Raw genomic sequence first — 72,089 nt, 5'->3', positions numbered from 1 at the left:
ATTTTTTCGTGAAATTCGGCGAATCAGCCTTACCGAACTTTTAAGAAATTCGCTCATCTCTAGTCTTGAATGTTGCACAACTATAGTACAAAGACTATTCAGTCTTAACTCTCAGATGACAATGTTGGTAGTAGCAGCAATGATGGCTTTCCTAATGTTTAATGACTGATAACAGGAGTAAATGTGGCCAGGCTTGGCACAGTTTCTCTGCACACATGCACTACTGCAGTGTCCAGAAGCCCACTTCAAAGGGTTAATGCTCTGCACTTTGTGCACTGTGTATGTCCTATGGGCTGTATATGGAATGGGAGGTTCATAGTTACTGTTGCTAGGCAGAGATGGCACCACCTCTTCCTCTTTAGGAGGAAGTCACTTCCCTCCAGTTTGAGATGTAGCAGTAAGAAGCAGAGTTACACAGGGGACCTTTTGCCTTGTACATCACAAGTAGCCAAAGGTTCAGCATATGTGCCAGCCTTTGAGGCAAAAGAGAGTACTGAATGCAGCAGTTCAGCGGCCATACAAGAAGGATTGCAGAGCATTTGTCAGAAAAAGATAACCCAACTATATACAGGCTACAGACTTCTCTGCATGTGGTGCGAACAAATAAGCATCTGGATCCCCTTCATATCAAAAGGACAGAAGGGTCCTCTATTCAGAGACTGTATTCCACTGAGAATGCTGCAGCGCTATCATACAGTGAGACTAAGAGAGATCAGTTGCACCCCTTGGTCGATTCAGGAACATTGTGCAGACTATAATAAAAAGATTCAGCCCTCTATCTCCTATATACAGCCTTGGGAATTGCATGTGAAAACCGTAAAGACTACTTTTAATGTGCACCATGCTTGTGTGAATCATCTATTGAATGGGCTTAGTAAAGTACAGTGGACTTGTTGCATAAAAAACAGGGGAGCATCTGTGTGAGCAACTACGACCTCCATTATTGCTACTACTAGCGCTCCTATCCTCTCCACTCTCCTGGGTTTGCTGCACTACCTTCTAGCCATGGAAGGGCTTCTGAGAGGCTCCTACTTCCATCACCTTCAAACCCTCCCACTAATTGCAGTCACAACCACAACGGGGGCCACACACACTACTACTATTGATGGCCTCTGTCCTGCTGCACTGCTCACACCGTTCACAGGGGCAATTGATCACTAATAGGAATATGCCTACAGGAGCAGGCATTGTATGTATGGTTGTATGGTATGATTGTATGGTTACATTTGGCTAAAAAAAGAACGCATGCAATTTTTGTTGTTCTCTTAGCCAGAAGTATAAATGGAAGCTGTATGCTTTTTTTATTTTACATACATAGTGGTAACATATTCACCAGCACTATGCAGACGTTTTCATCACTTACTGTCCCTAGTGGAGCACACAATATAATTTCCCTATCAATACGCCTTTGGAGTGTGGGAGGAAAGGTACACAAACAAAGGGAGAACATAGAAATTCCAGACATAGAAACAGCAGAAATTGCTCTTGGTTAGATTTGAACCTAGGACCCCAGCACTGCATGGATATAGTCCAAAAAACGACACCGTGGGAACAAGGCCATACAATTACATAACCTATACAGTACAGTATAGCAAGCAAGCTGATTGTGATGAGTTTCTTCATTCCTAGGCTACAACATCTGATGGCCTGTGTGTGATAAAGGGCTAAATGGCAGCCCATAATCTGCTGGTAGTTTTTTCATGGCCAACACTAAATATTGGAACTTCCGTTCATCTGTACAGATTATTATCAGTATATTCCCACAGCTAAAGGCAACGATTACCGTATTAGGATAAAATTTTATTAGGAAATTGCAATTTATCAATTCCCTAATATGATAATTAAAGTGACTCGCAGCAGAGCTTCATTTTCAGCCTTCTGAATACACATAGATTGAATCTTAAGTGCTTCATATAACTGTGTTCTATACAAACTAAACATAGAAGGCTGTAGTAATAACCATTTTTCAAACAGTAGCCACAATATTGCAGATTATATAGTATATTTTAAAAGCTTTCTCACAGTTTGATAAAATCGGGAAGAATAGTGTAGTTCAAATCTGATGATGTGAAGGAGCAATGATAAAATCTAGTATGCGGACTACTTTTAGTACATAATTATAGTAATCTAAACATGTAGAAAGGTCTATGTTTAGAATTTCCAAAGTGTGTGGACAGAGATTAACTCTTCATACAATAAATAGAATGACAAATATGCTGTAATAGATCATTTGTCTGTCAATGTTATAAGCCTTGAAAAAGTTGCTTATGGTAAAAGTTTTGACAATAAACACCAATGTACATTTTCATCAGTGCAAAAGTACATGACACTGTGCACTATAGAGGGTTATGACACCCTTAAAGTATAGGGTGCCTATGATCAGCCTCAAATTGTCTATTGAGGAACAAGCTATTCAAGTAACATGGAAGAGCCAACATTTAGGGGGTTGTTCACCCCTGGGACTTTTCTGGCAGTCTCCCGAGCATGGCCGGACCTGCAAAGGGAATATTTCTTACCTGATTCTTGCCACTAAGTTCTGGCTTCTTTAACGCCCCCCCCCCCACCTCTGAAGGTAATCACATCAACATCTGGTTTCACGTGGGTCATGTGGCAGCTGCAGTGGTGACATTTCTCCCATGCATTATATCACTGGGTCACATGATGCACGAGGCACACGTTACCACTGTGATCAGTCATTGGCTGCAGTGGCCACATGATCCTCGCCAAACTGAATGTTGACCTTCGGAAAACTGTCAATCTGCAGAGACAGCAGGGGAGTGAAGGAGCCTGAACCCAACTGTAGGGATCAGGTAAGTATTATTCTCTCAGTAGGCTCAGCCATGCTGAGAGTCTGCCAGAAAGGCGAATGGAGATGAGCAACCCCTTTAAAGGGGTTGTCTCATCAGACAATGGGGGCATATTGCTAGGATATGCCCCCATTGTTTTATAGGTGCGGGTCCCACCTTCTATGGTAAGAGCGCTTGGTGGTGGCCTGACCGGAGTCCTCCAGCCACCACTTTGTGCCTTCGATGGGGAGAGTGCTTGGTGGTGGCCGGACCGGAGTCAGCCACCCACCACTTTGCAGGGTTCCTGTCACGCTTTCGTGTGGGAGGAAAACACCACACCAAGCATAGGAGGGAAAGGGGATACCGGAATAAGGCCTGGAAACTAGGGAAGGAAGATGGACAACTCATAGAGAAAACCCTATTCCAGTCCTGACAGACCAAAGAACAAGAACCAAACAGAAGCTAACCACAAGTCCAACAGAAGCTATAAACCGCATAGCATAGTGGGAGAAACAAAAATAAATGGAGAAGGTTAAATAACCACAATAGCAAGCACCAGAAACAACACAGACGTCATTTGATCCAAAAGGAAAATATGTCAGATCAAACCACGTGTTGCCAGTCTCACAGATGGATCTCCTGCCACCTGTCGCGGGAACGTCCGTGACAGTACACCTCCTTTTACGGGTGGCCTCCTTATCCAGATGAGACCTGTGAAAGGCTTTTACCAAACGACTGGCATTCATGTCAGATGCCGGTAACCACATCCTCTCTTCTGGTCCATAACCCTTCTAGTGAACAAGATACTGAAGAGATCCGAGAGTCAATAATCTTGGCAATCTGGAATTCCAAACTGCCGTCCACCATGCCGTCCACCATGACAGAAGCGGGTGGGAAGGGGGACGACTCCAAAGGTTCAACATATCCCATCAACAAATTTGTTACACACATTATGAATTTTCAGAGCCGGAGGAAGTTCAAGATTAAAAGCTACAGGATTAATAATGGCAGTGATCTTATATGGATCAATAAACCTTGGACCCAACTTCCAAGAAGGAACATTCCACTTAATATTTATTGTGGACAGCAACACAAAATCACCCACACTTAGGTCCAGACCATTCATACGTTTCCTGTCAGCCACACGTTTATACTTGTTGCCCATATTCATCAAGTTATTTAGAATTTTCCGCCATATAGAAGACAATGATGATGAAAAACTTTCCTCCTCAGAGATACCGGAAGTATCCGAACCAGAGAATGTGCCAAATTGCGGGTGAAATATATATGCCCCAGAAAACGGCGACTTACCAGTGGACTCCTGTCTCTTGTTTATGGCAAACAGTGCCAAAGACAAAAACGAAGAACCATTCCTCTTGGTTATCAGAGACAAAACATCTTAAGTAAGTCTCCAGACTCTGATTAGTGTACTCCCATCCGTCCATTTGTTTGAGGATGAAAAGCAGAAGAAAAAGACAGTTGTACCCCCAGCTAAGTACAGAACACTTTTTTAGAATCTGGACACAAACCCACGATCTGAGACCACGTCAGAGGGAATGCCATGAAGTTTTACAATGTTGTCAACAAACACTTGCGCAAGTGTTTTAGCATTAAGTAGGCCAGGCAATGCTATAAAGTGCACCATTTTACTAAAACGATCAACTACCACCAGAATAACTGTCTTTCCAGATGAATTAGGCAGATCAGTAATAAAATCCATAGACAAGTGAATTCATGGTCTGGACGGTATGGGCAACAGAAGTAGAGATCCAGAAGGTTGAGTATGTGTCACCTTAGCGCGAGCACAGATACTACAGGCCGACACATAGTCCTCAACACACTTATGCAACCCCGGCCACCAGAATCTACGTGAGATGAGGTCAGCAGTGAATCTACTCCCAGGGTGTCCATTAAGAACCATACAGTGATGTTCCTCAAGCACCTTATGATGCAATTCTGATGGAACAAACGATTTTCCTGGGGGACAAGACTCCGGCGCGTCTCCCTGAGCCTCTAACACCTTCACCTCTAGGTCAGGGTATAGAACGGATATCACCACCCCTTCTGACAGTATCGGAATCGAATTTTTAAAATCACCACCTCCAGGAAAAATATGTGACAAGACATCTGCCTTGATGTTCTTAACCCCAGGACAATAAGTGACAATTAAATTGAATCCATTGGGGGGGGCGTGGCCTGAGCGCAACATGGACGGACGTGTTTAGTTGAGCTCCGTCTCTGAAGCCCTGACTTTGCCATCATCCTGAACCTACCAACCGCAATCATATCACCCACGGAGGAGAGGAGATCGGGGCGTTCCCGTAAAGCAGGGATGGCACTCAACAAGGCGCAGTCGGTGACCAAAAGGCTCAGAGTTTGCCAGGTCTGATTCCCAAGATGGCGCCAGCCCTGGACCGCGTGCACAAGCAGTTCCCTCCCGGAGTGCATCTCCTGCTCCTAGTGAGGACGATATACCAGACGCCGAACCCTCACTCAAGCAAGTGACCAAGCAGTTGCTCCAGACGATAGCTACTTGTCGCTCTTCTTTGTCCGGGAAGATTGAGGAGGTGAAGATAGATATTGGCCTCCTGAGACATGACATGCAGAATATGCGTGATCGCATTGCGGAGGTGGAGAATCGTGTATCCACGGTTGAAGATCAGCTGAACCCATTACCGCCTCGTTTAACCGAATTGGAGAAAAAGGTGGATTATTGGCAGCAAAAATGTGACGACTACGAAAACCGTTCGCGTCGCAACAATTTGCGCATAGTGGGACTCTCTGAACGTGCAGAGGGGAATAACCCATGCGATTTTGTGGCAACATGGCTGCGAGCCACCTTCCCTGATGCCGTCTTCTCCACTGCCTTTATTATAGAGAGAGAGCATTGGGTGCCTGCTAGGCCTCTGTCGCCTGGAGCACCACCGCGGCCATTGTTGACACACCTCCTGACATCGGCGGACCGTGACCACATTCTTCAGTTGGCTCGCCACAAGCAAGAGCTGCGCTTTGAGAACGCAACGATCATGCTCTTTCCGGACTTCTCTGCAGAGCTCCAGAAGCGCAGAGCGACGTTTACGGTAATCAAGAGGCGCCTCCGTGACCTAAATATTCCTTATTCTATGGCCTACCCAGCCAGGCTAAGGGTAGTGGATGGGGACTCCATTAATTTCTTCAACAATCCTGCTGAAGCCGCGGCTAGGTTAGATGGACAACCACGCACTGCAAGACCACAGAGATGAACACTATATGCTCCATTTTCGGTGCTATCACTTGCACAGGTTTCTCTTATGCATCGCTTATGTGCCTCACCCATTATATAGTACATTGCTATTCCTGTTAATGTTTTACACCACTTGATATATGGTCCCTTTGCTATGGAGGTGAGGTGGTATGATTGATAGTACAAATAGAGGGACCTTCCCCTCAGATAGCTGTGCTTATACAATGCAAAGTTGAGGCGCAAGCTCCTTTCTTTATCTATTTACAGTGCCAAAGGTTAGGTTAACCAGTAGCACACCCCATATACTGTTGTGCCACACAGGATTTACCGCCAAACATCTTGCTGCATACTTGCAATGCCCTGGATGTTCGGTGCTAGATCCATTTCTAGGATGTCCTTTCTGGAACTAATGTTTATTGTTTGTTTTTCACTAGTTCATAGCTACTTTCACATGTTCATCTATGCACCATCATATTGTGTGAATGATCTGCAGGGATATGGCGGGAAACGGCTGTATGTGATTGTGGGTGGGCAGGGATCCATTTATTTCACCGCGTCACAATGGCAGAAATACGGTTGATGTCTTGGAATGTCAGGGGCCTTGGGAGTGTTAGGAAGCGTACTATGGTGTTTTCAGCGGTTGGGAGGTTTAATCCCCATATTTTGTGCTTATAAGAGACCCATCTACTCCATGATAAGACTAGGAGATTGTGTAGGCCATGGGCTCAATGGTCTAGTCACTCATGCTACTCCAACTTAGCCAGAGGAGTGTCTCTCATGGTTCATAAATCTCTAAGGTGGGAGGTGGAGAGACTACAGGTAGACAGAGCGGATAGGTTCATTTTTGTAGTAGCATATATTAATTGTGTGTTATATGTCATACTGGGAATTTATGTTCCTCCCCCGCCTCCCTCCAAGTGATACATCAAGCGATATGTTTTGCTGCCACATTTCCCACAGCGAGGGTGATCTGTATGGGGGACCTCAACATGACCCTGCATCCCCAGTTGGATAGATTTCAAGGGGTGGGACTATCACAGGACACGTCTCAGATGGAGTCACCCTTGTCCAGACTGATGGCGGAAGTGGGGTGGGTGGACTTGTGGCGCCTTAAATACCCAGATGTTAGGGCCTACTCGTGCCAGTCAGCGAGTCATCATTCCTTGTCTTGCATCGACTATGTCTTTGGTAGCTCCACTGTGGGTTCACTCTCCTATCAGGTGGAGTATGGTACTAGAGTGGTATCAGACCATAGCCCTATCCTGTTGTCCATACTAATGTCCGCTAGGGGTTTGGGCCGTTCCATGAGGGTGCACCCCTTCGGGCTTACACTGTTTCCGCCCTCAGATCGTATCCCGGACCAACTATCTATGTTTTTGTCTGACCATGCCGCTTATACAGATAAGTCAGTAGTATGGGAGAGGTTGAAGGCCTATCTGAGGGGGTGTCTGAGATCGTCTATCTCGTTTATTAAACGGAATTCTGCCAAACAAGAAAGACTTGGCTGAGGATTGCGCTGAGAAGGAGAGGATGTATGTTGCGGACCCAACGTCTCAGAATAGGGAGGAGTGGCTACGAGTTGGGAGGCGTTACCTTACGTTGTTACAGGAAAAGGCTCAGCGCAAAATGTTTTTCACTAAACAATCTTTTTTTGAGTTGGGCAATCAGTCTAGCAAGTTGCTGGCGCATATCGTTCACCAGAACCAAGCGTCTCCTGCTATCCTGCGTATTAGAGATGGGGAGGGCACTGTAGTTGTGGAACCGGAGGCTATTGCTCAGCGCTTCAGGAAATCAAGATCTGTATGAGGCCCGTGGTGATTATACTACAGAATCGGTTAATAATTACCTGCAGGAGTTAGATTTTTCCCAAGCTTTCGCAGGAGTTGGCTCATTCTTTGGAAGGTTCAATATCGGAACAAGAGATAGTGGACGCCATCAAATCCTTAGCGAGAGGGAAATCCCCTGGCTCAGATGGGCTGCCATTAGAAATTTACTCTAGATATGCTGATCAGTTAGTGAGGCCCTTATTGCAGATGTACCATGACTCTTTCTCAAAGGGTAAAGTGAAGAAATTCGTGGCACACCAGAGTAAATTTGATGCAATTTAATTCATTGATGTTTTACATCATTTCATAACTTCATGTATATATACATAATTGATACATCCGGATCGCAAATTAGGCTTGTATAACGTGTCCCAACGTTTCGGCCATATATCTGGCCTTTCTCAAGGGATCTATGAAAAATTATATAAATAGAAATCACTAATAAGTACATATAATGATGAAAGTGAAATGAGGGTCATACGCAATCCCTTGAGAAAGGCCAGATATATGGCCGAAACGTTGGGACACGTTATACAAGCCTAATTTGCGATCCGGATGTATCAATTATGTATATATACATGAAGTTATGAAATGATGTAAAACATCAATGAATTAAATTGCATCAAATTTACTCTGGTGTGCCACGAATTTCTTCACTTTGCTACGTGACGTTTTCTCGTCCTCCGTGGGCACCCACCACTAAGACAGGGTGTGCGGGTCTCATTATCCCCTATACTGACGAATCTGCAGATCCAGCACCCCAAAAAAGGTCAGATGTCGTCAAATACATTTTCGTATGACATTGAAACCACCAATAGTATAATTTCTCAAGTCCAGTTTGGCAACGACTTTTTACAGATACCAGCTCAAGAATGGAAGACAAGAGACTACACACGCGATCTACGTAGATTAACCTCTCTGATTTTACATTGTAATTCCCTTACAGAGTACCACAAAAATAATCGTATTCCTGAGAGGCCTACGCTCACATCTATGTCCAACATTATTTAAAGACGACGCCGACTTTTGTGACCGCTTCGAGAACATTATCAATAAATGCTCATTTGATCTTATGCTACTAACTATTGACAAAGCCCGGCATACCATAGAAGACCTTCAGAAACAAATTACAGCAACTGAAGAACAACTATCAAGCCTACTATCTACGGAAGAGTGGACAACACTAAAAGAAAAAACATCTAAACAAACCTCTGAATATCAAAAATACATAGAAGGAACCAAAAGGGCCAAATTTATCCGCGACGCCGAGGATTACAGGCTGAACAGGGTGTACAGATGGCGCGACCCCAATTCACAAGCAGGCTGGGACAACAGAAACCACGACTTCTCTTCAGGACAAAGTTCATCCGGCTCGGAAAGCGGAAGGATCAACACCCAACGCCGCCAGCATTTTTTAGGACGAGGCCGCAATCGTTACAGACAAGGAGGAGGCGACCGCGGAGAAGCCAGAGGAGGAGATCCAGACAACCGCATTCTGACCCGATCACAGGTAATATAAACAATTTAGTGATGAACATTTCTTCTGTGATTCTCTCACCTGCTCAAATTTCAGTTTTACAAAAAGGGCTATCATTCTGTCCCACTACTCCACTTAATACTTTCCTTCTGGAACAAGAGCTACAACGGTTCTACCGAACCATTAGACTTAAAACACACTTTGGCCAAGGTGACCAACAAAGTGCGGTACCGAGTGGAAACACGAATGATGCCCTGGCACTACAAACATTAGGCCTGAGAAACAAAAGCTCCTACATGCCCCCTAAATCATACCACCCAGTAGAGACCTACATCTCCTTTACAAAACAAACCATACAACAGACCCTGGATTCATACACCAGGGGTGATTTCAAACATTCCTCTAACCTGACGGTAGAGGAACAGAGAGCAATAAAAGAACTACAAACAAACACAAAAATTATGATCAAACCAGCAGACAAGGGAGGGGCCATAGTGGTCATGGATAAAACAATGTACATCACAGACATTTCCAACCAATTGAATGACCTTGACACATATGAACCTCTCAAAACTGATCCAACCCCAAGCATTGCTAAAAAAATTAAAGACATACTCCGACACTACCAAGAACAAGAGATAATAGATGACAAGACTATCACCTTCTTGACAAAACAACACCCAATTACGCCAGTTTTTTACACTCTCCCTAAAATCCATAAGAACCTTAGCAATCCCCCTGGGAGACCAATAGTTGCTTCAACAGATTCGATACTTTCACCTTTATCCATTTATCTAGATAAGATTCTGACCCCCCTTATTAAAAAATCACGCTCCTTTTTACGAGATACCCAAGATTTTATCACCAAATTGAGTCAGAGCACACCAACAGTTAACTCCATATTAATAACTTTGGATGTTAATAGTCTATATACGTCAATAGAACATCAGAAGGGCATTGAAGCAACTGCTAACATACTCAAAACACAATCCATACTCACTGGTCAGCAACAAGCATTTTGTCTAGCCCTTCTTTCCACAGTACTACACGAGAATTTCTTCCTCTTTGGCGACACATTCTACATTCAGAAACGGGGAACCGCGATGGGGGCAAATGTGGCCCCCCCGTATGCTAATGCATACATGATTTACTTCGAGGAGACACATGTGTACCAACACCCTCTTTTTCAGCAACATGCCCGGGTGTGGTTACGCTTCATTGACGACATTTTTTGTCTATGAAGTGGACCCACATCCAGCGCAGAAGCTTTTCACCAGCATCTTAATAGTATATACCCTGAGTTGAGCTTCACTATGCAAATTGATAGTAACAAGATTAGCTTTCTGGACACCCTAGTACTAAAAGATGAAGATGGTAATGTAGCCTTTGATCTATACAATAAATCAACGGATAGAAACAGCCTCCTACTATACACCAGTAACCACCCAAAAGCCACCAAGAAATCACTACCACGCTCCCAACTCACTCGGGTAGAACGCATCGTCAGCGATTCCTCCACACAGGTAAAAAGATTAGACGAAATGACTAAGAAATTCGTTGAGAGAGGCTACCCCAATGATTCCTTTGCACAGCAACCCAAATCTTCAGATATGACCAAGTCACAGCCACAATCCTCTAGACGTATACCCAGTATACTTACTTACCATCTGTTCTGTCCCCAGATTCAGTTCCAGTTGTTTCTGTCTCTTTATCAGTTGACATGGCATTTAACTGTGTTGTAAATCATTTGCATTACATTGTGTGGTAACAGCACCATCTATTGATGAGTTTAGGTATTTCACCCAGCCTGTTTTTCTCTATGCATTATGGGAGTCCCAGAGCATTGTGGGTAGTTCCTGGTTCTTGCTAGTCTTGTGCTGGTACAGCAAGCAGCCACCATCTTATGTCTCAGCAACCATGCTCTCTCACTGGGTTTCCTGTCACATCATCTGTTATTCAGCCTGTTTTTGAGCATAGTCGTTTCACCTTTCCTGTCAGTCTACGAGCAATAAAGAGAACCTTAAAGCGGAACAGTCTCTTTTCTCTCAGAGGACAAAAAGGTTTAGCTACATGTCAGATTACACACCGTGCTAACGTGTATGAGGACAGTATACCATCCTTTAACACCAAAGATTCAGTACATACTCAAACGTCATTGGCATATACTGACACAAGCCTATCCAAGGATAGCAGAATTCCAAACTCCGCCGCTAACCTGCTATAAACGTACCAAAAACATCAGGGATGGATTGGTCCGAGCAGATATCGGACCATTGACAAAACTTCCACGTCAGAGGTTCCTTGGCACCCCACAATCAGGCACCTTTCCTTGGCTTTACTGTGCACAGTGCTCAAGTGTGATTAAAGGGAACACAGTAACACACCCACATTCGGGTAAACGCTACACCATTAATGACTTTTTCACATGCGACTCCACAAATGTGGTGTATCTGATCAAATGCCCATGCGGACTATGTTATGTGGGTGAAACCACCCAACATATCAGAGACAGGATCTCAAAGCATAAGTCCACTATCAGGACCAATCAGTTACTTCTACCTATCCCTGCCCACTTTAAGGAACGGAATCACCAGATCTCATCTTTAAGATTTCAGGTATTAGAGCAGATAAAAACCCCACGGAGGGGTGGAAATCAGATACTATTGCTTAATCTTACTGGATCCACCGCCTGGACACATTGAGCCCTAGAGGATTAAACCGGGAATGTGACTTCTTCTTTAATATATAATGGACTTTATGCTGTTACTATTATTATTGTTCAATCCTATATGCCTAATAATGATTATTATATGTTTCTCCTCACAGATTCGATAAAATGGGAGTTGAGATCTAGAACATATGGGTGAGATTACCCGTCCAACCCCCCCCCCCCTTCCTTATCCTTTCCCTTCCCCCTGTTTCCCTTCCTCTAACCCTTTACCCTCCCACTGTTCCTTCCCCCCTTTCCCACTCATCCATATAACCCAGTTATCATTATATGCCATTACCTGTGACTAATAGAGGACGGTGCTATCTACATAATGTTATTTGTCTTTATTATTTGTCTTTATTATTTCACATCTCCATCAGACCAGACATTAGCTGTGACTCAATAGCGCCCTCCACATAGCTATAACGCGATACTAGGGCCCTTTATATACCAGTGGTTTGATTCCTGCAGTAAGGGCAACTCACATGCCCTCACTTGTCCAGCAGAGGCTAGCGCGCATGCGCGAGCGGCGTGACGTCATCACGGACGCACGCAGCCACCACATAGACGATACACTCTAGTACTCTTTATAAATCCCAGCGCGCCTCTCACTGCGGACACATCCGGTCGAGGTCCCCGCTATCATAACCACAGGTAATCGCTGGTCTTCTCTTTCTTCCTTAACAGGTCTGTTTACAGTAACAGGTATCTCCTGATACCTCTGACAACATATAGTGGGGCACCCAGCCACACTCCCTGGTTTATATGACAATACTTTACCAACATGGATGCATTCAGTGACTTCCACTGACTCATGTCTACTATTCGATTATATGGCGCCTTTACTATTACCCCACATATGTTTTCTGTCAATGCCGCACTGTGATTTTCCTTTTAGGGATGATACCCATAAGAATTATATTTTCTCTTGTTTTGTTTCTTGATTTGACATATATACCTGACCATTTATTGTATATTTTATTTTTTGCATATGACCCTCATTTCACTTTCATCATTATATGTACTTATTAGTGATTTCTATTTATATAATTTTTCATAGATCCCTTGAGAAAGGCCAGATATATGGCCGAAACGTTGGGACACGTTATACAAGCCTAATTTGCGATCCGGATGTATCAATTATGTATATATACATGAAGTTATGAAATGATGTAAAACATGAATGAATTAAATTGCATCAAACTTACTCTGGTGTGCCACGAATTTCTTCACTTTGCTACGTGACGTTTTCTCATCCTCCGTGGGCACCCACCACTAAGACAGGGTGTGCGGGTCTCATTATCCTCTATCTTTCTCAAAGGGTGTCCTACCACCTTCATTGTATGAGGCTACTGTTGTGATACTGCTCAAACCAGGCAAGGATCCGACTGAGTGTGGATCATATAGACCCATATCACTATTGAATTTAGACTACAAAGTCTTGGCTAAGATTCTGGCGCAGAGGCTGAATGGGGTTATAGGGAATCTTATTCTTCCAGATCAGTCTGGTTTCTTGCCTGGTAGATCTACGACAGATAATATTCGCAGGGTACAGGTTGTCACACAGATTAGCCTTCAATGGAAAAAGCATTGGGCCCTTGCTTCTTTAGACACAGCTAAGGCCTTCGATTCAGTGGAATGGCCCTACTTATTGGCAACTCTGGAATGTTTTGGGATAGGCCCCGCATTTATTAAGTGGATTTCAGTACTGAATAAACACCCCTCGGCTGGTATTCTGGTGAACGGTATGTGCTCCGCGAACTTTGATCTGAGTCGTGGGACCAGACAGGGATGTCCGTTGTCGCCATTATTATTCGCCCTAGCGATCGAGCCCTTGGCTATTCAAATCAGATCTGATGAGCTATACGGGGAATATATATAAGAGTTCAAGAGGACAGAGTGGGACTATACACGGACGACATGATACTGTTCATGTCAGAGGTGGAAAATACACTGCCTCGAGCTACTTATCTCATTGAAGCATTTAGTTGGTTTTCTGGTCTCAAGATTAACTGGACTAAATCTGTTCTATTTCCGCTGTACTCCTTACCCTCATCCTCTCTGGACACGGAATTACCTATAGTGTCTGAGTTCAAGTATCTGGGAATTCACATTACCAAAGACGCAGCATCTTTCCGCTCCCTCAACATACAGCCTCTCTTGAATTGTAGTGCAGACAAATTCAGGGTTTGGAGTGGGCTGCGAATTAATTTTATTAAACGGATTATTTTGCCTAAGTGGTTATATGTTTTAGAGCATGCTCCCTTCCTAGTGCATAAAAAAATATTTCAGTGTTTTAGATCTCTTCTTTCTCCATTCATATGGGGCAATAATAGACATAAATTGTCCATTGACGTGCTGTGCAGACCTAGGGGTGAGGGTGGTATGTCCCTACCTGATCTCTAAGTGTATTATCTGTCAGGGCAGTTGAGGCAGTTAAAGTCATGGATCTCCTCGGATGGTACTCTAGTTAGAGCGGAAAAGCAGTTAGCGGTGTTCTTAGATATCTCATCATTGTGGCCAGTGCTGGTACAACCAAAACTGTTTGGCCGACTGCTTCTACCCGTACACAAGCTAGCTGTCCAAGTTTGGGAGGCTGGCAAGAAACTGCATTCTCACACAGGGCCGACACCTGAGGTGCCTTTGTGGGATAATCCTATGTTTCCTTCTCTTCGCACAGGGATAGATGGGTGGTTCTGGGAGAATCATGGGATTGGTGTTCTGGGAGACTTATATTCCAGCAATGTATTTAACTCCTTTGAGCAACTGAAGGAACGTCATGATCTCCCTAGAACATCCTTTTTCAAATATCTCCAGGTACGACATGCAATAAGTACCCACTTTAGAAACACTGTAGTACTATCTCTGACTATCCACTGATAGACGTCATACGCTCCCAAGCCCCCAAGGGATTTATCTCTGCTCTTTATACCCACCTGCTGAATACTAAAATGCATGGTGCTCCCCTCTTGGTTTTATCTAAATGGGAAACACTGATGCCAGGTATTACTAATGAGGATATTAATGATATATTGGAATCCCCGGTATTGGTTTCCCCATCTATCAATAATAGATTTATTCAGCTATGTATTGTGCACCAAAGTTATCTATCACCCGTGCGGCTACAAAGGATAGGCAAGTTGACACATTCTAAGTGTCATAGATGTAACGCAGAAGGGGCAAATTTTTGGCACCTTATATGGGAATGCCCATACATACAAACCTTCTAGTCTGGAATTGTAAGTTTCATTAATACACTCACGCAACCTTCGGTGGCATTGACCCCACAGGTATGGCATTGCAGACTTTTCCTGAGAGAAACACTATTCCTTGCACGAAAGGCTATTGCGATCCGCTGGATGGGTGATAGACGACCTTCTATTAACCAATGGAAAGTGCTTGTGAACAATGTGGTGTCCTATGAGAATATTGTATTTAAGAACCGGGGTTGCCCCCAGAAGTTCAATAAGGTGTGGGGGTCTTAGTGTTCCTCCATTAATACGATGTATTCAGCTCCTAGATTTTCAGACAACCTTAATGCAGTGTTAGGGTAATATGTTTATGTTCACGTCACAATCGCATGTCCTGCCCGTCATGATTGTTCTGAACATGCTTTACAACTGTGAAATGTAGCTTTGTTACAATTGTTGCTAGTATGTATATGGTGATGTTCTTGCTTTACTTCACATTTGAGTGTCTCATTGACTTTCATGTACACCAATGTCACCTGTACTTTTCTAATGATTCGTTTAATAAAACGAGTAAAAAAAAAAATTGAATCCATTGAAAAACAAAGACCATCTGGCCTGCCCCAGGTCATTTAGCCGACTCCAGGTAAGCCATATTTTGTGATCTGTGAACACCGTGATCGGATGAATCGCCCCTTCCAACCAATGACGCCACTCCTCAAAAGCCAACTTAATGGCCAGCAACTCTGTTACCCACATCGTAATTTCTCTCCGCGGCAGAGAGTTTTTTACAGAAAAATGCACATGGGCGCCATTTACCAGGTGACGGGCCCTGCGATAAAACTGCTCCTACCACCACCTCAGTCGCGTTAACTTCCACAATGAAAGGTTGTGATATATCCGGCTGCACCAATATAGGGGCAGAAGAGAAGCACTCCTTAACCGCAAAAAAAGGCTTGCAATGCCGAATCAGACCACACTCAGACATCCGTCTCTTTCTTAGTCATGTCCGTTTAGGGTTTCACCACTGTTAAATAGTTCTGAATACATTTTTGGTAATAGTTAGTGAACCCCAAAAACCGCATAAGAGCCTTCAGATTTTCGGGTCGATCCCAGTCCAATACAGCACAGACTTTCTCTGGATCCATTCAAAAACCTGAAGATGACAGTAGGTAGCACAAGAATTGCACCTTGTGTACAGCAAAAACACACTTGTCTAATTTTGCGCACAATTTATTATCTCTTAGGATCTGTAACACATGTCTAACGTGATCCTGATGAGTCTCCACATTTGGAGAATAAATTAGCAGGTCATCCAAATACACGACAATAAACCTCCCCATCAGGTGATGAAAATGTCATTCAAAAAATTCTGAAAAACTGCAGGAGCATTGGTCAACCCAAAAGGCATGACCAGGTTCTCAAAGTGACCCTCTGGGGTATTAAAAGCCATCTTCTATTCATCCCCTTTCTTAATCCTGACCAGATTATATGCCCCCCTTAGGTCCAACTTGGAGAACACCTTGGTGTCAACAATCTGGTTAAGCAAATCAGGATTTAAAAGAAGGGGGTAAGGATCACGGACAGTAATCCGATTGAGCTCACGGAAATCCAGACATGGCCTAAGATTTCCCTCCTTTTTTTAACAACAAAAACCCTGCTACCCTTTAGCCGAACGCTCAGTAATATACTCTCTGATGGCTGTTCTTTCAGGTCCAGAAATATTATACAACCTAGATTTGGGCAACTTAGCTCCTGGAATAAGGTTGATAGGACAATCATATTCCGAATGCGGACGTAAATTCTGGCATCCACTTTCAGAAAATACATAAGCAAAATCAGATATAAAAGAGGGTAATGTTTTAGTGGTTAAAGCAGAAAAAGATGTATTCAGACAATTGTCAACACAATAAAAACTTCAATCCAGAATCTGTCTAGCTTGCCAATCGATGGTTGGATTGTGTCTGCTTAACCACAGTAAACCCAGAACCAACAGAGCAGGGAGACCCCCTAACACAAAACACAAGATGAATTCCTGATGAAAGTCACCCACTCTTAATCGGATGTCATGCACCATCTGAGATAAACACTTCTGAGTTAGAGCTTGCACTATATAAAAAGACACATATGCATGTTTTTCTCAATATCTGACATGAAATCAGAATAAACCTTTCCTGTTTTTGGTCAGTTAGGATTACCATAACTATCATTATTTTCCAAATGCCAGAATAATGAGAGAGAGAGAGGGAGAGAGAGAGTGTGAGAGAGAATGTTTTAAAGGGAACCTGTCATGTGGATATTTGATTATAATCTAACTAATTATATACAATCATTAACTACTAAAAAGTACCTTAGATGTATTCACTTACTGGTGTGACAGATGGCTACCTCATAATATACACACAAAGATGCTGCATGCTAATGAGCTGATTCGAGTCCATCGTGATGTCATTGAGTCCAGCGTATATTTAATTCAGAGCTATAGCCACTCCCCTGCCCACCTGCTGCTGATTCATATGGAAACAAACTGTCATTCAGCAGCAGGTGGGCGGGGAGAGCCAGGAGCTCATGACTGGTTCCCTTTAAGGCATTTTTATTACTTTCTGCAAAGTCTAAAGTTTACATACATTTCATTAATATTTGGTACCATTGCCCTTAAACTGTATGACTTGGGTCAAACGTTTTGGATATCCTTCCACAAGCTGCTCAAAATAGTTGGTCGGAATTTTGGCCCATTCCTCCTGACAAACTGGTGTAACTGAGCTATGTTTGTTGGCCGCCTTGCTCGCACCTGCCTTTTCAGCTTTGCCAATAGGATTGAGATCAGGGCTTTGTGATGGCCACTTCAAAACATTGACTTTGTTATCCTTAAGCCACTTTGTAACCAGTTTGGCAATATGCTTTGGGTCATTGTCCATCTGGAAGACCCATTTCTGCCCAAGCTTTAACTTCCTGGCTGATGTCTTGAGATGTTGCTTCAGTATTTCCACATAATTTTCTTTCCTCATGATGCCATCTATTTTGTGAAGGGCACCAGTCCCTTCTGCAGCAAAACAACCCCAAAACATGATGCTGCCACCCCCGTGTTTCACAATTGGGATGGTGTTCTTAGGCTTCCAAGCTTCTCCCTTTTTTCCTTCAAACGTAACGATTGTAATTATGGCCAAAAGTTCAATTTTAGTTTCGTCAAACCACAGGACATGTCTCCAGAAATGTAGGTCTTTGTTGCTCTGTGCATTTGCAAACATGAATCTGGCTTTTTTATGTTTTTTTGGAGAAATGGCTTCTTCCTGCCATAGTGGCCTTTCAGCCCATGTTGATACAGTGCTCGTTTCACTGTGGATATTGATACAATCTTACCAGCTTCCGCCATCATCTTCTCAAAGTCTTTCGCTTTTGTTCTTGGGTTGATATGCACATTTCGGACCAAAACACGTTCATCTCTGGGACACAGAACCTGTCTCCTTCCTGAGCAGTATGATGGCTGGACATTCCCATCTTTTTTGTACTTGCGTATAATTGTTTGTACAGATGAATGAGGCACCTTCAGGTATCTTGAAATTACATCCAAGGTTGAGCCAGACTTGTGCAAGTCCACAATTCTCTTCCTGATATCTTGGCTGATTTCTTTAGACTTTCCCATGATGCTACACAAAGAAGCAGTGTGTTTCAGGTGTGCATATGAATATATCCACAGGTGTGTCTCTAATTAACTCAGATGTTGCCAATAAACCAGAAGCTTCCAAACACATGACATCATGATATGGGCAGTCCAGAATTGTTTAAAGGCATAGTAATCTTAGTGTAAACTTTTGACCTTGCAGAAAGTAATAAAAATGCCTTAAAACATTTCTCTCTCTCTCTCTCTCTCTCTCTCTCTCTCTTTCTCTCTCTCTCATTATTCTGGCATTTGGCAAATAATAATAATTATGGTAATCCTAATTGACCAAAACAGGAAAGGTTTATTCTAATTTCATGTCAGATATTGAGAAAAACATGCATGTAAAGTTCTGGTTAAAACTGTATGTCCCATGTGGACATGCTTTTCCACTTATGGATGGTGTGGGAGTTAGTTTTGTAACATTAGGCAAAATGGGATCAAATGCAGTTAGAGACAGGGACACCTAAGTCCATTTCAAACGGGGCTTGGCCTGCACTTCATTTTGCTGCACAAATGTATAGCTAAATATATAAGTTTCTCTGACTATACATAGACTTACTACCAACCAGTCAAACAAAAATTACATTAACATGTTTTACCTCACAACAAGGGCAAATGCCCACTTTGAGGCTAGCAATCATAGTAACAGTCTGTCCAAGCAAGTTCAGTCTTCTCATATGATTCTTAGTGCACACACCTTGCACCTTAATAGCCCAGTAATTAGCTGGACTGTATTACAAAGGAAATTTGTAGTGGCCAGGAAGGGAATAATAGGCCCCGATACCAAGCTGCCCATCATTCCATAAAAATCTAGGCCTAAAAGCAGGAATTACCAAAAGTCCTTATCAAACTACTCTTTGCTAGCGATACTCAGCTCTCCTTATTTCCTTATATCTTATCCAGCCTAGTACACAGACATACCTTCCAACTATCCTGGATCCGGTGGGACATTCCTGCTGTCAACTGTCTCAGCGTTTTTAGAATGAAGAGAGAGTTAATTGAAATGGTGAAGCAGCTGTCTGCTCCCTGCTTTACCATTAAACTCCACTGCCGAGACTCCCCAGCAGTCAGGATGCCATCACACATCGCAGTTGCTTGGCTGTGTAGGAGGGACATGTAGGCCCAGGGGGGCATAACTACTATAAGGAGGCACAATGTGGGCATAACTTCTGTGTGAGACAGTATGGGGCCATAACTACTGTGTAAGGACACAAAGGGGTAATAATTACCATGTGGAGGCACAAAGGGGACTGGGAGGGATTGGTCATGTACAGATAGGCATTGGGTGGAATAAGAGCCATGGCATAGCATTAACACATTTGCTGCTATTGCCTCTTTTTGTGATTTTCAAAAGTTGGGAAGTATGCACATAATAGAGGACTCTTGGGGAAAGATAACAATCCCCCATCACTTTTGCTGTCACTGTCTATTAATGTCATTTGAGATCTCATGCATGGCTTAATTTTGCAAAATAGCTGGCTTACTTTTTCCCAGGAAGAATTGTCTGGCCTTGAAAACTCCCTACTCCAACTTGGCGGGTTCTACAAGGAGAAATTTAAAACCTCCAGACCTATATCAAAGGCATCTCACTCAGCCAAACTAGTACCTTGTTTTGAAGTGATTAGGAGCAAAAACTCTAAGCTAGCTGTAGATGGTTTATTTTCCTAATTGAAAAGATTCTGGTTTTGGCTTACATCCCAAGTCATCTTCCAAAGCCATTCTTCAAGGTCAAACATTTGCTTACGGTGCAGCCATACAATAGATGGCACCTAAAGAGACAGCTTTTATCCTCCTTGATAAGAGCTTATTTACAATTCATAACATCAAAGCATGAAAATTTCAACAAGTAAAAATGTTTTAGAGCAATAACATTAAAGAAGACCTGTCACCAATCCCAAAATTAGCAAGATATGTATAAATTCTAGTTGGACATGCTTCCCTGAGTATGTCATACCTCTGCAGTAATGTTTCCTGAGATTTTTGGCACCACACATATGCAGTGTCCCACTCGTGATCGTGACCTATCCACTAACTCTGCTGCATCAGAGCCTACTACTACTACACACATGGTTCCAGTATCTACTAGCGCTGTTCCCAAGATTGCTGCATCTATGAATGACCTTTCATATGCCGCCTGCCGGGTCCGTACGCGGAAGATATCTGTGTCAAAACCTTTAGAGCCAGCACAATGGTTAGGTCCCTTTCCAGTTTACTTACCTGCAAGTACCGTTGCATGGGTCAATCCCATATATGACCTGAATTACTGGCCTCAGTTAAAAGCAGAGCCTGGATTCACCATGAACGATCACCAGGGTGGAATGGACACCATGATACAGTATCTTGATAACAGTTCCTTAAATCACTCTGTATACTCTGTATACCAATGCCCGCATTGTGCCCTTTCAGGACTCCCTGTCGGACAATATTTTCTTCATCCCATTTGTGCCTGTTTTTGCACATGTTTTTTTCCCTTTTACCCCCTTTTCAGATTAATTTGGGATTTTGATATGGGCATGTTTTAAAATGTTTTAAGCCATATGCCCAGAAGGACATTTTCTGTGATCATTACACTGAGCGATCTCTTAAAAGTTTTATATGCAAAAAAAAAAAAAAGTATATATTTGCAATTTGATATATGTCAATACTTATTGGGACTCTTTATTACTTGCCATGAACTTTATTGCCCTTACTTATGATCGTCGCCCATGTTTCCCCGTCACCGAAAGTGTCAACGCCCAATATTCACCCAGACCAGTGATATACACTCACCTAAAATATTATTAGGAACACCTGTTCTATTTCTCATTAATGCGATTATCTAGTCAACCAATCACATGGCAGTTGCTTCAATGCATGTAGGGTTGTGGTCCTGGTCAAGACAATCTCCTGAACTCCAAACTGAATGTCAGAATGGGAAAGAAAGGCGATTTAAGCAATTTTGAGCGTGGCATGGTTGTTGGTGCCAGACGGGCCGGTCTGAGTATTTCGCAATCTGCTCAGTTACTGGGATTTTCACGCACAACCATTTCTAGGGTTTACAAAGAATGGTGTGAAAAGGGAAAAACATCCAGTATGCGGCAGTCCTGTGGGCGAAAATGCCTTGTTGATGCTAGAGGTCAGAGGAGAATGGCCAGACTGATTCAAGCTGATAGAAGAGCAACGTTGACTGAAATAACCACTTGTTACACCGAGGTATGCAGCAAAGCATTTGTGAAGCCACAACACGCACAACCTTGAGGCGGATGGGCTACAACAGCAGAAGACCGCACCGGGTACCACTCATCTCCACTACAAATAGGAAAAAGAGGCTAAAATTTGCATGAGCTCACCAAAATTGGACTTTTGAAGACTGGAAAAATGTTGCCTGGTCCGAGTCTCGATTTCTGTTGAGACAGTCAAATGGTAGAGTCCGAATTTGGCGTAAACAGAATGAGAACATGTATCCATCATGCCTTGTTACCACTGTGCAGGCTGGTGGTGGTGTAATGGTGTGGGGGATGTTTTCTGGGCACACTTTAGGCCCCTTAGTGCCAATTGTCCATCTTTTAAATGCCACGGGCTACCTGAGCATTGTTTCTGACCATGTCCATCCCTTCATGACCACCATGTACCCGTCCTCTGATGGCTACTTCCAGCAGGATAATGCACCATGTCACAAAGCTCGAATCATTTCAAATTGGTTTCTTGAACATGACAATCAGTTCACTGTACTAAAATGGCCCCTACAGTCACCAGATCTCAACCCAATAGAGTATCTTTGGGATGTGGTGGAACGGGAGCTTCGTGTCCTGGATGTGCATCCCTCAAATCTCCATCAACTGCAAGATGCTATCCTATCTATATGGGCCAATATTTCTAAAGAATGCTATCAGCACCTTGTTGAATCAATGCCACGTAGAATTAAGGCAGTTCTGAAGGCAAAAGGGGGTCCAACACCGAATTAGTATGGTGTTCCTAATAATTCTTTAGGTGAGTGTATACAGTATATTATATGTGACGTATTTGCCTAAAATGTATTGTACATTGAAAAGTCCACATTTATATTTGCTCTTTTTTTGGCGATTGTATATGGTGTATGTTTTGGTGTCTTGCAGATGACCAGCTTCCTGTCCTGGATGTGTCGGAGGTGATGTTATACGAGAGGGGTATACAGTGTCCCACCCGTGATCATGGGCACCGCAAACTAGTTTTATTGTTGTTTATTGTCATATATTAAGCCTGTATGATGTACTTCATCTCATGTCATATTCTACCATGTCACTATGTGATTTTCTATATGTGTAAGATCCTTGATACATGCCTAGTTAGGGTACACTACACTAGTTTCTCCACAAGATGTTACAGTGTATATATAGCTTATCCCAGGCCTAGTTAGGCAGTGTCTTGTGAAGTTTAGTCAGTGAGCAGCCATGATGTAGCTGCCTGCTGGAGGGAGGCCTTCTGCCTCTCTGCTCTCTCCCTGTTGGCTCCACAGTCCAGGGTTAAAGCCTACAAGAATCAGCCTAGAGGTGAGAAATCAACTTCTATAGCTCGCTCCTCCGGGGTGACCAGTGACAAGCTGCAAACAGCAAGTATTCAAGGGGATTAGTATATTTTATTCAAATCAAAGGATAGCAAACGGCCATACTCAAAGGCTTACCAGGCACCTTTGCAATTAGGTGTAGGACACAGCTTCCAGCATCCACACCTTCAGTTTAAATCCTGAGGACAGTCAGGTCAACTGTCAGAAAAGCACTGGAAATAGAGGTTCAAGGATTCTGCAAACCACCTTTAATTCAGGTTAGAATAAGACGAGAGTTAATACCAGCCTAAGACCTTTATACTATTTTAGCTTTATATCCTACCCTTGTATGCATGAGAGACTGTATTGCATATCTGGATGTACTAGAGACTGTATTTTATATCTGGATGTACTAAAGACTATATTCCATATCTGGATGTTATAGAGACTGTTTTATACTTGGATGTAACCGTTACCAGGAGCAACATTCAGTAAAAGTTATAAACTGGATTGCACCATCCTTGTCTCAGTCTTCAACCATCAAACCACCATCTGGCCTGTCTCCCTTACACCAGAGTGTGCCCCAGAGAATTCCTGTGCCGTTCTCCTCATCACTTGTGCAGGCCTGCCCAGGGACAACATAACCATGAGTAACCAGAACTGTATTACCCTCGGCCCATCTAATGCTCACACCGTGACCTCACGTATAATTCCCCTGTTGGTCTGGCATACTGCACATGTCAAGCTAAAGTGACTAGCCAAAGATGTGTGGCTAGTAACTTCTCTTCTTTGCTAGGGGAGAAACAATGTTCTTTGTCACACAGCCTCCTGATGCAGTGTGATCTTGTGAGAAGTCACAGTCCATGCAAGATTACACTCCATCAGGAGGTTTAGTGACAAAGAACCAGAGTAAGATGACACCACAGGGAAGAGCCTCACCGATTCAGAGAGGTCTCTTCTCTGTGGCAGCATCCCACTCCGGTCTGAGTGAGACACTGTCCTTGCGAAGGCTTTTGTGCAGCATGGTCTCACTAGAAGTTGCACGATCACACTGCATCAGGAGGCTTTGTGATGGAAAACGTTGAAGCAGGGAGAAGCCTCCCTGAGCAAAGAAGAGAAGTAACTAGCCACACCTCAGACATGAGTGTGTGGTTGGGGGGCACATATTCATAGGTGAAAATATGCCATGCTCAGCAAAGCATGGCCAACTAGAATATATAAATATCTCACTTTTTTGGATCTGAAAATTAGATTGTCCTTATCAATACTAATTAAATTGATGCTAGATGTATAATAGCAATTTATTTTGTACTTCCCACATTGGAAAAATACTGACCTCAGTTTGTTCACTTAAGTTGGAAATCACCCAGTCTTAGGGCTTATTCACACAACTGTATCCATTTTTGCGGAGCGCTAATTGTGGATCCGCAAAACACGGATATAGGATGTGTGCATTCCTCATTTTGCAGATTGAAACATCCTTCTTCATGATAGAAATGCCTGTTCGTGTCTGCAAATACGGACAAGTATAGGGCATGTTCTATCTGGTTTGCAGGTCCATGGAATAAAAATGCGGATGCAGACATTGGTGTGCTGTCTGCATCTTTTGCAGTCCCATTGAAATGAATGGGTCTGTACCCGTTCTGCAAAATTGCAAAACTTATGCAGACAAAAAATAAAGTCGTGTGAATGGGCCCTTAAAGGGGTATTCTAGTTATATGACATTATCCCCTGTCCACAGGATAGGGGATAACATTATCTAATAGATTATTGGGGGTCTGACCACTGGGACCCCCATGATCATGAGAATAGTGGGCTCATACCCTGCCTCCCCACTCTGAATAGAGTGGCTGGTCAAACATGCACAAAGCTGCTCAATTCATTCTATATGGAACTGATAGAGCAGAGAAAACCGCTTGGCAATTTCTGGTACACGTTTAACCATTTACACCATTCATTTAAGACGCCCCTATTCTTTTTTCTGAATGGGGATCCCAGTGATTGGATGCCCACCGATTGAATAGTTATCTAATATAGAGGATAACTTTGTATAAATGGAATACCCCTTTATGACTGAGTGATATTCAGTTGCAGTGAACAAACTGAGGTCAGTATTTTTCCACTGAGGAAAGTACAAAATAAATACCAATTACCGTATACCCCATTTAAGAGTTTATCATATTTCTGTTCAGCAGATTAAAGATAATGCAATGGATGAGACTGTCAGAAGAGCAGCCATCTGCACTTGTCAAATCAGGACTATTCCCTGAAGAAAGGAAAAATGCCTCCACTTCTTCTAGACTAGAGCCTGGGTGCCCAGCACTGTAGACACTAATACAGGGTGGGCCATTTATATAGATACAACTTAATAAAATGGGAATGGTTGGTGATATTAACTTCCTGTTTGTGGCACATTAGTATATGTGAGGGGGGAAACCTTTCAAGATGGGAGGTGACCATGGCGGCCATTTTGAATCCAGCTTTTGTTTTTTCAATAGGAAGAGGGTCATGTGACACATCAAACTTATTGGGAATTTCACAAGAAAAACAATGGTGTGCTTGGTTTTAATGTAACTTAATTCTTTCATGAGTTATTTACAAGTTGTTTCTGACCATTTATAAAATGTGTTCAATGTGCTGCCCGTTGTGCTGGATTGTCAATGCAACCCTCTTCTCCCACTCTTCACACACTGATAGCAACACCGCAGGAGAAATGCTAGCACAGGCTTCCAGTATCCATAGTTTCAGGTGCTGCACATCTCGTATCTTCACAGCATATGCTCTGTATCCTCTTCTGGGTTTCACACTGTTCCTAGGAACTGCTTTTTTTGTTGATTTTACTAAAATATTTGAATCAAGGATATTTTATTGTAAAATGAAGCTAGTCTCCTGGATTGAATCCTAGACAGGTTCAGTTACAGAACAGCTGAAATGTTTAGTTCTGGTTTCTGCTTCACATTATATTCCCATGTTAAGCAAACGGATGATTCATTTCTTAAATGTCATTTTATTAGCATGATGATGAAATAAAGCTGTGCTGTATACAAGTTGCTTATTAATGACTTGTCTAGTATTACGGCTCATTCCCAAACAATAGGAGCTTTTTATAACTGTATGTTGTTAGTTCCGTTATTATTTCTACAAAAAATTTAAGATTTAATTGTCAACTGGGTATGACCATTCCCATTGCCAAAGGGATGTGAACATTGTCTAATTGGGCAGGGACACACCCCAATTGGTAACACCCAGTTGGCAATGTTCATAAACTTTTTAGCAGAAATAAAGTCATAATGATAGATGCTTCAGAATTGTTATGACATGTAGAATACAATTTACAAAAACAAACAAGTTAGGAGAGGTTACAGGTTCTATTTAACCCTTAGAGGACTGTTTTTTTTTATTTTTTATTTCTGCCTTTCCTGAGTCATAACTTTTTCTGTTCACATAGCCATATGAGGGATTGTTTTTTGTAGGACAAGTTCTACTTTCTAATGGCACCGTTTCATATTGCATACAATGTTGTGGGAAGCTGAATTTTTGTTTTGTTTTTATGGCATTCCCCATGTGGTAAAACTGACCTGTGACCTTCATTCTCCAGATCAGTACAATTACAAAGATGCCATATTTATATAGGTTTTCCTTGTGTTTTAATACTGAAAAAAAAATTAACTTTGTAAAAAATTATTTTACCCCCCATAACTTTTTTTATATTTATGTCTATGGAGCTGTGTGAGGACACACCGATTTGTGGGGCATTCTGTACTTTTCATTAATACCATTTTGGGGGAATATACCAATGATAGGCATCGGAGCCTCAAGCAAGCCCCGGCTTATTACTGCAATGTAACAGCTTCCCCGATCTCAGTTGGGGGAGGCTGTTACATGGATCAGATTCCACAGTGACATTTGATCAAGGTATCTAAGGGGTTAAATGTCTGAGATCGCTTTTATGGTTGATTGCAAAGCTTAGCCTCTGCTATTTGAAACAACTTGAGAGCGGACACCATCTTTAAAGTGTTGTGGGGTTAAGATAACCATCACATGCTCAGTGTTTTTCAACAGTATTTGTAAGTCAAAACCAGGAATGGTCAGGAAAAAACTATTGGAAATATTTGTGGCTAGGGATAAGCAAACTTGATGTTTTCATGTTCGGGTTCGGTGTTTGGGTTTAGTGGCAATTCCGTTATCATGGATTATGATGGAATTCTATGATGGAATGCATCATGGAGACCTTTAAGAGGCATTCCGTTTTGCATTCCGTCATAATAGAAGTCTCTGGGCAGCATAGTGGATCGGACGGTGGCAGACATATTTCCATTTTACTGTTTCTCTGTAAGTTCCACTCCTGGTTTTAGCTTCTAACCAAATGCTGACCGTGTGAAAGTGGCCTAAGGGTACATTAACAGAAAGATATCTATCCAATCTGACAAGACAACAACCGTATGATTCATAAGTTTCTGCTGAATACACACAAATAACCTAGGAATTTTGTACATAATGCTGCATGATGAAATTTAGAAATTCTTCCACTACTATCCTCGCTCCCAGATATCAGCTTTTCTTGTGTTTGCTGTGCAGTCTACTAAAAATACAGGCCTCTCACTAGGAAACAGGCAAACAAGTGTCTCTGTATTCCCACTGTTGACATGTTGACCCTATTTAAGGGAATTAACATGGACTCCTTGTTGGGGATAAGATGTTAAGATACAAATTCTTTGGAGGTTTAGGCAGTGAAGTAACCTCTAGAATGACAGTAATGACTTTCATTTTTCTTCTCTCTCATGCTCTATGACAGACACTACAGTTGTAATAAAACAGAGACGCTAAAGGACAGAACAGCTACTTAATGACTGTAACTCGGATGTTGAAACTTAGAAACTTCATAGGCTGTCACTAAGAAAGCCATTAGCCAGCTGGAGAAAAAGAAAGAGAGAATATGTGTGTTAATCCCATTTCAAGCCCAAGATAAAGTACTTCTAATAGTTGGATTAATTAAACATTTTGATATATGGGTGTTGGTTTCTATATGCCTGTGGACTCCTACGTATCTTTTCACATTAGGTGGGATAGTGTCTTTCTGATTCATTCAATAACTATGCCACAATTTCCAGGTTGCCCACTACCTCACCCTTTACTTTGTAGAAGACAATAATATTAAAGGAGTTGTCTATGATTATAAAAAGCATGATTGCTTTCTTCCAAAGAAATAGTAGCACATTTGGTCACAGGTTGCATCTGGTCTTTTACTTCCAGCAGGGTGTTAAAGGGTTAGTCAAGGCAGCAAATAGTGTAAAAAAATTACCTGGTTTTCTGCCACTGATGTACGTGAGCGAATTCTCTGCAACGTGTGAGTAGCAATATATGGTACATGCAATGGAAGATAGTAAACTCGCTTTAATCATTTCCCTAGGGATGCCAGTTGCGTGTAGAATTTTAGTGAGGGAGATGCAATGGATATGCCTTTAGGTAATTTATTAAATGTACCTGAAAAATTATGACAAAAGTCAAAGGAAAATCCTCTCTCCAGCTCTGTGAGACACGTCTGTCAAACAGGAACACAGTATATAGACTCACAAAGGAGTTGGCGTTACAAGATAAATGACAGCCATAGATAACTTCATAAACCAAATATAACAATTGCCACAAGATGTCAGCAAAGCACTACTAAGTATAGTAGCAACAAATGTGACACAGAATACAATGAATTCTGTTTTCAGAAACCATTATCTGAGACAGCACACGCCCCCGTCTGAAATCCTTACTATACGAACTGACATTCAACCTTTCTTGGAATAATCAAATGGATACAATTTTCAGAAGGAGAAATGGCACTAGGATAGTTGTCCAGTAGTCAAGGTTCAGGGTATATATCCAAGGATGAACACCTAAGTTGACTGAATGTTCTTAAAAGGTCCCTTCTGGCTTAACAGATAATTACTTCCCAACAGATAAGAGCAAGGCTAGTATTCCTTACTAAATTCTCTAATTTGGCACCATATTAGCAACCACCACCCCTTAGTATGGCATGACTGTCAATTACTGGTTTTACGTTGGCAATTCTTTGGAATATTTTGCTTGTCGCGTATACATTTCAGTTCCATGTCAAAGAGTGAGGCTCATAACACATGCCACCCACAACAATCAGTGTTAGTGTTCTCAGTATAATAGAACTGTTTAATGTGCCTAACTTAGCAATGGCGTGTACAAGCTTTAGCCATCTTGAGAAGGGTTTGAAGTGCTGAGCTGACAGCCCAAGACAAACTTCTCTTTGAATTTGGTGACAAAGGTACTAACATCAGGACAAATCTCTGGATCATTGTCAGGGTCTTGGAGACTTGAAGACATCTTTAACAGAAGAACCCACTGTCCATGATTTTAATGAACTATTTGTCTTTTATGGACAAGAATATTTTGTTGTCATCTTGTGTAAAACACTGATCTCCCTAAGTTTTCATAATTAGGAGTAGGAATGGCATCTGGTGACTAGATGGGGTTAGAGAGCTTTTCTCTCATAAAAGATGAACGCCTGGCTTAAAATGGGTCTTGTAGCCATTTTAGAACACATAAGGTTTAAAGGAGTTAAAGTGAGAAAGGTTTGTGGCTCTTTTTTAAGCATACATCTACCTCAGTTACCCAGTCCAAATCAAGTCTTTATGCATATGGGGCATCTTCTGAACCATTGCATTGTTGACACACCCTATGGACTCTAAGAATATTTCTTAAGAGTAAGATTAGAATATCAGCATTCATGTCTTTCATCCAGTATAAAGTCACTTTCATTCAACGTTGGTAAGAGTATTTGGGTATTCCCCTTATTGACAAAACAGCATACCCAGTGGCCCTTCTGCTAAAAATCTCTACATGACCAGGGAGGTGAGGTTATATGATGCCCTTTTGGACCAGTCTCTTTCCCACATACTTCATTGCATAAAGAGGTGGTTATAGTTGAATCTCAAACTTGTGGCTCCCTGCCATGTTTTTTGATGGGGATAGATGCTGTTGAAGGTTGTAAGTTTTTGGGAAGTGGAGTAGGATACATAGCTGTAACATATTTGTCACTAGCTTATTCGGTACACTTAATGGCAGCTTTACAGTGCTTTGAAATGTGGATAACACTTGTAACACGCCCCAAGCTCATTGAGAGTATATCTGTGCTCTTGCAAAGTCTTTGCCCTAAGCCCACAACATTCCTTAAGAGGGTATGTTTTTTCATGGATAGGGCTCATGGGGTATTGGATCTTCTATTTAGTGTTGCCAGACTAACCTGTGGTGCACCTGGGACGTGTAATTTTAACCACATTTAAAGGATTAGAAAGTTCTCTAACCCTGAACAATAACACTATGGTCCATCCCATCTCAACCCTGTAGAATGTGCCACCAGACAAGCATCAACTGGGAGTCTGGGTTCATTTTAGAGTTTGATTAATGAGTTACTTCAAATCCCGTATTTTTCATTCTTTCCGTAATCTTCCTAATCCCTTTTTAAAGGTCCGCAAGTATGAAAATATGTCAGTGAATAAAGAGGACTTGTGACCTCTCCTGACATGTCATTTTTAGCAACTAAAAAAGACTGCAGGCATCCTCCACTGTATGCATTTTTGCTGGGGATCGCCATTAGCAACGGGCCACAAGTGCAGGATTTGCTCCCCTGTATATATATATATATATATATATATATGCGCACAAGGTCATATGGCTTTGAGCATTTCCTGCCTGTGTAACACCACACCATTTTTTTTATTTGTTTGTATATAGAGAGGCTTGGAAGTGTATAAACTCAAATTTAAATGAGCCTGTTTTCCATCTATAGGCTACATTTAGGTGCACCTGCTTGGCCTGGGCCATATCCGCCAGTCTTGAGTGGGAGTCGCAGACTCCTCCCTCCTCCAATTGCAAGCATGGTTACATGCTGGAGGTAACTGGTGAGTTGTCTGTGAGTCGGACCTCACGCTCCTGTAATTTGCCCACTGGCCCCTGGTATTGCCCATATGGCACAGGTAAGTGAGTGTTAGGACCCGAGCTACTTGAGAAACCTTGGCACGGTGCTCGGGCTCAGACATGTCCTCCACAGTAGGATATATTGGCTAATCTCTCAATTTTAGCATAAGTTTGAGGGTTTAGGAAGACCGAAGCGTGCACCTGTCTTTGCTATTATTATTATTATTATTATTATCATTATTATTATTTTGCTATATTGGTTATCACATCCACATAATTGCTATCTTGTGTAGGATGTTTATTGTGGTACTTGTGGTCCGCTGCAGGCATCCTCCACCGTATGCATTTTTGCTGGGGATCGCCATTAGCAACGGGCCACAAGTGCAGGATTTGCTCCCCTGTGTGTATATATATATATATATATATATATGCACAACTGCATATGAGTTTGAGCACTTCATGCCTGTTTAATACCACACCATTCTTTTCAGTTTGTATATAAAGATGCCTGGAGGTGTATAAACGCCAATTTAAAAGAGCCTGTTTTCCATCTACAGGCTACATTTAGGTGCACCTGCGAGGCCTGGGCCATACCAGCCAGTCTTGAGTGGGTCTTGCAGACTCCTCCCTCCTCCCATTGCTAGCATGGTTACATGCTGGAGGTAACTAGTGAGTTGTCTGTTAGACAGACCTCACGCTCCTGTAATTCGCCCACTGGCCCCTGGTATTGCCGATACGGCACAGGTAAGTGAGTGATAGGACCTGAGCTACTTGAGAAACTTGGCGCAGTGCTCGGGCTCAGACATGTCCTCCACAGTAGGATATGTTGGCTAATCTCTCAATTTTAACATCAGTTTGAGGGTTTAGGAAGACCGCAGAGTGCATCTGTCTTTGCTAATATTATTTTGCTATATTGGTTATCACATCCACATAATTTCTATATTGTGTAGGATGTTTATTGTGGTACTTGTGGTTCGCTGCAGGTATCCTCCACTGTATGCATTTTTGCTGGGGATCGCCATTAGCAACGGGCCACAAGTGCAGGGTTTGCTCCCCTGTATATATATATATGCACAACTACATATGGGTTTGAGCACTTCCTTCCTGTGTAACACCACACTATTCTTTTTATTTGTTTGTATATAGAGAGGCTTGGAGGTGTATAAACTCCAATTTAAATCTGCCTGTTTTCGATCTACAGGCTACATTTAGGTGCACCTGCAAGGCCTGGGCCATATCAGCCAGTCTTGAGTGGGACTTGCAGACTTCTCCCTCCTCCCATTGCAAGCATGGTTACATGCTGCGGTAACTGGTGAGTTGTCTGTTAGACAGACCTCACGCTCCTGTAATTTTTCCACTGGCCCCTGGTATTGTCCACATGGCACAGGTAAGTTAGTGTTAGGACCCAAGCTACTTGAGAAACCTTGGCACGGTGCTCGGGCTCAGGCATGTCCTCCACAGTAGGATATATTGACTAATCTCTCAATTTTAACAACAGTTTGAGGGTTTAATAAAACTACTCCACACAAAGGTCTGAGCATTGCATGGTTATGGAGATCAGACACTAGCAGATCGCTAGTGTCTGAAAGCTAATTCGGTCAAAATGAGGTAGTAGAAACCCTTTGAGCCACTTTTCTGGAATGAATAACTTTCACAGATGCAGTGTGGTTGGGAAACTCCACACCGAGCACAGAAGGAAAGGAGACAGGAACTAGGTGTCACTACCAGAGCTTTGAGACGTTCTCACAGCTCTGTGTCTCCACCCCTGTGATGATGTCACTTAGAGTTTGGAGGTGTTCTCACTGTTCTGTTTCTCCGCCCCTGTTGTGAGGTCTTTACTCCCAGCTGTCTCTCCTGATTTCCCTGCCTTTAAATCACCCCTCCTCCTATTGCAGGGCGTGGATTATATTTCTCTTTTCAGTTGTAGCGCTGCCTTGAGTATCTTCACTTCTTTAGCTACTAGTTCCCTGGACCTGTGTTCTGCTGCTGCAAGCACTCCGGATATTGCCAGCGGCCCTTGGATCCGTCTTCTCTGCGGTTGCAGCTTCATCAGCTAAGTGTGCAGACTTTGTTGTGTACCTCGTGATTTCCTGACTGGATCTGAGGTGGCCCCGGTTCCCTCCATATTCTGAGCAGGGCATCGGTGGCCGTGCCCCTTCCACTATTGTAGGGGTTACGGGGCTCATCAGTCTAAGGTACGCGGGCATGCCTCGTTCCACCATTTGGATCCGGGCATGTGCTTTAGCAGCATAGGGAGAGTGTTGAGGGTCTGACAGGGGTCACCCTTTCTCTTCCCTAGTTTGGGGTCCGGTCAGTAGCTCTTCCTACTGTGTATGCTCTGGTTACCCTTAAACAGCCGTGACATTATAATCCACCAAAACCGTCCTTGTTGACATGGATCCGCTTTCTGACCTGGTTGACCGCATGCAGGGTCTTTCTTTGGAAGTAGCGGATCTCCGTCAATCTCTGACTCACCTACAAGCATTGGGCTCTGCTCCGGCTCATGGAGTCTGTTGCGAGCCAAAGGTCTCACTTCCAGAAACGTTCTCCGGGGGCAGTGAGAATTTTGTTCGCTTCAGAGAGGCATGTAAACTCCATTTTTGTTTGTGTCCCCACTCCTCTGGTAATGAGGAACAGAGGGTGAGGATTGTCATCTCCCTGCTCAGAGGTAATGCTCAGACTTGGGCTTTTTCGCTGCCATCAGGGGATCCTTCACTTCGATCCGTGGAAAGGTTTTTTGTGGCCTTGGGGCAGATATATGATGACCCGGATCGTGTTGCTCTGGCAGAATCGAACTTACGTGTTCTATGCCAGAACAAACTGTCTGCGGAGCTTTATTGTTCTGAATTTCGGAGATGGGCAGCTGATTCAGGCTGGAATGATGCTGCACTCCGAAGTCAGTTCTGTCATGGTCTCTCAGAGGATTTGAAAGATGCCTTTGCTTTCCATGAGAGACCAACATCCTTAGAGTCTGCCATGTCATTAGCGGTACGCCTTGACAGGCGTCTAAGAGAAAGAAACAAGACCTCTCCGTCCAGCCATTGTCAGTCTAGGGGCAATGGTGCGGACACATTCAGTATGCAGGGGTCTCATCCTGTCTCGCTCCCTTCTGAGGAGGAGCCCATGCAGCTAGGCCGACTTGCCCCTGATAAAAGAGGATTTAGTCCTCAGAATATGGTGTGTTTTTGTTGTGGGGGCATAGGTCATTTGGCAAATGTTTGTCCGTCTAGGAGATTCCTGACCTGTTCTAAGAGCGATAATAAGAGAAAAACCTCAAGAGGTAGATCATCAAGTTCTGCTTCATCTGCTACTTTGGGCAAAGTTGATGTGGGAATTGATGCTTTTCCTTTGACCTGCAGTTCCCGTTTTCTCCTGTCTGCCAGGGTGGCGCTAGAGAGCAAAGTCATTCCTTGTGAGATTTTTGTCGATAGTGGAGCGGCCGTCAATCTTATTGACACTCAATTTGTAGCCTTGCATGGTTTTCAGGTTTGTACATTAGAAAAGGATATACCTGTTTTTGCTATTGACTCTGCCCCACTCTCGCAGAGATCTCTGAAAGGCATTGTTCACAATATCCGGCTAGCTGTAGGTGACACTCATGTGGAGGAGATATCTTGTTTTGTCCTTAACGGATTGCCTTCTCCTCTAGTTTTGGGGCTACCCTGGCTCACTAGACATAACCCCACTATTGATTGGCAAGGAAGGCAAATAAATGAGTGGAGTGACTTTTGTAGAGAGAATTGTCTCACAGCCACTCTTGCAGAGGTGTCTACTAAAACTCTGCCATCATTTCTCTCTGATTTCTCGGATGTGTTTTCCGAGAGCGGTGTTCGGGAGCTACCTCCTCACCGGGAGTTTGACTGTCCCATTAACCTCATTCCCGGCGCCAAGCTGCCAAAGGCACGCCTCTACAATCTCTCACAACCGGAAAGACTCGCAATGCGAACCTATATCTCCGAGAGTCTCGAGAAGGGGCATATTCGTCCCTCAAAGTCGCCTGTTGCCGCGGGTTTTTTTTTTGTTAAAAAAAAAGATGGCTCTCTGAGACCTTGCTTAGATTTTAGGGAGCTGAACCGTATCACGATTCGCGATCCCTATCCCCTTCCTCTAATCCCGGACCTGTTCAACCAAATTGTTGGGGCCAAGGTGTTTTCCAAATTGGATCTGAGAGGCGCGTACAACCTGGTCAGGGTCAGAGAGGGGGATGAATGGAAAACGGCCTTTAATACCCCTAATGGGCATTTTGAGAATCTCGTTATGCCTTTCGGCCTGATGAATGCTCCGGCCGTCTTTCAGCATTTTGTTAATAGTATTTTCTATCATTTAATGGGGAAATTTGTATTGGTGTATCTTGATGATATTTTGATTTTTTCCCCTGATGTTCAGACCCATCAGGATCATCTTTTTCAGGTCCTGCAGATACTGCGGGAAAATAAACTGTATGCCAAGCTGGAGAAATGTCTTTTTATGGTATCGGAGATTCAATTTCTGGGTTTTCTCCTCTCTGCTTCTGGTTTTCGCATGGATCCGGAGAAGGTCCGTGCTGTGCTGGAGTGGGAGCTTCCTGAAAATCAGAAGGCATTGATGTGCTTTCTGGGTTTTGCTAACTACTACAGAAAGTTCATTTTGAATTATTCCTCTATTGTCAAACCCCTTACTGACATGACAAAAAAGGGGACGGATTTTTCCTCTTGGTCGGAGGAGGCGCTTGCAGCCTTTTCTAAGATTAAAGAGAGTTTTGCGTCTGCTCCCATCTTGGTGCATCCCGATGTTTCCTTACCTTTTATTGTTGAGGTGGATGCTTCCGAGGTGGGTGTGGGTGCAGTTTTGTCCCAGGGCCCCTCTCCTGCCAAATGGCGACCTTGTGCCTTTTTCTCTAGAAAACTCTCCCCGGCAGAGAGAAACTATGATGTGGGAGATAGGGAGTTGTTGGCCATCAAGTTGGCTTTCGAGGAATGGCGCCATTGGTTGGAGGGGGCCAGGCACCCTATCACCGTTTTTACCGACCATAAGAATCTGGCGTACTTGGAGTCGGCCAGGCGTATGAATCCGAGACAGGCCAGATGGTCTCTGTTCTTCTCCAGATTCAATTTTGTTGTTACTTTCCGCCCTGGGATCAAGAATGTGAAGGCTGATGCTCTCTCTCGCTGTTTTCCAGGGAGGAGGAAACTCCGAGGACCCGGGTCCCATTTTGGCGGAAGGGGTAGTTGTTTCTGCTCTATATTCCGATTTGGAGGCCGAGGTCCAGGCTGCCCAGTCTGAGGCACCTGCCCGTTGTCCCTCCGGGAAGTTGTTCGTGCCTCCTGAGCTACGTCACAAACTCTTTAAGGAACATCATGATACAGTTCTTGCTGGTCACCCCGGGAGTAGAGCCACTGGTAGATCTCATTGCTCGGAGATTTTGGTGGCCGGCTCTTCGTAAGTCTGTGGAGGGTTTTGTGGCGGCTTGTGAGACGTGCGCTCGCGCTAAGGTCCCTCGTTCACGACCTTCAGGTTCCCTTCTCCCGTTACCCATACCTTCCCGTCCTTGGACACACCTGTCCATGGACTTTATCACGGATCTTCCTCGTTCCTCGGGGAAGTCGGTGATCCTGGTGGTCGTGGACCGTTTTAGCAAGATGGCTCATTTCGTTCCTTTCCTGGTTTACCCAATGCTAAAACGTTGGCGCAAGCTTTTGTCGATCATATTGTTAAATTGCACGGCATTCCCTCTGAGATTGTTTCCGATAGAGGCACGCAGTTTGTGTCCAGGTTCTGGAAGGCTTTCTGTTCTCGCCTGGGGGTTCGGCTGTCCTTCTCTTCTGCTTTTCACCCGCAGTCGAATGGTCAGACTGAGCGCCTCAATCAGAATCTGGAGACATATTTGCGCTGTTTTGTGGCAGAGAACCAGGAGGATTGGTGTTCATTTCTCCCTCTTGCTGAGTTTGCTTTGAACAACCGTCGTCAGGAATCTTCTGATAAGTCACCATTTTTTGGTGCATATGGGTTCCATCCGCAGTTTGGGACATTCTCGGGAGGGGCTCTTTCTGGTTTACCTGAGGAGGAGAGATTTTCCTCGTCTTTGTCTACCATTTGGCAAAAGATTCAGAGTAATCTCAGAAAGATGAGTGAGAAGTATAAGCGTGTGGCTGATAAGAGACGTGTGCCTGGTCCGGACCTGAATGTGGGTGATCTGGTGTGGTTGTCTACAAGAAATATTAAACTGAAGGTTCCCTCCTGGAAATTGGGTCCCAAGTTTATTGGGCCTTATAAAATTTTGTCAGTCATCAATCCTGTTGCCTTCCGCCTTGATCTTCCACGGGTTTGGAAGATACATAATGTATTTCACAGATCTCTCTTAAAACCATATGTCCAGCCCACGGTACCCTCCTCTTTGCCTCCTCCTCCGATTTTGGTTGATGGCAATCTGGAGTTTGAGGTTTCCAGAATTGTGGACTCTCGCATTGTCCGCGGTTCTCTTCAGTACCTCGTTCATTGGAAGGGTTATGGTCCTGAGGAGAGGATGTGGGTTCCGATGTCGGACATTAAAGCCACTCGCCTTATCAGGGCATTTCATAGGGCTCATCCTGGGAAGGTGGGTCCTGGGTGTCCGGAGTCCACCCGTAGAGGGGGGGGTACTGTCACTACCAGAGCTTTGAGACGTTCTCACAGCTCTGTGTCTCCACCCCTGTGATGATGTCACTTAGAGTTTGGAGGTGTTCTCACTGTTCTGTTTCTCCGCCCCTGTTGTGAGGTCTTTACTCCCAGCTGTCTCTCCTGATTTCCCTGCCTTTAAATCACCCCTCCTCCTATTGCAGGGCGTGGATTATATTTCTCTTTTCAGTTGTAGCGCTGCCTTGAGTATCTTCACTTCTTTAGCTACTAGTTCCCTGGACCTGTGTTCTGCTGCTGCAAGCACTCCGGATATTGCCAGCGGCCCTTGGATCCGTCTTCTCTGCGGTTGCAGCTTCATCAGCTAAGTGTGCAGACTTTGTTGTGTACCTCGTGATTTCCTGACTGGATCTGAGGTGGCCCCGGTTCCCTCCATATTCTGAGCAGGGCATCGGTGGCCGTGCCCCTTCCACTATTGTAGGGGTTACAGGGCTCATCAGTCTAAGGTACGCGGGCATGCCTCGTTCCACCATTTGGATCCGGGCATGTGCTTTAGCAGCATAGGGAGAGTGTTGAGGGTCTGACAGGGGTCACCCTTTCTCTTCCCTAGTTTGGGGTCCGGTCAGTAGCTCTTCCTACTGTGTATGCTCTGGTTACCCTTAAACAGCCGTGACACTAGGACTGGAAAGTAGGGAAAAGGAGAAGGTCACCTCCTAGAACAACCCTAATCCAAGTCCTGACTACCTATCAGTCTGAACTGACCTTGATGGTGGGAAAGTTCATGCACAGGAACCTAGAGCCCTAAAACTCCCTGTAGGTCCCTATAATAGTGACAGAACTTGAGACAACCTATTCTTTCAACAAAAGGATGAACAGGAGTCTCCCTCAGGCATAAATACAAAAGACAGGGAAATACAACAAACTAAATACAAATAGGGAAGACGACACTTAACTTCACATGGAGCAAAGGCAGCGCCAGGAGCTCAACCGTAGATCCAACAACCAGCTAGCCCAGAGTCCAGAAACTGAAGCTATAAACCGCACCCCCAGAAGGGGTAAGCAGTAATAAATAGGGGAAGTTAAATGACCAAACCAACAACACCTGGAAGAGGTGTGGTCATGACGAAAACAACACAGACACAAATGAGCCACAAGGAACCAGTCAGATTTTTTTACACAAAATTTGCAATTTCTGTTTACAATTTTCAGCTGCTTAGTGTAAGGGGTCAAATATTGATGGCCTATTCTCAGGATAGTATCATCAATAACTGGTGATTGGCAACCATATGTAAATACAGTGTTTACTGTTTTATTGCCGCTGTCCAAATTTTTCAAAGTTTCGGGAAATCAGTGCATTTGGGAATCATCAGTAGTGATTGGTCCATAGGACAAACTACTAAACCATTATCTGTAGCCTGTACCTTATTACATTCAATATGGCCGCTCTCATGGTGAGACTCTGCTTGTGATGTCATCATTAGAATCCTGGCAGATGACTCACTCACTTGTGGTGTCATAATGGGCACCGTGACTCATTTATTTATGACTTATTAATCGTGGGTGGGTATAAATTGAGGTGATGCACTGACCACAGCCTCAGTCTCCCATGGTGGCTCTCACCATCAGGGGGCCTCTGACGAGCAGCGTAGGAACAGATTAGGTAAGTTTGGCCACTTTTCTCCTCATGTGTTTGGGAATTGTTTTGCTGATCTTTATTTTTTTTTCTTTTCTATACAATGTGAGAACTACGTGTGACCCTCTCTGGCCCCCGAAAATCTGCCTGAGGTGCGACACTCAACCTCCTCCAATGGAAGAATCCCAAGAAAAAGTGAAGAAGGAGCCTCCTCCTCCCTTAAAGGGCCAGAGCCACAGAAATCCAAGACCATTTTATAACAAATAAAGGTTTTTGTGCATGTTTATTTAACAAAATATGATTGTGGTTTTTTTTCTTGAATACTAAATTGCACAATTTTTCCTGTGCCCCTGTTTTTTTTAAAATACGAATCCTAGGGTTGTATTGAATGGGTACAGGTATATTCCCATTTGGGACATTTATGGCATACTGCTAGGATATGCAATAAATGTCAGATAGGTCGGGTCACACCTCTGGGACATTCCCTGATGTGAACAAAGAGCATCCTGCACATGCACAGTGTCCTCTCCATTCATAGCTATGGGACTTCAAAAAATTGACAGGCAGGTGTGCCGTGTATCTAATTCCATCATGTGTGATACTGTCTGCTGAGCTGCTGTATCTAATCCTGTCATATGTGATACGTCTGCTGAGCTGTGTATCTAATTGTCTTCCAGAGTGCGCTCATAAGTAATGGTGCCCCCATTAGTTATATTGCCCCTTGTAGTGCCCCCAGTATTTACAATATCCCCTGTAGTGTCCCCAGTATTTATAATGCTCCCTGTAGTACCCCCGATAGATATACTGTCTATTGTAGAGCCCCTAGTATTTATCATGCCCACCTGTAGTGACCCCAATAGTTACAATGCCGCTACTTAGCACTCCCTAACTGAGCTCGGGGCGGATCCTGGATCCCCACGCACAGTCCTGCAAAGGGCTAAGCCAGGATTATTAACCCTTGCCTTCCATTATTAATCCTGTGCCAGGCAGGTGACAGGCAGGTGTGCCGTGTATCTAATTCCATCATGTGTGATACTGTCTGCTGAGCTGCTGTATCTAATCCTGTCATATGTGATACGTCTGCTAAACTGTGTATCTAATTGTCTTCCAGAGTGCGCTCATAAGTAATGGTGCCCCCATTAGTTATATTGCCCCTTGTAGTGCCCCCAGTATTTACAATATCCCCTGTAGTGTCCCCAGTATTTATAATGCTCCCTGTAGTACCCCCGATAGATATACTGTCTATTGTAGAGCCCCTAGTATTTATCATGCCCACCTGTAGTGACCCCAATAGTTACAATGCCGCTACTTAGCACTCCCTAACTGAGCTCGGGGCGGATCCTGGATCCCCACGCACAGTCCTGCAAAGGGCTAAGCCAGGATTATTAACCCTTGCCTTCCATTATTAATCCTGTGCCAGCCATACCTGGCTATGCTGGGTGCAATACTTGTCATAACCATGTATACCATAACATTAAATAACATATTAAAGAACAAACTATTTGCAGATACCCCCACTCTGGGTTACTACAAGGACCAAGTGATTACTCATTTTCTGTAGCCTGCATCTTATTACATTCAATATGGCTGCTCTCATGATGAGACTCTGCTTGTGATGTCATGACAATGTCATCAATAGAATCCTATATAGGTTAAATCCACGGCACTCCAAAAGTTTTTTTGCAAAATAAAGTTTCACATTTTAATTTTCAGTATACAGAATATCGTTCATGTACATCCAGTGCAATTCATAGTGCAATTCATTTATAAATAGTAAGTATGTGCCATATCAGAAAATTCCCGGACGTTTCGGTCTGTACGACCTTCTTCAGCGGGCTCTGTAGGCAGGGTCAGGAGGCTGGCGCTGGATGTCTTGGAAACAGGGTCAGGAAGCTGGCGCTGGAAACTTTTGGAGTGCCGTGGATTTAACCTATATTGTCTAAACCACTCTCACAGGCACCCACACTGGATCGAAGGTGTGCGGAGTACAAAATTATCTAATCAATAGAATCCTGGCAGCAGTGTTCCCTCTAAGCTTTGGCAGCTGCTGAGCGAGGTCGGCATAGAGCTGAACAATGCTTAGTCATAGGTGGGCAATATGAAAATCAAAAGTGAGCTAATTGTCACATCAGTCAAACATCGAATCTAGTGTACTAAGACAAGATGAAGGTACTCTGCTTACCATCTAAATTAAAACTTTTTATTCTTCTTATGTCATTAAATGTCAATCATCTGCTTAATTCCTTTTGCAAGTATATCATGTAGGTAACACCAAATGACCAATATATAGCATCTTAAATGTTGGTATCAAAGAACTTGTTTGTAAGCCAATCTTATACGCTTGTTTAATTTGGGAGAAGTAAGCCTAGTGGAAGAAAAGAGATATACTTGTAATGCAAATCAACAAGTGGTCTCACAACAAGCAAAACATCAAGAAACTATAGCCTCTTAATCTACTTACCAATCCACATGAAGCACCCATCTTGTATTTGTCACTAACTTACCTGTCTGGGCTCCAGCACTGAGATCTCCAGCTTTTGGCGTGACCGTGCCGGGAGAGATGTACTGCGAAGCAATTCCCCCTGGTGATGTGACAGCATCCCTGGCAACAAGATGCAATGCTCTGTTTCTCTCAACAGCAGGCGTGTGCTAGAGGAAAACTAGCAGTGCTTGATTACTTATCTGTTCTGTTCCTGTGTGCTGTGTCTGACTAACGGAGCACTGAGTCATGGACCTATCAGGTTCTGATCATGTTACTCTGTGCTCTATTTAAATCCCTTGCTGACAATTCACCCTTGCCAGTTATAGGTTTACTCCCTTGTTGTGCTCCTGGTTCTGTCTGTGGGTGTTTTAGATTGTTTTGTATATTAACCTCAGCTTGCCTCTGACCTTCCTCTGTCTTGTGATTTTTTTTACCATGATACCCATCTGTTTCTGACTTTGGCTTGGCTATTTTGATTACTCTATGTCCTCTGATTTTGTACTATATTGTTCTCACAGTTTTGACCCATTCCATCTGCCGGTCAGGAGCAAAGCTCCAGCACCAACAAAGGCTGGTGGACAATGGAACTCAACCTACAGGCCACAGGCAATATAAACCAAGTGGCCACACCCAGAACACACCTAAATCCACACCAGCCAGAAAATTAACCCCTCCGGCACCAGACAGGGAAAAACCCAGGGTAAAGGAGGAGCCACCTACATTCTGCAACAACCACACGTTGCCGCTGGCAACAGCATGCACGGCAACTGTGTCACTTTGAACACAACAGAGGCCATGACACTAGAGCAGCATCCAGACTTGTAGTTCCCCCTCCGGGGAACCCTGACACCCCCTTCTGGAGGCACACCACACAGGGAACATGTCTAGCAAACATGCTGGACTAAAGACACCAACAGACCAGACATGTAACAACCACTAGACAAGACAACAACCACCTGTTGCCACTGGCAACAGCATGCACGCCAACCATGTCACAGCGAACACAACAGAGACCGTGACAGTTACGGTCTTCTTGATCATTATGTTTATATGGAAAACACTCTTCAGAGTAACTTGAAACAAGTGTTGCAGTTTCCTGATAACCATTTTAATAATGTAATGTACCACTGAAGGTAGAGATATCAAAAATTCTCCACTCCATCAGCTCATTTTCTGGAAAACAACATTCCAAATGTAGAAATAAGTGTTCCACAAACCTAATAAATGGAGCCCTTTTGACTTCATTTTTATTATCTTGTATTATTTTACACATTTGCTTACTCCAATGTATTGACTCTCAAGAACTGTGAACGTAGCTTACTTATTTTTGCCTTAATGTATTGGTATGCATTGAGAGTAGTAAGATTGTTTGTTTGTTTTTTTTTAAAACAACATCAGAAAAAACATACAGAGCAACACAGAGCGGGTCTAACATTTTCTTCAGACAGTAGTTGGCAATTGGATTGTTGTGGTTCTCTACTTGTTTTTTTGCAAATATCGACAAAACAGCGATTTTTATTTTTTTGAGAGCCCAATTTTTTAAACTTCAAATATATAGGAAGGTACATTGTTATTTACTTCATAAGGGTATTCCTAACCATCTGAACATACCTTTCTCAATCCTCGACACTACATCTTCTTTCACTCCACAACGTTTTACCCTATAAGACGCACATAGGTTATAGAGGAGGACAATATGGAAAAAAATATTTTTCATTACACCTCAGGTCAGACCACTAATCAGAACCTCAATGTTTGAAATCTCTTTTTATTAGACAAGCAAAGAAATATCACCAAATCGCATGTAGCGCAGTACAGCGGGTGACACATCACAATCAAATCTAGTCATAGATCATCTAAGGCATAGCCTAACAATACAGGTTAGGATGTGACAACCACTCAGCTAGGGCAAGGGGCCCTTAAAGTGATTGATCTTACAAAACAAATGCGGGTAACATTAGATACATAACAGTAAGGGGAGGGGAGGTGGGATGGGGATAATAGCCCTAACAGTGTGTCAACCCAATGTGCAGTTAGGGTCCCGCTCAGGAACGTCTATATAACTAAGACTAGTTATATTTATCTAGGGTTATGTATATTTATCTATAACCTGGCACAAACAAGTTTTGACTATATCAATGGAGACAACTACAGGGGAGGATAGGAGGCGTACCGAAAAGAAGGAATGTAATGAAATAAAAAGAAATAAAAGAAATAAAAAAAACAAATAAAAAAGGGGGTTCTGCATATTGATTGAAAGAAGTGACCGTCTTCCCATATCCTTAATCAGAGTCCCACTGTTGAGCGTTGAGAAGGTTTGTCCTATAATCTAACCACGGTTGCCAGATCTGTAAAAATCTATTTCTGCTATGGTATGTCCAGCCTATCAGTTCCTCCATCTGGCATATCTGTTGGACCCTACTCTGCCACATCTTCAGTGTTGGTGGGTCAACTGATCTCCATTTTACTGGGATTAAGAGCTTTGCGGCCATAAGCAGATGCGTGGCCAAGTTATTTTTTTCCGGGGCGAAAATCTGGGGTAGGGATCCAGAGTAGTACTAGCTGGGCTGAAAGTTTCAGGGTCATTGCACAGATCCTGTTAATGGCGCTTTCTACATCTGTCCAGAAGGATCTGATGGCAGGACATAACCACCAGATGTGGGATAAGGATCCGGTGGCAGCAGCACACCTCCAACAAAGATCCGTAGAGAGCAACCGGATTTTAAAAAGGAACTCGGGGGTTCTGTACCAACGCAACGCTGTCTTAACAGAGTGTTCTTGAATTTTTATGCACTTGGAAAAGCCGTGCGAAGATTTCTGAATCCATTTACTGTCGGTGTCACTAAATTCAAGGTGGAGTTCTTTTCCCCACTCAGCAACCCAGGGCGGTATGCTAGAATAGCTCTCACTTAGAATCTGCCTATAAATGAGGGTGGTGCATTTATGAGGTAAATTTGGCAGCAGAACATAATTCTCCAACCATGATGGATCAGGGAGAGGGGTAAATTTGGAAATCATAAACTGCCTACAAGCATTCTCAAAGTCATTTCTTTGAATGAAATCTTTACCAAGGGCAGGTACACCCGAGAGGGCAGTATAGAAGTCGGAAGTGATCTGTAACCCTTTCAAATCTCCTAATCTGTGATGTGACATTGATAGCCAAATGTCTGATGGCGATTTAATTTGTGGGAACAGTAGTGTGGGGATAACTGAGATAGGAGCTAAGGGAGAAATCTTGTCCTGAGCAGATGTTAAGACCAAAGACTTATGGCAAATATGCAGCATTCCTCTGGTGAGTACGCGATCTACTTTGGTCCCTTCTCCTGTCCTCTCAGGTGTCCATAACCTATGGAACAATTCCTTACCCAACAGGGCCAATTCTAAATCTACATGCATACAGAATGTCTCTTGTCTGGCCAGTTTAAGCCACCTTTCCAAACTAATAGCCTGTATATAGGTTGATAGGTCAGGGAGGGAGATACCCCCATGTTTCTTTCTTCGGGAAAGAAGGCGAAAGGACATTCTAGTGCGCTTCTTATCCCACAAATAACTGCTCATGATGGATTGTAGTTTATTAATGAAACTAACAGGTACCGATATGGGTAGGGCTCTCAAGGTGTACATTATCAGCGGCAGGATGTAGGTGGTGAGGACATTTTTCCTGCCTAGCCAGGTTAGGAAAGGAGAGCTGCTCTTAGAGAGAATAGAGGTGACTTTGGAGAGTAGCGGGGGGAAATTAAGACTAAACAACAACTTGGGGTCCATCGGGATCGTCCACAGAGGAAGCCACTGCTGTCTAAAAAATTCATTGCTGCATGTTTACAGTTTGCACAAGAGCACCTGGATGTTCCACAGCAGTACTGGCAAAATATTATGTGGACAGATGAAACCAAAGTTGAGTTGTTTGGAAGAAACACACAACACTATGTCTGGAGAAAAAGAGGCACAGCACACCAACATTAAAACCTCCTCCCAACTGTGAAGTATGGTGATGGGGGCATCATGGTTTGGGGCTGCTTTGCTGTGCCAGGGCCTGGAGGGATTGCTATCATCAAAGGAAAAGTTAATTCCCAAGTTTATCAAGACATTTTGCAAGAGAACTTAAGGCCATCTGTCCACCAGCTGAAGCTCAACAGAAGATAGATGTTGCAACAGGACAACGACCAAAAGCTTAGAAGTAAATCAACAACAGAATGGCTTAAACAGAAAAAAATACGCCTTCAGGAGTGCCCTAGTCAGAGTCCTGACCTCAACCCGATTGAGTTGCTGTGGCATGACCTCAAGAAAGCGATTCACACCAGACATCCCAAGAATATTGCTGAACTGAAACAGTTCTGTAAAGGGGAATGGTCAAGAATTACTCCTGACTGTTGTACACGTCTGATCTGCAACTACAGGAAACGTTTGGTTGAAGTTATTGCTGCCAAAGGAGGTTCAACCAGTTATTAAATCAAAGGGTTCATATACTTTTTCCACCTGCACTGTGATTGTTTACATGGTGTGTTCAATAAAAACATGGTAACATTTAATTCTTTGTGTGTTATTAGTTTAAACAAAATACTGGAAAGTGGTGTAATGGGTATGCGTCCTCTTACACAGTCAAATGAATATATATGGGGATAGGACTCTAAAACAAAATAACAAATTCTTTATTAAATTGTCTCCATAAAATATAGGGGTGTCTACCCAAACTGCACAAAGCAGCAACTTGAACCGTCACTGATTTATGGGACAACCCTCATAGTAACCACATAGATCGAGGTGGGACCATATCGGGATGAATAAAGGGTGGATCCCACAAACTAGAACCCACCAACACTTAGGGGGGCCAAAACACCACAGGGTCCTAAGTGTGTGACCTAGGTAAGGTACTATCTAGCTAGATATCTGGTACCAGGTGTGACACCAGGTATCACTCCTAACAGTGAATGTCAGCAAGCAGACATCCACTGCATTAACATAGTACAGGTGCAGTACTGTGGCAGTGCAAAACCCTTGACTCCGTCTGATGTGACTGGAGCACCGATTACCCTGACACTGTCCTCAGTGGTAAGTGCTCTACGCGTTTCCATGCACTAAACATGCATTTCATCAGGAGCAACGTGCACCACAAATAATAAAGCCCAAAACCTCTGACATAGATGTTTGACTGAGGCTATGAACAGAAGGCAGAGGTAGGGTGACCTGCCTATCACTGAGTTCCTCTAGTGTGAGGTGCGGTATTGTCACTGTGATCTATGCTCCTGCCTAAGCTGACCACTTCTAGGTTGAGGGGCAGCATGCTGGTGTGCAAACAAATCGGCGCTGTAATGGCTGCGAAGCGGCTCACAGAACACCGAGCTAGACATGCCCCCTGTGTGACAGCCAATCCGGCAGGAGGCTCGGTACAGGAGCAACCAATGGCTGAACAGCGGGAGAAGCTACATCAGTCCCGGGGAAAGTGCAATGCGCCGCATTGAGAACAGAGAAATTCACTGCGGCTCTGTATGAGCATGCCATCGCAGCATGAAACCTAAACATTACCATCTATAGACAGTGGAATAGGACCAAAATCAAGGAACCAAAGAAGGAGTGCTGACACACAGCTGTATAATAGGGAGCCCAAACACATCCGACAGTACCCCTGAGGATTGACACATGAATCACATAGGACTCAGCAAAGCCAGTATATATTCATACAAAGGGCACGAACAAGATGGCATCATTAAGGCCAGACGTTTTGGTAGTGTTTAGAGAAAAAATCCATCTCGCCTCTTTTTGCAGCAGGATGCGGTCACAATCACCGCCTCTTGATGACATCTTCACAGAATCAATCACCTGAAACTTAACCGATGACGTTCTTCCACTGTGAAAACCCGATACATGGTGTGCAATAGGGGTGTCCTTTAGGTTTGTGATGTCCAAAACATGTTCCCCAATGCGTCGCCTGAGCTCCCTAATGGTTTTGCCAACATATTTGATGCCACATACGCATGTCATCAGGTAGATAACACCAATCGACTTGCAGTTGTAAAATGACCTGATAAAAAAGGTCTTGTCTAATGTGCTGCTGGCCAAACTCTTGGTCTTGTCTATAAACCCACAGAATTTGCAGGATCCACAGGGAAATGTCCCTGTGAGCGAATTAAGCAACCAGGACTGTGGTTTAGGGCTTACATATAGACTGTGTGTCAACATATCTCGTAAGTTGTTACTACGCCGATAGGTGACAGAAGGTCTGGGTGGGATCATATTGCCAATATCAGATTTAAGTATATCCCAGTGTTCAGAGAGGATTTGGCGTACAGCCTCATGGGCACTGTCATACGTGCCAATAATTCTGACAATGTTGTCACCGATGTCCCTCTTTTTAAAGGATAACAGAAGGTCCCTGTTGGTACTTAATGAATGTTGATACGCCTGTCTCAGGCATCGCTGGGGATAACCGCAACGCCGGAACCTCTGTTGAAGATCTCTCGCAGCCACCCTAAAGTCACTAAGTTGAGAACAATTCCTCCTCACCCTTAAGTATTGTCCTTTTGGGATCCCTCTTTTGAGGGCCAAAGGGTGCCCACTCTCCCATTTTAGCAAGTTGTTAGTAGCCGTGGGCTTCCTGAATACATTAGTACTGATGCCACCACCAGCATCAAGTGAAATGGTGAGATCCAAGAAGGAAATTAAGTTGGAATCGATCTACGACGGAAAATATAGCCCTAATGCATTGCTATTCATTGCTGCAACAAACTGCTGGAACAAGACCCTATCACCGCCCCACAGGACCAGCACATCGTCGATGTATCTGATCCAGAGGAGGTTGACAGATGTGAATTGCTCCATGTCCTCAGAGAAGACCACCTCCCTCTCCCACCAGCCCAGGTAGAGATTCGCAAAAGTCGGGGCACAGGGACTGCCCATTGCGACCCCCCTGAGCTGGTGGAAGATCCACCCATCAAACAAGAACACATTGTGCTTGAGAATGAAATCCAAAAGTTCCATTACAAAAGTATTGTGGTTCCTGCAGTGCTCGCCTCTTTGCTGAAGGAACGTGAGGACTGCTCTACAGCCCAAATCATTAGGAATTGAGCTGTAGAGCGCCTCCACGTCCAAACTAGCCAAAAATGTTTCCTTGTCACAATGGACACTGTTCAAACGTCCCAGTACCTCCATGGTGTCCCTGACATGTGAGGGTAAACTGCTGACAAATGGGCGGAAAACACGTGTCCACGTACGTACTGATGTTAGACGTGAGGCAATTAGTCCCAGGCCTGCCTTTTAGAGGGTCATACCCCTTGTGAACTTTGGGAAGACAGTAAAAGGCATCTGTGACTGGGTGCGCAGGTAGAAGAAAAGCTAATTCAGTTCTGTCAATAAGTTTCTGCTCTACAGTAGAGCTCTGTTTAAAATATAGGACAGTTCTATCCTATAAGCTGATGTGGGATTAGACGGGAGTTGTTCATATGTGAGCTTATCCTTGAGCACCCTCATGCACATATTGAGGTATTGCTCGTGCCCAAGGATCACAATATTTCCACCCTTGTCTGAAGGTTTGATCACCAGCTCATTGTCCTGTTGGAGCGTCCAGAGAACCTCTCTCTACTGTTCAGGGCTCTTTCACATCTGCGTTCTTTTCTTCCGGCATAGAGTTCCGTCGTCGGGGCTCTATGCCGGAAGAATACTGATCAGTTTTATCCTAATGCATTCTGAATGGAGTGAAATCCGTTCAGGATGCATCAGAATGTCTTCAGTTCCGGAACGGAACGTTTTTTGGCCGGAGAAAATACCGCAGCATGCTGCGCTTTTTGCTCCGGCCAAAAATCCTGAAGACTTGCCGCAAGGCCGGATCCGGAATTAATGCCCATTGAAAGGCATTTGACGTTTAGCTTTTTCTGAATGGTTACCATGGCTGCCGGGACGCTAAAGTCCTGGCAGCCATGGTAAAGTGTAGCGGGGAGCGAGGGAGCAGCATACTTACCGTCCGTGCGGCTCCCGGGGCGCTCCAGAGTGACGTCAGGGCGCCCCAAGCGCATGGATCACGTGATCGCATGGCACGTCATCCATGCGCATAGGGCGCTCTGACGTCACTCTGGAGCGCCCCGGGAGCCGCGCGGACTGTAAGTATACCGCTCCCCCGCTCCCCGCTCCTACTACTAACCAGGACTTTAATAGCGTCCTGGCTGCCATAGTAACACTGAAAGCATTTTGAAGACGGATCCGTCTTCAAATGCTTTCAGTACACTTGCGTTTTTCCGGATCCGGCGTGTAATTCCGGCAAGTGGAGTACACACCGGATCCGGAGAACGCAAGTGTGAAAGAGGCCTTATATAGATTATCCATACTATGCGCATGGAAATCAATCTGACTTAACTTGCTAGAGACCACAGACACAAATGTGTCAATAGGAGTACAATCACTGATGGGGGGATTTTGGTAGATGGCAGTCTAAGATTAGGTCAGCCAAGAGTTGGACATCCGGCAGATCCGAAGTCTCAATTCCCAGTTCTTTGCACTTTCTGCGGTCATGGGTGACAAAAAACTTTGCGCAAACAAATTTAGGTCTTTCACCCAGCTGAAACAGCCAAACCTCTGCATGAGGACAAATGAGAGGCCCTTCTGTAAAACTTGGGTTTCCATAGTGGTAAAAACACGGGAAGATAAGTTGATAATCTGTAAATCATCAATCTTGGCGGTGGCTGGAATATTTGGTGTCATTAGTTTAAGCAGGCTGTGATTGTCTATTGTTGTGACTTAGATGAAGATCAGATCACATTTTATGACCAATTTGTGCAGAAATCCATATCATTCCAAAGGGTTCACATACTTTTTCTTGCAATTGTATCAATGCTGTAATCAACTACAAGTGTATGAAAAGTAGCACTATGTTATTCAGCCATCATTTCTCATTGTTCAGGACTGACAGAGTTGCGAAGTGCTGTTTCTGCATTTTTTGTCCTTCCTCTGCATTTTAAGCCAACATCTGTAATAAACCTCTCAAATTCTGTTGTCTCAGTTTTGCAACTGCCTCAAGCTGGATTTTCTGCTTTATATGCTTCCTCAAGTAATCAAGCTTCCAACTGTCCTCCCAGCGGTTTCCTGTAGTAAAGTCACCATTTATACCTGCTTTCAAGCACATATTGCAAATAACCACATTTGTGCTGTCCTGAAATGTAAAAACTTCACCTAATTGCACCTTCTGTTTTATGGCAGAGTTTGTCATTTCAGTTTCTAACACCTCACATAGCCATTATTTTTTTAAATGACCGCTGGACTTTCTTGCAGTTGAAGCCCAGGACAAAGGGGGAGTGTATTGACTAAAGATTGTTTGGACATTTTTTTTATCTGCATGGTGGAATTCCAATCTGCATCACCAATTCTAGTGATGCAGATTGGAAGGCGAGAGAGAATAATATGGAAGGAGAGAGAGAGTAAAATAGTATAAATATGAAATACTGAGTAACTTTACAGCTGCTGTGCATCTGTCCTGGATATGTATATTTAGGACCACGGATGGAATTCTGTGAGTAGGAAAGCATCTCTCAAAGGGTTGGGATTCATGATCCAACCCAGTTTTTCTTCTAAAAATACTGCTCCAGAATCTGTCAGTGGGAGCAGCTCTGTGGTAACAAGCTCCCTATCCACCACAATGTTGATGGGACGGTGTAACTGTTGTGAGGTTTCATTACTTAGTTGGTTGATGTGCAGCCGATCCTTTGTAAAAAAATAGCCTATGTATAATATGATGTAGTGTATCAGGCAGTCCTACAGTGATCGCTCAAGTGCTTCTTACCAGGATCCCGTCGGGCAGCGTTTTGCGGTCAATCTGGCATGCATGTGATGTGGTACGTCCTGGATGTTTGAATACTGCTTGGGCAATTTCAGCTTCATATGCAGGACATCTGGCTTTGCTGTACTTTAATTCATACAAGATATAATCCACTGGTCTGAGAAAAAATAATTACCGTTTCCTTAGAGGTAATGTGATTTGGATTATTCTATTCTTGCTCAATTACAGAACCGTTCCATTCTAAACAGCAATATACACGAAAAAACTATTTGGTGTTTACTTGTCTCTTTCCTAATTGTCAATTTTCAAAATCCCACTGTCACCCCATCCCCCAACAATGAATCTGAATAGAAGATAGAAGAGCCACTTACCTGCACTAGTACTGTGATATATTTAATTCGATGTTCATACACGAAGCAATATATTGGAAGGACTTTAAGAACCTTTAAAAAAAGAGAATGTAAGAACACATCAAGATAGGTTATGAAAAACACACAACATTTCAAAAATATCACAGCAATAACCTGACAGAACTCACTTTTTCAGCATTACAAAATGTGGAGCACTACTGGAGAGAGGTCACCCACACACTTTGAATGTGACTGCTGGGGCTGAGTCTCATAGCATTTTCAAATTCGGCATACCGCGCCGGTACCTAGAAGGTTGAATTTGGATTTTGAGCTTTTTGGATATTTCAAATATATCGGCCTATATGGCTCCCATTCCTTTAAATGGGGTTGGCAATAGCCTGGCTGTTTTACCAGTGCACTATGTTGACCCCTTTATGGGATGAGCAATTGTAATTACATAGAGCTGACACTACAAGTGAGTTTACACGCAGCAGAGATACATATATATATTTTTTCCATTCATAAGACATTTGACAGCATGATTGTTATGGGATAAGTTGTACTTTCTAAAGGTACTATTTAATTTGCATATGATGTAGTGGGGAGCTAGAAAAAATTCTAAAAAACATGGAAATGGAAAAAAAAAATTGTGACACAGTTTTGTGGGTCTTGTTTTTATGGTGTTCCCTATGAGATAAAACTGACCTGTTCTCTTCATTCTCCAGGTCAGTACGATCACAGCGATACCACATTCCTATAGTTTTTGTTGTGTTTTAATACGGGAATTATTTTTTATTTTACATAACTGTATTCTGACCCTCATGATTTTTTTTATATTTCTGCGGAGCAGTCTGAAGGTTCATTTTTGGTTGGACAATCTGTAGTGTTTATTGATACCATCTTTAAGCATGTATTACTTTTGGATCACTTTTAAATCCATTTTTGGGAGGAGGAGAAACTAAAAAAAATAGCTGTTGGGGCCCAGCTCTTCCTGTGGAAAAGCCTCTCTATTACCCCAGGTCACAATTGACTATGGCATCGTAGGGGTTAAATGTCTATTGCTACTCACAGACAGTAGCCCCCGGGTTTCTGCTGTTTTTAAAGAGCCTACATACAGTGCTGCCCATAATTATTCATACCCCTGGCAAATTTTGACTATTCAACCAGAAAGTAATTTTTGGACAGGAAATGACATAGATGTCTCCCAAAAGATAATAAGACGATGTACAAGAGGCATTATTGTGAAAAAACAAAAACATTTCTAAGCTTTTATTTACATTTTAGCAAAAAATACAAGATGTTCTGCAGTGTGGAAAATCTCAGAGGACATGGTCGGAAGTCAAAAGTGACACCTGTGCTGGCCAGGAGGATAGTTAGACAGGGCGAAAAAGAATCCAAGGATCACCACCAGGGCCATCCTGGTGAATCTGGGCTCTGCTGGTGGCTCAAGGCAGACAATCAATGGACACTGCACAATGCAAACCAAGTAGGACGCCACTTCTCCAGATAAGGCACACAAAAGCTCGCTTGGCCTTTGCAAAAGCTCATCTGGACAAAGAAGACGACTTCTGGTCTTCTGTGTTATGGTCAGATGACACAAAAATGTAATTGTTTGGTTACAATAATGTTTCCTTCATTTGGCGTAAAAAAGAAGAAGCCTTCAACCCAAAGAAGACCACCCCCACTGTCAAATATGGTGGTGGGAACCCAATGCTTTGGGTCTGTTTTTCAGCCAATGGACCAGGGAACCTAATCACAGTAAACGGCACCATGAAAAAAGAGCAATACATGGAGGATTCTCAACGACAACATCAGGCAGTTTGCAGAGAAACTTGGCCTTGGGCACCAGTGGACATTTCAGCATGACAATGACCCAAAACACACAGCAAAAGTGGTGAAGGAATAGCAGACAACAACATTAACGTTTTGGAGTGGCCCAGCAAGAGTCCAGACTTGAATCCAATTGAGAATCTGTGGAGGGAGCTAAAGATCAGGGTGATGGCCAGAAGACCCTCCAACCTGAAAGATTTGGAGCTCAAGATGAATAGGCAAAAATACCTGTGGATACATGCAAAAAGCTGGTCTGTAATTATATGAAGCGTTTGCTGTAATAGCCAATAAAGGCTTTTCTATTGATTATTGAGAAGGGTATGAATAATTTTGGACTGGATACTTCTTGCTCAAATGTAAATAGAAGTTAAGACATTTTTTTCCCCGCAATAATACCTCTTGTACATAGTCTTATTATCTTTAGGGAGACGCCTATATCATTTCCCCTCAAAAAATTACTTGCTGGTTGAATAAAAGTAACTTTAAGTCACAATTTGCCAGGTGTATGAATAATTATGGGCAGCACTGTATATAGTATGGCGGGTTTTCAAGTGGTTAATCATCCAAACCCTTACTAAGGATAATAAAACAGGAGTATATATACCTTCACAAAAGTTATTTTTTAAAGTCTGCAACACCTTCACATTCAAGCAGAGCTATTGTCATTTGTAGACAGTTTTGTATGCCAATCCACTATTTTCTTCAATTACATAAACACTGAGTTTGGTGGCTATTCTGCACTGCCATATCTGCCTCCCAAGAAACCACATGGCCAACAGGAGAGAAGACTGGAAGAAGCCTTTTCTCCCTTTGGTCAACAAAATTAACCACCTCAGCTCCCCTGGCATATACCCCCTTAATGACCAGACCACTTTTTACAATTCTGCAGTACACTACTTTCACGGTTTATTGTTCGGTCATACAACTTACCACCCAAATGAATTTTGCCTCCTTTTCTTCTCACTAATAGAGCTTTCATTTGTTGGTATTTCATTTCAAAATTTTTGCAAAAAAATGACATTTTTCACTTTCAGTTGTAAAATTTTTCAAATAAAACTAGATTTCTATATACATTTTTCTCAAAATGTATTGTTCTACATGTCTTTGATTAAAAAATAATGCAATAAGTGTATATTTATTGGTTTGCGCAAAAGTTATAGCTTTTACAAACTATGGTACAAAAATGAGAATTTCCGCATTTTGAAGCAGCTCTGACTTTCTGAGCACCTGTCATGTTTCCTGAGGTTCTACAATGCCCAGACAGTAGAAACACCCCACAAATGACCCCATTTCGGAAAGTAGAAACCCTAAGGTATTTGCTCATGGGCATAGTGAGTTCATGGAAGTTTTTATTTTTTGTCACAAGTTAGCAGAAAAATAAAATAAATAAAGTCTCATATTCCACTAACTTGTGACAAAAAATAAAATTTTACATGAACTAACCATACCCCTCACGGAATACCTTGGGGTGTCTTCTTTCCAAAATGGGGTCACTTGTGGGGTATTTATACTGCCCTGACATTTTAGGGGCCCTAAAGCGTGAGAAGTAGTTTGGAATCCAAATGTGTAAAAATGCCCTGTGAAATCCTGAAAGTACTCATTGGAAATTGGGCCCCTTTGCGCATCTTGGCTGCAAAAAAGTGTCACACATGTGGTATCGCGGTACTCAGAAGTACGGCAATGTGTTTTGGGGTGTCTTTTTACATATACCCATGCTGGGTGAGAGAAATATCTCTCTAAAAGACAACTTTTCCCATTTTTTTATACAAAGTTGTCATTTGACAGAGATATTTCTCTCATCCAGCATGGGTATATGCAAAAATACACCCCTAAAGGTGCTCTTTAGAATTTGGGCCCCTTTGCGCACCTAGGCTGCAAAAAAGTGTCACACATGTGGTATCGCCGTACTCAGAAGAAGTAGGGCAATGTGTTTTGGGGTGTATTTTTACATATACCCCTACTGGGTGTGAGAAATATCTCTGTAAAAGTCAACTTTTCCCATTTTTTTAATACAAAGTTGTCATTTGAATGAGCTATTTCTCTCACCCAGCATGGGTATATGTAAAAAGACACCCCAAAACACATTGCCCTACTTCTCATGAGTATGGCGATACCACATGTGTGACACTTTTTTGCAGCCTAGGTGCGCAAAGGAGCCCAAATTCCAATGAGTACCTTTTAGGAGGGCATTTTTAGACATTTAGGATTCCAGACTTCTTCTCACGCTTTAGGGCCCCTAAAATTCCAGGGCAGTATAAATACCCCACATGTGACCACATTTTGGAAAGAAGACACCCCATGGTATTCCGTGAGGGGCATGGCGAGTTCATAGAAGATTTTTTATTTTTTGGGCACAAGTTAGCGGAAATTGATTTTTTTTTTGTTTTTTCTCACAAAGTCTCCCTTTCCGCTAACTTGGGACAAAAAGTTAAATTTTTCATGGACTCAATATGCCCCTCAGCGAATACCTTGTGGTGTCTTCTTTCCAAAATGGGGTCATTTGTGGGGTGTTTGTACTGCCCTGGTATTTGAGGGTCTCCAAAATCATTACATGTATGGACAGCATTAGGAGTTTCTGCTATTGTCCTTATATTGAGCATACGGGTAATGAGACCGGCTGAAAGAAAAAATGAACGGCACAGATTTCTTCATTTGCATCGATCAATGTGGATGAAAAAATCTCTGCCCAAAAAAGTGCAAAAAAAAAAAAAGGAGAGGAAAGGCGTTTGCCAGGACATAGGAGCTCCGCCCAACATCCAAACCCACTCAGCTCGTATGCCCTGGCAAACCCGATTTCTCCATTCACATCAATCGATGTGGATGAATAAATCATTGCCGGGATTTTTTAAATTTTTATTTTTATATACAAAGTATTTGCCAAACCGCCACTCAGCTCATAAGCCTCGGGAAACATATCTTTTTTACTGCAGAGGAGAAATCTCATCTTGCAGCGCCGCATACACCGACTTTTGTGTAATCTGACAGCAGCGCAATGCTTCTATCAGAATGCACATCAGTGCTGCAGCTGGTCGATCGGTTGGTCCACCTAGAAGGTAAAAAAAGCAAAACAAAAATAACCCCCAAAAAACAGGCCGCAACGCAATAAATTGATTAACATTAACTTTAGATAACATTTGAAACAGAACATTAACTTTGAAAAACTTTATTGAACTTTTGGAACATTAACTTTTTTGCTTACCTGTGATTTTTTTTTTTTTTTTTACCTTTATAGGACAAACCTCTCCTTCCCCATGGGACAATGTACAAAGTGCAAATCTCCCAGAGATGTGGCGAAGTACATCATGCACTTTGTCCCAGGTGAAAGGAGAGGTTTGCAGCAGCTGTGAGTGAAAGGGCCCTAAGAGCCCTGTGTGCCTGTCCTGTGTGATGCAATCCCTATACTAATAGTGTACCTGTGTGTGGTACTTCCGCAAAAACACTCCCCTAAGCATAGGGAAGGGTGGTCAGGGCAGTCAGGACAGAAATAGCGGGTATCACACCTTATTCCACTCCTGCTACAGACACAATTTTTTTCAGGGTGGCGCTTGGTTTGAGTTACCAGCAACGACATTGGGGAAATGTAGCTCGTGTAGACGGCTCACTACACTGGTGGTTGGGGCCACAGAACCTCCTGGATACAGGAGGTTCTCGATGATCTCTTCTTGAAATTTGAGGAAGGATCTTGTTCTCCCAGCCTTACTGTAGAGAACAAAACTATTGTACAGTGCCAATTGAATTAAATATACAGACACCTTCTTATACCAGCATCTGGTCCTGCGGTAAAGTAAATACGGAGCCAACATCTGGTCATTGAAGTCGACCCCTCCCATGAGCGAATTATAGTTGTGGACACAGAGGTGCTTTTCAATTACTCTAGTTGCTCGTTCAATTTCGATTGTCGTTTCTGCTGAATGGAGGCGAGCATGTAAACGTCATGCTTGTCTCTCCATTTCACCGCAAGCAGTTCTTCGTTACACAAGGCAGCCCTCTCCCCTCTTGCAAGACGGGTGGTAACGAGCCGTTGGGGAAAGCCCCAGCGACTAGCTCGCGTGGTGCCACAGCAGCCAATCTGTTCTAAAAACAAATGCCTGAAGAGGGGCACACTTGTGTAAAAATTGTCCACATAAAGATGGTACCCCTTGCCAAATAAGGGTGACACCAAGTCCCAGACTGTCTTTCCACTTCTCCCCAGGTAGTCAGGGCAACCGACCGGCTCCAGGGTCTGATCTTTAACCTCATAGACTCTAAATTTGTGTGTATAGCCTGTGGCCCTTTCACAGAGCTTATACAATTTGACCCCATACCGGGCGCACTTGCTTAGGATGTATTGTTTGAAGCGAAGGTGCCCGGTAAAATGTATAAGGGACTCGTCTATGCAGATGCAGGAGTATATAAATCTGCAAATTTGGTGTTAAAGTGGTCTATGAGGGGCCGAATTTTGTGGAGCCGGTCAAAAGCTGGGTGGCCTCTGGGACGAGAGGTGCTGTTGTCACTAAAGTGCAGGAAACGCAGGATGGTCTCAAATCGTGTCCTGGACATGGCAGCATAGAACATGGGCATGTGATGAATTGGGTTTGTGGACCAATATGACCGCAATTCATGCTTTTTTGTCAGGCCCATGTTGAGGAGAAGGCCCAGAAAATTTTACATTCGGAAACTTGGACGGGTTTCCACCGGGTTGGTGGCTATAAATTGAGTGGCATACCGGTTTGTTTCTGCCATGACTAAGTCCAAGAGCTCCGCAGTCAAGAACAGCTCAAAAAACCCCAGTGCCGATCCGATCTGAGCTGTCTCAACCCGAACTCCAGACTGGGCGGTGAAAGGGGGAACTACTGGTGCGGCTGAAGTTGGGGGCTGCCAATCAGGGTTTCCAGCACCTCAGGGACTCTAGGGGCTCTACGGGCCTGTCTGTGTGGTGGCTGTGACGGGGGAATATGGCGATGAAAAGAAACAAAACATTTTATCTAGACTTTTTTTTACGTATTAAAATGCAAGAAGAACTATACATATGCGGTATTGCCATAATCGTACTGACCTGGAGAATGAAATTAACAGGTCAGTTTTACAGTATAGGGAACGCCATAAAAACAAAACCCATAAAACTGTTGCGGAATTGCATTTCCTTTCCAAGTTCAACCCAGTTGGAATTTTTTTTTCTAGCTCCCCTCTACATCGTATGCAATATTAAGTGGTGGAATTAGAAAGTGCAACTTGTCCCGCAAAAAAACAAGCTGTCATATGGCTATGTAAATGGAAAAATAAAAAAGTTATTACCCCAGAAATTCAAGAAGTGAAAAATGAAAATGCCAAAATGGAAAACCCTCCGGGTCTGAAAGGGTTAGAAGAAAATGATTGTTTTTTTTCTTAAATATCAAATGGTGCCATTTCTCCTGCACCCCTGTTTTCTATAGGTATCCTAGGAGTGAAAGGGTACAGGGCTGAACCCATGAAAGATGGGTAACCAATGAAATTCATTAAAGGGATATTCCCATCTGGGACAGTTATGGCATATTGCTAGGATGTGCCATAAATGTCAGATAGGTGCGGGTCCCACCTCTGGGACAGGCCCTAAAGTGAATGAGCACACCGCACATGGACAGTGTCCTCTCCATTCACTACAATGGGAGTTCCAAAAATTGTGAAGCAGGTATGCTGTGTATCTAATCCCTTCATGTGTGATACTGTCTGCTGAGCTGCTGTATCTAATCCTATCATATGTAATACTGTCTTCTGAGCTGTGAACCTAATCGTCTCCCAGGTTGCCCTTAGTAATAGTGGCCCAAGTCCTTACAATGTCCCCAGTTTTTCTCAACTATTAAGGCCTACTGCACACAAACGTTTTTTATTTAGTTTACGTTCTGTTTTTTGCATTCTGTATACGCACCGTATTATTGTATGCTTCCGTTTCCGTTTGCAATCCTCCTAAAAACTGATCAAAAACAGAAAACAAATGGAAAAACGGAATGGAAAAATGGAGTGGAAACACTACTGAAACAAAAAACAGAACAACGGATCCTTGAAAAACGGAACAGAAAATACTGAAAAAAACATGTGCAAGAGAACTAATAATGCCTTCCTGTAGTGTCCCCAGTAGTTATAATACTCCCTATAGTGCCCCATAATTATATTGTCCCTTATAGTGCCCCTAGTCATTATAATAACCAATATACTGCCCCATAGTTATAATGTCCCCTTTAGTGTCCCAGTAGTTATAATACTCCCTATAGTTATAATACTCCCTATAGTGCCCCCATAGTTATATTGTCCCTTGTAGTACCCCAAGTATTTATAATAACCCATATACTGCCTCACAGTTATAATTTCCCCTTTAGAGCTCCAGTAGTTATAATAATCTCTATACTGCCCTGTAATTATGCCCCCTATAGTTCCCCTAGTATGTTTTTAGGGGTTCCCAAGGCTTAGATGCCCCAAATGTACCAGCTAAAATGTTGGTAAGTATGCTATCGCCATGACTCCATGGCCAGTCAGTTAGTCTGCTGTATAGCAATTACCTGTCAGAGCACACCAGTGAGTGGAGCACACAGCTAAGCCCCTCTGACAGAGATTAAATTGTAACAGTTGCATTTAGAAATGATACGTCATGGAGCCCAAGAGATATAAACATACCTCCCAACTTCTAAAAGTCCTAAGGAGAGACTAAATTGGCGGCATGTGTAGGGTAAATTTATTTTTTACATAAGTCACGTCTCTAACTCTGCCCAATGTCTTTGCTCCCCTAGTGCCCCCACACAGTAGATATATCCCCTTAGTGCGCCAACATGGTAGAATTCCCCCTTTAGTGCCCCCAAACTGTCAAATGCCCCTTTTAGTGCTTCCACGCAATAGAATGCTGCCTTCGTGCACCACACATTACTTATGCCCCCTTAGGCTCTAATAAATGCATGATAATAGATCACACTCTAGATCAGACACTAGATCTCAGTGACGTGACAGTATGAGTACAATCATACACACAGGCTTCTGCAAAATGGCTAATGCAGCCTCAGTGTACGTCTCCACCTAGTGTTCCCCCTAGTGCTTTTGGAGCAGAACTTACATGTGATTGGATGCTTTTCTAATATCACTAACAAGTGTCATCTGATACATCATCTGTGGTTGCTGCCCCGTGGAAGAAGCCTCTGATAATGAACCAGATTGTGTAAAATTGCAGAAGGCGGGTCAGGAGAGCCAAGCATGATGATGATCACACTTAGAAATCGTGATCCACCTCCTTCTGCATATGAATTAGATGCTCTCTCAGGGGGCATAACAAGAAAAGGCTGGGCCCCACAGCAAATTTTTGAATGGGGGCTTCCCTTCTCGAGCAACTTCCCGTCAATGGTTCCTCCCATGGCTAGTCAAGACTGTCCAACCCACACTTGCCAAAAGCCCCCACCCACTCAGTAGTTATGCCTTCGTAGTTCTCATTTATACTTTAGGCAGAGTTAATACAAGGCACTTACTAATATATTGTCATTGCTCATATTGCCTGCTTTGCTGGCTTCATTCACTTTTCTATCGCATTACAAACTGCTAGTTTTTCAGGGTTAAGGCTACTGCTACAGTTCAGATACAAGGTGACCGGGACAGTAGCTGCTGCACATGTGTGCCTATGCGCTCTCTCACAGTCCCAGGCACCAGGGAGGCCACTGCTTTTTCCTATAGTGTGCAAGTATGGCCGCCAGCAGTGTATAATGCGATTGAAAAATGAATCAAGCCAGACAAAGTAAGCAATATGGACAATTACAATACATTAGTAAGTTCCTTGTATTAACTTTATCTACATGATAAATGCTATTTTCTGAAATGAGACAACCCCTTTAACCTTCTCCCGACCGCCTAACGCAGGGATGTGTCCTGCGGGCGGCCTGGTTATTCCTCGTAAACGCATCGGCCCGTCATCCTGCGATAGCCGAGATTTCTCATGAACGTGCGCGCGTTCACAGTGACGCACGGCTGAGAAGTTAGGCCTCATGCACACGACCGTTGTGTGCATCTGTGGCCGTTGTGCCGTTTTCAGTTTTTTTCGCAGACTCATTGACTTTCAATGGGTCCGTGGAAAAATCGGAAAATGCACAGTTTTGCATCTGCATCCGTGTATCCTGTCCGTCAAAAAAATATGACCTGTCCTATTTTTTTGACGGACAACGGTTCACGGACCCATTCAAGTCAATGGGTCCGTGAAAAAACAGGGATGCACACAAGATTGGCATCCGTGTCCGTGATCCGTGGCCGTAGGTTAGTTTCATACAGACGGATCCGAAGATCCGTCTGCATAAAAGCTTTTTCAGATCTAAGTTTTCACTTCGTGAAAACTCATATCCGACAGTATATTCTAACACAGAGGCGTTCCCATGGTGATGGGGACGCTTCTAGTTAGAATACACTACAAACTGTGTACAAGACTGCCCCCTGCTGCCTGGCAGCACCCGATCGGTTGTGATCCGCACAATTAACCCCTCAGGTGCCGCACCTGAAGGGGTTAATTGTGCGTATCATAGCCCCCTATAAAAGATCCGGGGCTCAGGGGGCAGACCCCCTCTCTCCCCAGTTTAAATTTCATTGGTGGCCAGTGCCGCCCCCCTTCCTCCCTCTATTGTAATAATTCGTTGGTGGCACAGTGTGCGCCCCCCCCGGCCCCCCCTTCCTCCCTCTATTGTAATAATTCGTTGGTGGCACAGTGTGCGCCCCCCCCCGTCCCCCCTTCCTCCCTCTATTGTAATAATTTGTTGGTGGCAGTGTGCGCCTCCCCCACGGCCCCCCCCTTCCTGCCTCTATTGTAATAATTTGTTGGTAGCACAGTGTGCGCCCCCCATCGGCCCCCCCTCCCTCTATAGCATTAACAACATTGGTGGCCAGTGTGCGGCCTCCCATCTCCCCCACCCCCCCGATCATTGGTGGCAGCGGAGTTCCGATCGGAGTCCCAGATTAATCACTGGGGCTCCGATCGGTAACCATGGCAACCAGGACGCTACTGCAGTCCTGGTTGCCATGGTTACTTAGCAATAGTACAATAGTAGAAGCATCATACTTACCTGCTGGCTGCTGCGATTTCTGTGTCCGGCCGGAAGCTCCACCTACTGGTAAGTGACAGGTCTGTGCGACGCATTGCTAAATGAACTGTCACTTACCAGTAGGAGGAGCTCCCGGCCGGACACAGACATCGCAGCAGCCAGCAGGTAAGTATGGTGCTTCTACTATTGTACTATTGCTAAGTAACCATGGCAACCAGGGCTGCAGTAGCGTCCTGGTTGCCATGGTTACCGATCGGAGCCCCAGTGATTAAACTGGGACTCCGATCGGAACTCCGCTGCCACCAATGGTCGGGGGGGGGGGGGGGGAGATGGGAGGCCGCACACTGGCCACCAATGTTGTTAATGCTATAGAGGGAGGGGGGCCGATGGGGGGCGCACACTGTGCCACCAACGAATTATTACAATAGAGGGAGGAAGGGCGGGGGGGGGCAGGGGGGGCGCACACTGTGCCACCAACAAATTATTACATTAGAGGGAGGAAAGGGGGGGCGGGGGGCGCACACTGGCCACCAATGATATTCAAACTGGGGAGGGGGGGTCTGCCCCCTGCTGCCTGGCAGCCCTGATCTCTTACAGGGGGATATGATAGTACAATTAACCCCTTCAGGTGCGGCACCTGAGGGGTTAATTGTGCTGATCACGGCCCCCTGTAAGAGATCGGGTGCTGCCAGGCAGCAAGGGGCAGTCATGTACACAGTTTGTAGTATAGTCTAACTAGAAGCGTCCCCATCACCATGGGAACGCCTCTGTGTTAGAATATACTGTCGGAAATGAGTTTTCACGATCTAACTCATATCCAACAGTATATTCTAACATAGAGGCGTTCCCATGGTGATGGGGACGCTTCAAGTTAAAATATACCATCGGATTGGAGAAAACTCCAATCCGATGGTATAAAAGGGACTCCTGACTTTACATTGAAAGTCAATGGAGACGGATCCGTTTGAAATTGCACCATATTGTGTCAACGTCAAACGGATCCGTCCCCATTGACTTGCATTGTAATTCAGGACGGATCCGTTTGGCTCCGCACGGCCAGACGGACACCAAAACGACTTTTTTTTCATGTCCATGGATCCTCCAAAAATCAAGGAAGACCCACGGACGAAAAAACGGTCACGGATCACGGACCTACGGACCCCGTTTTTGCGGACCGTGAAAAAATATTGTCGTGTGCATGAGTCCTTAATCTACAGCCTGCCAGCAGCGATCATTCACTGGCAGGCTGTAGATGCGATTTTTTTAACCCTAAAAAAGTATATTAGACGCTGTTTTGTTAACAGCGTCTGATATACCTGCTACCTGGTTCTCTGGTGGTCCCATTTGCTTGGATCGACCACCAGAGGACACAGGCAGCTCTGTAAGTAGCACCAATCACCACACTACACTACACTCCCCCCTGTCACTTATTAACCCCTGATCACCCCATATAGACTCCCTGATCACCCCCCTGTCATTGATCACCCCCTGTAAGGCTCCATTCAGACGTCCGTATGTGTTTTGCGGATCCACGAATCCACGGATCCGCAAAATACGGACACTGGCAATGTGCTTTCTGCATTTTGCGGATCCGCACATTGCCAGAACTATATAGAAAATGCCTTTTCTTGTCTGCAATTGCGGACAAGAATAGGACTTGTTCTATAGGCTCTACAAAAAACGCAGTGTTCGCCCGATCAGGCCTGATCTTGTGCGCACACTTGCGTTCAGTCCGCCCCACTGCAGTGACAGAATATTTTTTTTTTCTGATCACTGCAAAAGTACAGTAAAATTGCTGCAGCGCTATAAAGATCACTTTTGAGGGGCATGGCGAGTTCATAGAAGATTTTTTTTTTGGGCACAAGTTAGCGGAAATTGATTTATTTTTATATTTTTTTCTTACAAAGTCTCATATTCCACTAACTTGCGACAAAAAATAAAATCTTACATGAACTCACCATACCCCTCATGAAATCCAAATGCTTAAAAATGCCCTGTGAAATCCTAAAGGTACTCATTGGAATTTGGGCCCCTCTGCGCATCTTGGCTGCAAAAAAGTGTTACACATGTGGTATCGCCGTACTCAGGAGCAGTAGTGCAATGTGTTTTGGGGTGTATTTTTACATATACCCATGCTGGGTGAGAGAAATATCTCTGTAAATTGACAACTTTGTATAAAAAAATGTAAAAAGTTGTCATTTACAGAGATATTTCTCACACACAGTATAGATATATGTAAAAATACACCCCAAAACACATTGCCCTACTTCTTCTGAGTACGGTGATACCACATGTGTGACACTTTTTTGCAGCCTAGGTGCACAAAGGGACCCAAATTCCAATGAGTACCTTTTAGGAGTGCATTTTTAGACATTTGGATTCCAAAATTCTTCTCACACTTTAGGGCCCCTAAAATGCCAGGGCAGTATAAATACCCCACATGTGACCCCATTTTGGAAAGAAGACACCCCAAGGTATTCCGTGAGGGGTATGGCGAGTTCATGTAAAATTTTATTTTTTGTCACAAGTTAGTGGAATATGAGAATTTGTAAGAAAAAATAATAATAATTTTCCGCTAACTTGTGCAAAAAAAAAAAACTTCTATGAACTCGCCATGCCCCTCACAGAATACCTTGGGGTGTCTTCTTTCCAAAATGAGGTCACTTGTGGGGTATTTATACTGCCCTGGCATTTTAGGGGCCCTAAACTGTGAGAAATAGTTTGGAATCCAAATGCCTAAAAATGCCCTCCTAAAAGGTACTCATCGGAATTTGGACCCCTTTGTGCACCTAGGCTGCAAAAAAGTGTCACACATGTGATATCGCCGTACTCAGGAGAAGTAGGGCAATGTGGTTTGGAGTGTATTTTTGCATATCCCATGCTGGGTGAGAGAAATATCTCTGTAAAATGACAACTTTGTATAAAAAAATGGGAAAAGTTGTCTTTTAGAGAGATATTTATCTCACCCAGCATGGGTATATGTAAAAAGACACCCCAAAACACATTGCCGTACTTCTGAGTACAGCGATACCACATGTGTGACACTTTTTTGCAGCCAAGATGCGCAAAGGGGTCTAATTTCCAATGAGTACTTTCAGGATTTTACAGGGCATTTTTACGCATTTGGATTCCAAACTACCTCCCCACATGTGACCCCATTTTGGAAAGAAGACACCCCAAGGTATTCCGTGAGGGGTATGGTGAGTTCATGTAAAATTTTATTTTTTGTCACAAGTTAGTGGAATATGAGACTTTGTAAGAAAAAAAAGAAAAATTCCATTTCCGCTAACTTGTGACAAAAAATAAAAACTTCTGTGAACTCACTATGCCCATCAGCGAATACCTTAGGGTGTCTACTTTCTGAAATGGGGTCATTTGTGGGGTGTTTCTACTGTCTGGGCATTGTAGAACCTCAGGAAACATGACAGGTGCTCAGAAAGTCAAAGTGCGTAAATTAATTTTTTTGCACCATAGTATGTAAACGCTATAACTTTTACCCAAACCAATAAATATACACTTATTGCATTTTTTTTCTAGACATGTAGAACAATACATTTAGAGAAAATTTTATATAGAAATGTAGTTTTATTTGAAAATTTTTACAACAGAAAGTGAAAAATTGCATTTTTCTGCAAACATTTCGGTCAATTTTGATTAATATAAAAAAAAAATATAAAAATGTCAGCAGCAATGAAATGCCACCAAATGAAAGCCCTATTAGTGAGAAGAAAAGGAGGTAAAATTAATTTGGGTGGTAAGTTGTATGACCGAGCAATAAACCATTAAAGTAGTGTAGTGCAGAATTGTAAAAAGTGGTCTGGTCATTAAGGGGGTTCAAGCTAGGGGGGCTGAAGTGGTTAATGCCACCACACAGTAGCAGGGCAGTTTCAGAATGTCATCCTCTATATTAGAATAATGTGATACACTACTGGAGGGGACCACGCACTAGCTATAAGCTCCCCCCAGAAGAACTGGGAAAGCTGAGTGACAACCTATAACCTTCCACAAGGCTATTCTAAATGATTTGACAGTGATCATTTTTCTAAATACATTTTATTATCTAATTCCCACCCTTTTTTTTAGAAAATAAGTCCCCTCTTTCCTGATGTTGTCTTTGGTCTCCCCTGGTTACGGCCACCTCTCCTGTCGGATCCCGCCAGGCCGCGCTTGCGCAGAAGACTGAAGATTCTCGCCCGTCCGGGCCGCTCAATGTCCTGAACGTGCACGCCGCCGTGCATGCGCCATGATGACTTCTTCCTGGCCAGTATAGTATAGAGCCGTGAATGCGCACGCCGGCTCTGTACTATACAGTCTAGGAATAAGTCACCATGGCGCATGCGCGGTGGCGTGCGCGTTCATGACATTGCGCGGTCCGGCCGGGAGAAAATCTTCAGTCTTCTGCGCAAGCATGGCCCGGCTAGGAGAAGAATGCAGGAAGTGAACGTTGCACTCAAGGAAGGTAAGTATGAAAAGGGAAGATGAGAATACCCCTTTAAGTTTACCATTATAAAAATGTCCCCTTATGTGTGTGCCAGTACAAAAATGTCCCCTTAAGGCTGGTTTCACACGGGCGTTGCGGGAAAAGATGCGGGTGCGTTGCGGGAACATGCACAATTTTTCCGCGCAAGTGCAAAACATTGCAATGCGTTTTGCACGTGCGTGAGAAAAATCGGCATGTTTGGTACCCAGACCTGAACCCGGACTTCTTCACAGAAGTTCGGGTTTGGGTTAGGTCAGGGCTCGACAAATCCCAGGCGCCAGGTCGCCATGGCGACTAGGAATTTTGCCCTGGCGCCTGGGTATTTGCCTCTGCTTGAAAATAGGCCCAGCAGCCGGGCGCAGACACTGGAGGGTTAGGATCGCTAGCAAAATGAAACCTTTTTTTTTTATCACTTGCGCGGCGCGCCCAGGTTCGGACTGCCACCATGCCCGGACCCCTCAGCTTTCGGCTCCATCATGGTTTGGACTCTCTCTCTCGCCATCTATCGGTCGCAGCGTGCGTCATCTCCAGGGCAGTTACAGGAGCCCGGCTGATACTTATCATCAGAGCACGTGTGCCGGTCAGAGAGCCTCGGCGGGGAGAGAGGAGTTAGTGCAGGGGAGGCAGAGCGGGAGCACAGTTAGCGGCGCTGCACTCGCGGACAAGTGGAGGTAAGACAATCCGGCCGGCTCTGCTGCTGTAAATGAGGCGCTCTGCACTAAGTTTGTAATGTCTGCCTGCTACGGCCATGATCCCAGGGGGGAGCTGCATACCTGCTGCCGTCAATAGGCCGGAGCTCCTGCTAGCCACAACTGGTGGCCATTCCTGCACCGTCCTCCATCCCTGCAGTTACTATTCGGCCACTTCTTAGTTCTGTCCCTTTCTAGGAAAGCTGGGTGACAGCCTGTATACCACACAGAAAGCCGGGTGGCAGCTCCTAGGAGAGCTGTGTGGTATACAGGCTGTCTGTCACCCAGCTTTCCTGGTCTCCTGAAGAGAATATATCTCCGTATAGGAACATTTAGATACGTTATCATATGATTTACCCATTCAGGAGTCTTGAATGGGTAAGGGAAGGGGAAGGGATCTCAGTTCAGTCAGCTGCAGCGCAGGGATTACACACGCAGTGACGTCACAGCGCAGGGATTGTACACACAGTGACGTCACAGCGCAGGGATTGTACACACAGTGACGTCACAGCGCAGGGATTACACACACAGTGACGTCACAGCGCAGGGATTACACACACAGTGACGTCACAGCGCAGGGATTACACACACAGTGACGTCACAGCGCAGGGATTACACACACAGTGACGTCACAGCGCAGGGATTACACACACAGTGACGTCATAGCACACTGATAATAAACAATGCCCATGTTGTTTGGGTCTAGACTTCTTTATATGTTAATTTAAGAGGTGTTATTTTTGTCGCTGAAAAAAAACGGCTTTATAAAAAGGTAAAAAAAAAACGGCTCCTAACTTTTTTAGCTGGATCCTAGATTCCAAGGAAATTTGTCAAGCCCTGGGTTAGGTGTTGTGTAGATTTTATTATTTTCCCTTATAACATGGTTCTAAGGGAAAATAATAGCATTCTTAGTACAGAATGCATAGTACAATAGGGCTGGAGGGGTTAAAAAAAAGTCTTTATCTGTGAGGAAAAGGACCTTTTGTGACGCCACTGCGCTCATCACATGATCCATCACCATGGTGATGGATCATGTGACGCACTATGTAATTTGCGCAGTGACGTCACCACAGGTCCTTTTCCTACTGCAAAGCAAAGATGAAGAAAGAAGAGAAGCCGGGCTGCGCGAACAAGTGGATTAATACATTTTTTAACCCCTCCAGCCCTATTGTACTGTGCATTCTGTATACAGAATGCTATTATTTTCCCTTATAACCATGTTATAAGAGAAAATAATAATGATCGGGTCCCCATCCCGATCGCCTCCTAGCAACCGTGAGTGAAAATCGCACCGCATCCGCACTTACTTGCGGATGCTTGCGATTTTCACGCAGCCCCGTTCACTTCTATGAGGCCTGCATTGCGTGAAAAACGCACAAAATAGAGTATGCTGTGATTTTCACGCAACACACAAGTGATGCGTGAAAATCACCTGAACCCGGTCAACCCCTCTAGGTGTTATAAGAGGACATTATGGGAGGCGCAGGCATAAAATGAGACAACTGCATTTCCCTGGCTCTTACACCGAATCCATGCTTCCTCAATTTATTCTCCTGCAAACAAAACTTAGTCCCCTCCTGTCACAGGACATCATCACAGGTCCTTCACCACCTCTTCTCTTCACTGATGGTCACTGACATGGTCAGATATCATAGTCAAGTATCAGAATAATGCCAGTGTGACATCTGACCCTGACATCTGACACCTAACTCTTGACTCTGACTCTGACACTGAACCCAAAAACTCCAGAGTGCAAGCCAGCAACCTAACCACTGAGCTATGTGCTCATTTAATACTATGATATGTAATCTTATAGCATTTCAGACACAGAGCTATAAGCTCAGCTATATACTTTCTTTGGTTGTGTGATTTAGCATACAAATACATAGTATATCTATAACTCATTCTAACTTTGACCCTGACCTATGAAGAGCATAAGTCAAACTCAGATATGAGAGTCAGATGTGAGAGTCAGGTGTCAGCGTCAGGGATCGGAGTAAGGTGTCAGGGTCAGGTGTCAGAGTCAGGGTCAGGTGTCACACTGGCATTATTCTGATACTTGACTATGATATCTGACCATTTCCTAAAATTAACACTGCACCCTCCCGCACTGATCACATCATGGTGTCATCACAGGTCTTTCATTACCACTTCTCCTCCCCACTGCTGAGCTCAGCCCATTCTGCACTGATCACAGAATGGTGATGTCATCACAGTTCCTTCATCACCCAGTCTATTCTCCACTGCTGAGCTGTGCCCATCCTGCGCTGATCACATGACAGTGACATGCACAGGTCCTTCAGCTCTTGCTAATGGCTGTTATCAGCCATTAGCAGAGTCTTCTTTCCAAGGGCCAGGTGGGTACGCAACCGCCTGGGATGGACGGACAGCGGGAAAAACTGGGACTGTCTCACCGGATCCGGGAAGGTTGGGATTTATGGTGTTACCTGTTGGGGGTGTGCCCCTGCAGAGTCTGACACTATCCAGTTAGTGTTGCCATTTTCAGACTGTACAGGAATACACACCCAACTGGTGAATCTGGACCTTCATAGCAAAATGCTAGCAATTGATTCACAACTTATAGCAGGAAAAATAAAGAAATTAACGCGCACAGGGGGACATTTCCTGGGAAGGATTTACAATATAATATATATATATATATATATATATATAAACACACAGCCTTATTGGCTTATAATCACTCTTGTCCCAGACACTAAAACTTAACTTTTACTCGATTAGTTAAAATAATTTGAAAACGTGAGCAAACTGAAAAGGTTAAAACTATCTGATACCCTATGAGTGCTGTTATACAGGGGAGTACCTACACAGATACGGGCAGGGGTGCCCTTCCCCGCACTCCGTTCCTTGAGGGACACTAACTGTCCTGATTATTGTGTTATCAGTACATTGTTACAAACAGTCACCAGCTGCTATAATGTAATTCTTGTGAGCAGAGCTTTTTTTCTGGCGGAACACACCGGAACGGCATTCCGCCACCTTTTAACATCGCAGCCTGCCATGCTCCAGGCCTCGCAGGCTGCGATGTATCAGCGGGGAGGGACTGGGAGGAGGAGCTGGGGGCCGGTGCGTTCACTGTGCTCCGGCCCCGCCGCTCCAGTACAGTTATAAAATGTGTAATTCAATTAATAATGATTCATGCTGCCCCCTCTGTAGTATAACATTCAATATATCATCCTACTCACAGGCTACTGTTATATCATAATGCAGGCCGGCCGGGCAGACGAGCGGCAGCGTGACTGACTGACGTCACGTGCCTGCCCGGCCTACTTTATGAATAAAGCAGGCGGCGCAGGCACGTGACGTCAGTCACGCTGCCGCTCGTCTGCCCGGCCGGCCTGCATTACGATAACAGTAGCCCTGTGAGTACAATATATTGAATGTTATACTACAGAGGGGGCAGCATGAATCATTATTAATTGAATTACACATTTTATAACTGTACTGGAGTGGCAATGGGGGGTCTATGGATGACACTGTTAAGGGGTGGGGGGGGGGGGTCTGTGGATGGTACTGTTATGGGGTGGGGGGGTCTGTGGATGGCACTGTTATGGGGTGGGGGGTTCTGTGGATGGCACTGTTATGGGGTGGGGGGGGGTCTGTGGATGGCACTGTTATGGGGTGGGGGGTCTGTGGATGGCACTGTTATGGGGTAGGGGGGTCTGTGGATGGCACTGTTATGGGGTAGGGGGGTCTGTGGATGGCACTGTTATGGGGTAGGGGGGTCTGTGGATGGCACTGTTATGGGGTAGGGGGGGTCTGTGGATGGCACTGTTATAGGATGGGGGGGTCTGTGGATGGCACTGTTATAGGATGGGGGATCCACAGATCCTCCACCCCATAACAGTGCCATCCCCAGATCCCCCATTAACAGTGCCATCCCCAGATCCCCCATTAACAGTGCCATCCCCATCTGGGGGGTTTCTTTG

General features: G+C 43.8%; 1 long non-coding RNA gene across 1 annotated transcript; it reads right to left on the bottom strand.

The window, feature by feature from the left end:
* Positions 1-26,847: 26,847 nt before the first annotated feature.
* LOC122926405 lies at positions 26,848-42,211 on the bottom strand. Its single transcript, XR_006387662.1, has 3 exons — positions 42,039-42,211; positions 41,717-41,899; positions 26,848-28,285 (listed from the first exon to the last, which is right to left on the bottom strand). It is a non-coding gene; the product is annotated as an uncharacterized LOC122926405 (long non-coding RNA).
* Positions 42,212-72,089: the final 29,878 nt, after the last annotated feature.

The sequence above is a fragment of the Bufo gargarizans genome, chromosome 2 (assembly GCF_014858855.1).
Source record: "Bufo gargarizans isolate SCDJY-AF-19 chromosome 2, ASM1485885v1, whole genome shotgun sequence".
In the NCBI taxonomy this organism is placed as follows: Eukaryota; Metazoa; Chordata; class Amphibia; order Anura; family Bufonidae; genus Bufo; species Bufo gargarizans.
This window is presented reverse-complemented; position numbering and strand designations above follow the sequence as displayed.